General features: G+C 44.5%; 1 protein-coding gene across 1 annotated transcript; it reads left to right on the top strand.

Annotated features, from left to right (window-relative positions):
- Positions 1–9,112: 9,112 nt before the first annotated feature.
- On the top strand, positions 9,113–34,332 carry LOC123446791 (MADS-box transcription factor 1-like). Its single transcript, XM_045123335.1, has 8 exons — positions 9,113–9,505; positions 28,644–28,719; positions 32,264–32,325; positions 32,415–32,514; positions 33,184–33,225; positions 33,328–33,369; positions 33,567–33,712; positions 33,884–34,332. The coding sequence occupies exons 1-8, from the start codon at positions 9,321–9,323 to the stop codon at positions 33,978–33,980; spliced, it is 750 nt and encodes a 249-aa protein (XP_044979270.1). The 5' UTR covers positions 9,113–9,320; the 3' UTR covers positions 33,981–34,332.
- Positions 34,333–72,089: the final 37,757 nt, after the last annotated feature.

A 72,089-nucleotide genomic window follows, 5' to 3' on the forward strand; every position in this document is an offset into this window, starting at 1 on the left:
GCACATAGAGCAAAATCAACTAGCTCCAAAAGATATAAGTGAAGCACATGTGAGCTGAATTGTCTACCAAAAGATATAAGTGAAGCTCGACAAAACAACGGTGAGTGCATGTCTCTCTCTCTAGGTGTGAAGAAAGGATGATTGTGACACAAAAAAATACTCCTACGATACAAGACGCTCCAAGCAAAAACACATAACATGTGGTGAATAAAAATATAGCCCCAAGTAACGTTACCGATGGATTGAAGACGAAAGAGGGGGTGCCTTCCCGGGGCATCCCCAAGCTTAGGCTTTTACGGCATCCTTGAATCATCTTGGGGTGTCTTGGTCATCCCCAAGCTTGAGCTTTTGCCACTCTTTATATTTTTGTCCATAAGAACTTCACCCAAAACTTGAAAACTTCACAACACGAAACTTAAACAGAAACTCGTGATAACATTAGTATAAGAAAGCAAACCACCACTTCCTTAGGTACTGTAGCAAACTTAAATTCTACTTATGTTGATGTTGGTTTACTGTATTTTCAATCTTCCATGGCTAATACCCCCGATACCATCCATAGTTTCATCAAAATAAGCAACCAACTCAACAAAAACAGAATCTGTTAACAGCAGACCAGTCTGTAGTAATCTGTATACTTCGTATACTTCTGGTACTTCAAAAATTCTGAAAAATTACGACAATCTGAAGAATTTGCGTAGCAATCAGCAAAAAAAAGAATCAACTCAAAAGCTCTTACAGAAAAGAAAATTGAAATCTTATTTTCTTTCTAGGAAAGTGCACCATGCCCTTCTTTAGAGGAAATTGAAATCTAATATTCCCTTCCTTCATATCGATGATAGCACCAATAGTCCTTAGGAAAGGTCTACCAAGAATAATGGGACATGAAGGATTGCAATCTATGTCAAGTACAATGAAATCCACAGGTACATAGTTCTTATTTGCAACAATAAGAACATCATAGATCCTTCCCATGGGTTTCTTGACAGTAGAATCCGCAAGATGCAAATTAAGAGAACACTCTTCAATCTCATGAAAACCAAGAATATCACATAAAGACTTTGGAATCGCGGAAACACTAGCACCCAAATCACACAAAGCATTGCACTCATAGTTTTTTATCTTGATTTTGATAGTAGGTTCCCACTCATCATGAAGTTTTCTAGGTATATAGACTTCTAGTTCGAGCTTCTCTTCAAGAGATTTCATCATAGCATCTACGATATGAGCGGTAAAGGCTTTGCTTTGGCTATAAGCATGTGGAGAGTTTGCAAAGGATTGCATCAAAGAAATGAATTCAAACAAGGAGCAACTATCATAATTGAATTCCTTGAAATCCAAAGTGGGAGTTTCATTACTACCCAAAATTTTGATTTCTTCTACTCCACTCTCCACACCTTTATCATCAAGATAGGTGGACTCCGAATCATTGGGGCGTTTTTCAACCAAAGTGGATTCATATCCAGCCCCTTCATCAATAGGTTTGACACGCGAAAACAAAGATTCAAGAGGAGTCACACCAATCACTTTAAGATCTTCATGATTTACATCACTAGAACGCACCCTTTTAAACCATCCATGCCTAGCGCGAATTTGGGCGGTTCTTTCTTTGCTGTCGTTCATGGAGACACGCATAGCTTTTAAACTTTCATCCAAGTTGACCTTGGGAAGAGCACATCTAACTTTCAAAGCATCAATATCACAAGACATCCTATCAACGCTTTTAGCCAAATCGTCAATTTTGAGTAGTTTTTTCCTCAATGGACACATTGAAAATCTTTTGAGAGTTGATGAACTCTTTAATATTACTCTCTAAATCAGAGGGTAATTTGTTGTGGTTTCCATAAGTGTTGTTGTAGGAATTGCCATAATTGTTAGAGGAGTTACCAGGAAAAGGCCTAGGAACATAGTTTCCTCTAAAAGCATTGTTGTTGCCAAAATTGTTCCTACAAACAAAACTAACGTCCAAACTAGCGTTGCTACTCTCAATCAAGAAAGATAGTGACATGTCATTAGGATCTAAAGGAGCATTTCTACTGGCAACCAAATTCATCAACTCGTCCATCTTAGCACTAAGCGAGTTAATTTCTTCTATACCGTGTACCTTTTTGCTAGCAGGTGACCTTTCAGTGTGCCACTGAGGGTAGTTGGTCATGATATTGTCTAGGAGTTTTGTAGCGTCTCCTAATGTGATTTCCATGAACGTTCTTCTATACCGTGTACCTTTTTGCTAGCAGGTGACCTTTCAGTGTGCCACTGAGAGTAGTTGGTCATGATATTGTCTAGGAGTTTTGTAGCGTCTCCTAATGTGATTTCCATGAACGTTCCACCTGAGGCGGAGTCCAAGATATTGCGAGAGGCAAAATTCAAGCCAACGTAAAAGATTTGTATAATCATCCACAAACTAAAGCCATGAGCGGGACAATTTCTAATCATTAACTTCATCCTCTCCCAAGATTGTGCAACGTCCTCATGATCAAGTTGCTTGAAATTCATGATATCGTTACGTAAGGAGATAATCTTAGCCGGCGGAAAATACTTGGATATGTAAGCATCTTTGCACTTATCCCAAGAATCGGTACTATTTTTAGGCAAAGAAGAAAATCAAGTTTTTGCGCTATCTCGCAACGAGAAAGGAAAAAAGCTTCAACTTAATCACCTCATTATCCACATCTTTTTTCTTTTGCATATCGCAAAGCTCAATGAAGGTGTTGAGATGGGATGCAACATCTTCACTAGGAAGGCCAGAGAATTGCTATTTCATAACAAGATTCAGCAAAGCTGCGTTGATTTCATACGATTCCGCACTAGTGGTGGGAGCAATCGGAGTACTAATAAAATCATTATTATTGGTACTCGAGAAGTCCCAAAGTTTGGTGTTTTCAGCCATGATGACTTCAACAAACAAACGAGCACACAAGCAAGCAAGAAAACCGGCGAAGGAAAACGGCAAAAAGGAAAAAGACAAAAGAAATCGGCAAAGGAGAAAGGCAAATGAAAACGGCAAATGTGAAGTGGGGGAGAGGAAAACGAGAGGCAACTCGCAAAAATGGTAAATGCAAGAGATGAGTTTGTTAGACCTACTTGGATAGATCTCTCCTTCCCCGGCAACGGTGCCAGAAATACTTCTGCTACTGCAACAAAAGACCTTCCAACGGCGCGAGAAACAAGTGTGCTGACGGGAGACTATTCTTCTCTTGATACTCCTCAGCAACGGCACCAGGAATCTTTCTGCTACGGCTACGCTTTTAGGGACTTCCTTGGCAAATATGTAAAGGATTCCCCCGTGGCCTTGGAGCCTTGCGTTGGTGTTCCCTCGAAGCGGAAAGGGTGATGTAGCACAGCGGCGATAAGTATTTCCCTCAGTTTTGAGAACCAAGGTATCGATCGAGTGAAGGATTGTCATAAGTACCTGCACAAACACAAAGAGCTTGCACCCAACGCTATGAAGGGGTTGTCAATCCCTTATAGATTGTTTGCCAAGTGAGAACTGAAAGCAAAAAGAAAAAAAGCAAAGTAAAAGTGAAAGTGGAAACAATATGTGTGAATAGACCTAGGGGCCGTAGTGTTCACTAGTGTCTTCTCTCATGAAAGAAAGTAGACGGTGGGTGAATGAATTACTGTTGAGCAATTGATAGAACCGCGCAAAGTCGTGACGTTATCTATGGAAATGATTATATCTATAGGCATCACGTCCAAAACAAGTAGACCGATACTTTCTGCATCTACTACTATTACTCCACACGTCGACAGCTATCCAGCATGAATCTAGTGTATTAAGTTCATGAGAACAGAGTAACGCCTTAAGCAAGATGACATGATGTAGATGGACGATCTCATATCTACGATAAAAGCCCATCTTGTTACCCTTGATGGCAACAACACGATGCGTGCCTTGCTGCCCCTTCTGTCACTGGGAAAGGTCACCACACGGTATGAACCCAAAACCAAGCACTTCTCCCATTGCAAGAATCATAGATCTAGTTGGCCAAACAAAACCCAAGACTCGGAGAGACTTACAAGGATATCAAATCATGCATATAAGAAATCAGCAAAGACTCAAATATATATCATAGATAATCTGATCACAAATCCACAATTCATCGGATCTCGACAAACGCAACGCCAAAGAGGATTACATCAGATAGATCTCCATGAAGATCATGGAGAATTTCTATTGAAGATCCAAGAGAGAGAAGAAGCCATCTAGCTACTAACTACAGACCCGTAGGTATGAAATGAACTACTCACGAGTCATTGGAGGGGCGATCATGTTGATGTAGAAGCCCTCCAACTCCAAAGTCCCCTCCGGCAGGGCACCGGGAAGGGTCTCCAGATTAGATCTCACGGAAACGGAAGCTTGCGGGGCGGAAAAGTGTTTTCGTGGATTCCCCTATTTTTACTGTATTTTAGGGAATATATGGGCGAAGGAGCTAGGTCAGGGGGGCGCCAGGGAGGCCACAAGCCTGGTAGTCGCCGCCCCCTGGTGGCGGCTACAGGGCTCGTGGGCCCCCTGTGCCTCTCCTGCCTTGGCCCTCAAGTCCCCTGATCTTCTTCCGTTCTGGAAAAAAATATTTTGGGGATTTTATTCCGTTTGGACTCCGTTCCAAAATCAGATCTGAAAAGAGTCAAAAACATAGAAAAAATAGGAACTGGCACTTGGCACTGAATTAATAAGTTAGTCCCAAAAAAGATATAAAAGGTACATAAAACATCCAAAGTTGACAAGATAACAGCATGAAACCATCAAAAATTATAGATACGTTTGAGACGTATCAACGCCTAGTGCCGTTATCCCTCCTGGTGGCGTTGTCGTGAAGCTTAGGTGTTATAGGGCTTAGCGCAGTGTTGCTTTAGTCCATCCTGTACTTTATTTCAATTGCGTAGTCGCGTGCGTTCTGCATGATCCGGTTATCTTGGGATCGGCCGCGTATGGGTTCACCTCATCTCCTTGTATCGTTCGGCTGTGTACTTTGTATGGTTGTTGCTTTATATATAAAGCGGGGCGAAAGCCTGATTCGAGAGACTCACAATAATGAGAGAACAAGGAGCGAGACGAAGAGTCTCAAATGAGGAATTATGAGTACCAACCTAACTAGGACAGGACCGTCGCACCATGCACACTATCAATGGCAGTGTGTAAATCTTGGCCAAATCCCTAATGCTTGGGGAAGTACATTTCCTCATCGACATTCTATTTATTATATCATACACATTCACACTGTATTTATTGGTGCACTTCAATATTTTTGTATATCCATGTTCCCACGTTCAAACACGGCCTAATTTCTTTTTTTCTCAATGTTAACAAGAGAGCTGCTAAGATTCCATTACACAAGAAGAAGCCGATGATGGCTGGAAGCTGCTCGGTTTATAAAAGATATATCGGGCGAAAACCTATACAAGGGACACATAACATCCAGCTAAACTAGGCCTAAAGCACTACATGGTGAACAAGAGCGCCAAGAAACACAAGCATGCGAACAACATCGTCGGCAACGGAGAGAGAAGACATATCCGATAAAGAGGCGGACATGTGCCGCTCCGGTGGCAAGAGGAGATTGAACATGGCTTGTTTGGCGCTGCCTGCAAGTGAAGAATGCTCGAGTGTCCAAACACCACCGCCCAATAGCCAGCCCTCGCCGGACACGCCACCGTAGACCCGATCATCACCCCGCCACCGCAAACTTCGGACTGGACACCTTGCCGCAAACCATGTGCTCCCATCAAGAGATCAAATCTCCATAACGACGCTTCCAACAAAGAAACAACGTCGAGGACGCCGTCATCGTCGATTCAACAAGGTAGATCTTGGTTTTCACCCGGAGACTGAACTCGAGGACGAGAGAGGTGCACGATCTCCTCGGTGAAGCCTTTAACAAGGAAACAACACCCGCGGGTGTTGATCACCGGCAAAGAGCAGGACTTTCGTCCGAAGAAATTGCAAAATCTACGTCAGGAAGAACACCCTAACGCACCCACCAGAAGATTTGGAGTGCCCCTCCTCACATCCAGATCTCAGGACCTACATGTCACGGTCAACTCCACCACTCGCACCAGCCACGGGCCAGGAAGGGCCACGAACTGGCCGACCCCGCCTGCAGCCACCGCGTGTGCACCACTGCACGCACCAGCCACGTCCAGGAAGGATCCAGATCTAGCCAGCCCCGCCCGCACCTACAGCCACAAACCACTCCAACACCCGCCTGCAACCACCGCGTCCGCACCGCTGCACGCACCAGCCACGCCCAGGAAGGCCCCAGATCTGACTGGCCCCGCCCGCGGCCCCCACAACAGACCGCTCCACACCCCCCCCCCCCCCCCCGCAGCCATCGGGTCCGCGCCGCTGCACGCACCCGCCACCACCAGGAAGGGCCTCGATCTAGCCGTCCGCGCCCACAGCTGGCGCCACAAATCCATATCCAGACGCGCCACCGCGAAGGCCGAGGCCACCTCGCGCCTCGACACGCCCTCGTCGGCCTGCCTCGTGGCGCCCTCACCGGGTCGCCTCGCCGCGCACTTGCCACGCCCTCGTCGGTTCGCCCGCGCCACGCGCTCGTTGCGCTCTAGCCCTCATTGCTCCCACGCCGCGCGACGCAGCAACAAAAAACGGAAGGGCCCCGCCGCCACCTTCACCGGAGCCGGCGCAGGCTTTGCTGGCCGCTCCTCAGGTGGCGGCGAGGGGGGAGGGGAGGTGGGGTGGGGTTGGAGGCGCCCGATCTGTGTCATCTGGTCTTAGTTAATTAGATTTTAGATTTGATCCCTACAAATCTAAAAGGAGGGAGTAACAAGCAAAAGGGCCGGTGACCAAGCACAGCGCGTCAGCGCGCAAAAGAAAGCAAGAGCCAGAGGAAATTTTAAAATAGTTCAGAGAGCTGGAAAATTGAAGATACTCCAAATAAAGAGAGCTGAGAAAGTAAAGATAGTAAAAGAAAAATTCAGAAAGCTGACAGGAAAGAGAAGTCCTACGAAGCCCTAGAAAGGTACCAGTAGCTGCGATGCAATAATGAACTCGTGTCCTTCCTCCACACGGCCGTCGACACGTGCCACGTTCTTTTCCCCATCCATTTGCACGTCTGCTGTCTGACGTGCGCCCTTACTGCCCCGTGCGGGTACATATACGGAGATAAGCTTTGCCCCCATTATCCTCCTGGCAGTGGAGATGGATTCCGGTCCGGATCGGCACTGTTGCATCTCGACCGAGGGGCCGAGTCAGCTACGAACTAACCTCACATCAAATCATCAGTCATGGCAACTCCGACGCACGATTCGGATGTGTCCGTTTGAATTCAAATGGACAGACCACGCGGCTCAACACATGGCAGTATCCGTAAATAATTGTCAGTTTCGCGTCCCGGCTGTTCAATTTTCAGAGCATATATATTTGTTTCTAGTTTACGTTCAGACAAACAGCAAACGGGCACACGCACACGTCAGCTTTTGGGGCATGTACAATAATGACATACGGTGATATGGATATAGATGTTTCATGATAAAATGTAATTTAAGATATCTATATTGATTTTTTCTCTTCAATGCAAGCTATCATTAATGGATTTCATCAACGAATAAAAAATAAAGACTAATACACATGCATCTTTACTTTTCATTCTAACTTTTTTAGTTTTTTACATCGAACCATACTTTTTCTCTTCAAGCACCCACCTCGTGCAAAGAATCGATATCCCGTTTTTTCATCCGAACCTACTTTTTGTGACATCCGATCCTACATGACATACGAGGCATCAACCTGGGGCTATGCATTATACATGCCCTTATCTGTGTCGGGCCCGCGTGGCGGCCGACAACCTACCTCCCACCATCCAAATTTACTCCGCACGCGCGGGAGGCCCTGCTTGTCAGCCACCCAGCTGCCCCGATCATCGTCCTTCTTAATATGGAAGCCGTGGCACAACTTGCACACTCGAGCCCGCATGCTTCATTGAGCCCCTACACGAGTGAAATAAGCCAAACTCTAGCCTCCCTTCCTCTTCATCTCGTCGCAACTATGGGATGTAGCATTTGCTCGGCAAGGGGAAGCACGATTATGAAGCCGGCTTGTCGGCTTGTCATGCGGTCGTCGCCGCTTCACCAGCTCTGCGCAATCCGCTCCCCTACGTTTGCCATCTTGCCACCGGGGGCGTCGCATCGTAGTCGGCCCTACAATGACGCATATATCTGCCAGCGCTGTTAGGGGAGGTGTGCGATGCCATTGTCGTAAAGAGATGACCACCCCTTCCGTGGGGAGCTGCATATCTTCACGGATCGGGTGCCGATCACACCGATCCTGATAAGCGTCCGCGCTCGCCATGAAGAGATCGATCAGCGTCGGGTTTGGACACCAGCGCCGCCGCGGTCACCTAACCCGTCCCTCCCATGCGAAGAGGTGGTGCAGGCGCCCATGCAACCACCGCAGGTGCCTCCGCCCATGCAGCCAGCGCAGGCGCCACTGGCCCACCTTTGGATATTACCATCATACGTCCACCTCACTATGAGTGACGACGAGAATGATGGAGCGTGGAGACAACGGCGGGATCCAATGCAAGACGACCACGACCATGGCGGCTATCTTTCTTTTAAAGTTTATGTTATCTTTAAATGTGCGTCCGGAAACTAGTTAAACAGTTTACATTTATATCAATATTTAGTTCTGTTTTTGCGTATTTTTTAAATGTATGAACTCTTTTTTTCTTTTTTCAAATTGATGGTATGCAATGCGAACATATTAGAATGCGGCCGCACGTTGGGTGCATCAATCGGCCGACGAACAAAACCAGACTCGGACTTCCATTTTACCTTTCAAAACGAATGAAATTTGGATCAAACGAACATTCGTTTAGTGTACACGGTTCAAAAATGCTAGACATACAAAGAGTTACACAAGGTTACACGCTGACTAGGACTTTTTTTTCTAACTAACCACTCTTCCCTGATTTTCAAAGGAGTGGGCCCTCATCCTTTTTAATCTTGAGTTAAAATTCACCTGTTTGTAAAATTCATAAAAAGTTATATATGTGTAGCATTGCCCGTAGACGGTTGGAGTTCGCCTCACCCCCTCCCACGGAAACCTTCCCCGGAGCTACAGTACACAGATAGAGACTCAAACGGGTGGGAAGTGGGTACTAGTGATCGGTGGTGATTGACAGCCGATAGGTGAGAGATTGGGTCGAAGTGGAACCAGGCATTTCTAGAGAGAGCGAGAAAGACTTATAGCACCGAGCAAGCAAAGCATACGAGCAGACATCCCTCTGCTGGCGGCAAAGGAAGTAACAGTAGAGAACACGGAAAGAGAGAAAAAAAAGGGAGGAAGAAGAAGACAGATGGGTCGCGGGAAGGTGGTGATGAGGCGGATCGAGGACAAGATAAGCCGGCAGGTGACGTTCACCAAGCGTAGGAACGGGCTGCTCAAGAAAGCCTACGAGCTCTCGCTGCTCTGCGACGCCGAGGTTGGCCTCATCATCTTCTCCGGCCGCGGCCGCCTTTTCGAGTTCTCAAGTTCCTCATGGTACGTAACTAAACCAGCGCTCTTTGCTCCGGCATAGATCGGCCACCTCCAGAGTCTTCTTCCACCTAGTTTGGCGCAGGTTCCATGGTCAAATCGATTCGGTTTAGGTTAATTCAGATCCGCGGCTCTCTCTCTCTTTCTCCCTCCCTCCCTCCCTCCCTCCCTCTCTCTCGGTTTTGACCCTATCTGTTCATCATCTTTTCCCGTCTCTTCTGGTCTACCTTGATCAATGGGTTAATTAAGATCTGACCAACTAAACCTCTGATTTTCTTACCTTCAGTTCAGTCAAGCAAGAAACATGACAAAACACCCTTCTATATTCTCCAACAAAAGTGACGAGTGCCCTTACTTTTCTTTTGTGGAGTATATTGCAGCTGTGAAAAGGTCAACTGAAGCAGATAGTGTTAAAGCATCGGATCTGTTTACCACATTAATCCTGAGGTTTCAGTTCGCGACAGGTAGAGGTAGTTATATGTGCAGCACATGCATGTAACTATATCATAGTTACTTGCCTTACTTGCTATAATCGGCAAGAACATGAAAGAGTTAAAGAGGTCCATCAAGTTGCTGCTTATTATTCCTTTAATATTTAGAGCATGTTTCGCTGGCCCGTGCTCTACTCGCAAGATCTCCATCTCCTCCCGTATATGCTCATCAGATCATATATTTCTCATCTAAAATGGTAAATCCAGTACACGTACTGATGTGAGATCTGTGGCTTGACAACTCTCTAGGATTGTAGACAGCTTGGCTTGATGTGGTGAGATCTGTGATCCATTTTGTTGCCGCGTTAGTTACTGTTCCATTGAGGGCAGCAGCAGCACGATCCCCGGAAGTTCATCTATCTTCATTGAGCCCCGTGTAGGTAGAACTCCTTTTTTGCTTGCACTGACTGCCGAACAGTACGCCGTGGATGTGAAGTGAACTTTCTCAGCACACGTCATGTCAACGAATGAACAAGCAACCCATAGCTTGCATGCAATATACGATGGGAGCAGTAATGCAGTATTACACCCATGTGCAAAACTGGGTGAACTGATGCATACACAGTATATTAAGTTATGTATGTCTTCATGCATGTGAGAAAATTAATGTGTAGACGAATGTACTAACTTTCGCTCTCTCACGATCGAGGATCGTATTTCTTGGAGCAATTATGTTCTAGCAGATCGTGTACGTTTTTGTGAAAAGAAATTTACGGATACTGAACTAGACTTAAACGTACTATAACCTTGCTGCAGAATGTTTTAGCTAGCGTCATAAAGCACAAAGCTTACTGCCAATAAAGGCTCGCCTACCTAAATTATCTTCGGCATACAATGCAAGCCGGCTGGATGGCCCACCGACCTCGTTGGATACGAGCACGAGCGAGGCACCTCACTGCTCCAGCTCCCTCGCCTCCCACGCCCAGCCCGACGAAGCCGGTTGTCGCCTCAAGACAGCGCATGGTTCAGAAACTCACCGCACGAAGCCAGCTCGATGAGGAGTAGCGAGTGCATGCGACCGCGCTATACGTCATCGACGTGCTCGTAGCCACGCCATGCAGGCACAGAAGGAAGCCGGCTGCACGGAGAGTGACGAGCGCGACGACGCCCACCACCATCATGGAGGAGAAGTAGAACACGGAAAGCCCCCGCCACTCAGGTTCCATGAAGGCCGCCAACGGGGCGACATCGGCGTACGCAGCCAGTGTCTTGCTTGGTTCTTCTCTTGCCAGGACCTTCGTCGATCCCGCATGGACTTCACGGAAGCGGGGGTGTCTGCTTCCCATCCCGTTGAAGCATCGGACGGGGGTTCTGCTCCGACGAGTGGTGGGAAAGCGAGTCGTTCTTTGTGCTGAAGCATTTGCCTCCAGAGATCCCGGCAGTCCGGTGAACAGGCTGTTAGACATGGGGAAGACACAAGGATCTACCGTGGTCGGTTGTAGACTAGTGTAGTAGCGTATCCGAGTCGTGGGAGTGGAGCTCCGCGCAACCGTAACGTGCACATAGTCTTACCTTTTTAATTAAAATATGTTCAAATATAATGAAATCCATCTTGTTAGTATGAAATCCACTGTGTTTGCATAAAATTCGCTCGTGTTTGCATGAATTTCGTTCAATTGGTTGGAGTTGTTGTTAAAATGTATGCGGCCAACGTTGAATGACTTGTGTCCGCTGACTGATTCCCCCCTGTTCGTGGACAGATGCAAAAGAAAATTTACGAGCTGTCGTTGGATCGAGATGTCCTAAGCCAGCTAAAAACATCTTTAATTTGTTCCCATTGAGTTGAGCATTTGCAAATTGCCCATAGTCCCCGACTCTATTAATATAGGACAACAATAGGTCGTTGAAACACAATATATCTCCATCCTGATTTATTGGTCCACTTCGTATTTTATGGTAAATTTTGATTATAGATTTGACAAACATAAAGCTAATGCGCATCGCCATCAATAAAAATATATCATTGGATTCTTATTTGAACATAGTTTTCAATTAAATTCTTTTTTATGACATGCATTAACATTTTGTTGATTAAATCTAAGATCAAAGTTTGGCACATAATACAAAAAAGACCAATAAATCAGGACGAAACTAGTATTAGGTTGGTCTAAGCCCATCACCTATCGAATAAAAATATGCTTACTTGTAGCAATCTTGAAAATATGTCGGTATTGAAATTGTAGATATCGTCCCCACTATTTACCCATTTCATTGTCACCTAGCCTTCTATCCCAATCTATCCCAAAACTAGATATCGTCCCCACTATTTACCCATATCAAGACGCACCGAAACAATAGGGATTTAAGCTTCTTGAGGAAAAAATGTGAATTCCTTGCCTTTCCAGGAGTCTACTAGCAAGGGCTTGCTACGAAGAATTTAAATCTTGTCGCACACCTCCATCAAGCAACTTTTAAATGTTATTTCCTCAAGAGAAATTGGATTTTTTTATATTTATATCTATAGCAAAATATAGTGTCACAATAACTTCAAATATCACCCATTCAATATGCTCCATCTAATGGTTGAGAGATGGCAAATCCGAACAATACCATCCGTTTCATAAAGGCTTCATCTCACAAAAATTCTGACAGATGGCATTTTAATTGAACCCCCGCTCCATCTTCTCATAGTATTCTAGAAGCATTGTTTTCCCATGCCAAGAATTTTAGTCTTCAATAGTAAAGGAGATAGACCAGTCTAGAATCCAGTGAGTTGGGCTCTGTCTAATACCGTTCTCATGGAATGAAATAAAATGTCGAGAATATGTTTTCCCCCTGTTGTTATATTTCATGACAGGCAAAGCACGCACAATTTACTAGCAATGATTAAATCTTGAATATCTAGGATCCCTTGCTCTTTTGGGCTGCAAAGAATACTCCATTTAACCAATCTAAACTTCCATTTTGAACTGCAACTTCGTCAGAAAAATCTAGATCAAAAACAACCTAAGCTTTTACGGGCTCACACCGGCAATCCAAAAAGCGACAACAAAAATAGAGGCATGCTGGTGAGTACCACATTAATTAGCACTGGAAGCCTATCCAGTGATAACTTTTCACCCTTCGAGTAATTCGGTTTGCACTTCTAACCATCAGACCTTTACATCACTATTCTGCAATTTTCCATAGTGTATTAGGGATACCAAAGTAAGTGAAAGAAAAGGTGACAATATCACAACGCAAGAGCTATGTGTATTGATCCTCCACCTCCTTAGACTCCTCAAAGCAATAAATATTACTTCCTCCGTTCCTAAATATAAGACCTTTTAGAAATTGCACTATAGACTACATACAAAGCAAAATGGATGAATCTACATTTAAAAGATGTCTATATACATCCGTATGTAGTTCATAGTGTAATCTCTAAAAGGTCTTATATTTAGGAACGAAGGGAGTACTCAAGAAAATTGATTTTTTATCCTAATTGTTCACGAAGATTGAATTCAAATTCTTAGCACATACAAGAGATATATTTCGAAGATTTGGTATACACTATGTAGCAAGCTCTACTAGGCCTAAGGGCGCGCATGAGGCAATTCTGAACATATGTATGCTTCGGATTTCTTTTATAGTTAAAGCCTAGTGGAGTGCCAATGGAACATAAGAATTATCGCCCGCTCAGATCAAGGTTGTCGGGCCTAACATGCTTGTACCATCGGCTACTAAAGCAAAACATGACCGAGGGCCACCTGCAGTTGGATCATATTGTCCTTGGCCTAGATTGTGCCATTGGATTATTTTGATCTATATCTTTCTCTACCACCAGATGTTATCAATGAATGTTAGCACAGGCCCGACCTCGCTGCTGCAATCCGTCATGTACTTTCTAGCGATACACGCGTACGAGAGTAGCTCGAGTACTTTCCGAGCTAATCGATTTGTGTCGGAGACGTAGACGTAGACGCTGACGGTGTGCACACATACACGAAGCAAGCAGGCAGCCTGGTTGATGGATTCCTCGCGTATGTAACTAGCTATGTAACCAGCACAACGCACAAAGAAAAAATCCAGCCGCCGGCAGCTTTGATCACGCACACACCGGAATACGCGAGGGCACGAGAGCTTATGGCTACAGGAGCGATGATTCTCTATTACTTTGATCTGATTTGAGTTACAAGGGGTACATAGAATTTTATAGTAGAAGCTAACCTGCCAACTAATACAATCCTACTCCGTGATGGTCTTGTATCCTAACCGGACACTTGCGTACGCATATACGGAAGAGCCCATGTCGGGTTTAACTCCAACAATCACCCCCCTAAACACGACATCGTTACGTCACAGCTCCGACGTCGATCCTTGTTCGCATCTTGAAGAACTTCTCCCGATCCAAAGCCTTGGTCAGGATGTCCGGCAACTGATCATCGGTGCGATTGTAGTTGACATTCGCCTTCTCTTCTTTCACGCACTCCTTCATGTAGTGATACATCGTATCAATGTGCTTGCTCCTATCATGCCGCACTGGATCCTCACGTTGAAAAAATATAGACTCGTTATCAACATTGAGCACCACTTGTTCCGGATCTCGATCCATGAGATCACCGTGTAGCCTTAGCCACACATCTTGACACTCTGCTTCACTTGAAGCCGATGTCACCACTTTCTGCTTTCGTGATAGCCAACTTACTATGCTTTCACCAAGGAAATATACCACGTCCAAGTTATCTTTATGGCCGTCAACAATTTCTTCCTTGTCACTATCACTGTAGCCAAGTAGTCTCACCATCTTCTTCTTGCTTAGCTCAAGACGAGGTTTCATTGAAGCGTCAATTGGATTGCAATCTTTCATGCTACAACTTTCATGTACCTTTCTTTCATATGCCCCCTGGCATAGTGTGACCCCTTCCGACTTTTGATGTACCTCTGGCCCGAGGTAGCAACTCAAAAGACCTAGATCATCCATCTTGAAAAGCTCCTTCATTTGTAGCTTGAACTTTGCAATCACCTCTTCATCTGCTCCGGTTATTAATAGATCATCGTCGTAGATGCCAACTAGTAGACGATCCCTTCCTTCACCTCTCTTGTACATTGCATGCTCGAGTGGGGCTTTCTCAAATTCAAGAGAAATCATAGTCTGATCAAGTTTGATGTTCCACGCCCGAAGGGCTTGCCGTCGCCCATACAAGACTTTGTGTAGCTTCAATACCTCATGTCCTTCTCCCTCTTTGATGAAACTCGATGGTTGATTCACATACACATCTCCTTCGTTCAAAACCGTGGATTTTACATCCATGTGATGTATCTTCCATGATTCTTGAGCTGCGAGAGCGATGAGTAATCTCATCGATTCCATACGTGTAATGGGAACGAACACTTCTTTGAAGTCCACACCTTCATCTTGCATGTATTCTTTGTCTACTAGCTTCGCTTTGTGCTTCACACAATTTCCTTCAGCTTCTTTCTTGATCGTAACTTCCCACTTGAGTTTCATTTTTTTTCATTGTTGGGAAGATCCACAAGCTCCCATGCATTGTTGTCGTGGATCGACCCTAACTCTTCTTTCATAGCATGACGCCAAAACTCCTTCGTATTTGCGTCTTCAAAATCTACCGGTTTCTCGGCAATTGCTAGACACCTTTGCCTACTTCCTTTGATCTTTACCGGAACAGTCGTCCGAAGAGTATCCTCCGGATATGGATGAAACACCGGTTGTAGCTTTATGGATATAGGTGGTGGTGTCCTTTCCTCCATTACTGTCGGAGGCGACATGAAAGCTTCTGTTGTGCGCGTTTCTTTTGGCGAAGCAAAAAATCCAGCCCAAACTAGGCTTCCTAGTATCCCTGACCCTTCATTTGGATCACTTGTTGCGTTGCATGTGCTCCCTCCAGCCATATGAACTACTTGTAGAGCTTCTTCATGTGATGGAACAAATCCACCACGTCCTGCTCCATGCCCTATTGCTGAAGACGTACTGCTACTACTACGTAGGATACTACAGACTAGTCCACCTCCCTTGCTGCTGATCGGGACAAGCAGCTTCGGGTCTTCTGGCCGAGCGACCATAGCGGACCGGACGGCTGCTCGTCCGTGTATTCGCGGTCCAAAATCTGGAATCTCCACGGCCACAGCCGGGAGTGGACCTTTTCCCCTCGCTTTGCCATCCTCTGACACGGCGTGATTCTCATCAGGTCCGAATGGCATAGCTCGTCGTGTGCTATGGTTTTCCGACACCATCACGAGTGTGTAGTGTACTTCTGACACCATGTCTTTGTCTGTTACTGGACAACATGACAAGGCTGGTGCGCACGTGCCTACTTTTGCATCAGCATACTTTGATTCGTGGTCTTCACGCGCCACGTACGCCGAAGTGACATTCATGTCCGTAGCATCGACACAAATTTCAGACTTATGCATCGCGTCAGTAGCTTCGACACGAATTTTGAAATCACCCCTCATGTTTGTAACAAGGCCGCTTCTCCATGGCCGAGCGCATGCAATGAGCGCTTCCTTCGCTCCAGCAAAGATAGCACTTACACCCGTAGCATTGGTGTAAGTTTCGAAATCACCCCCCGCATCCATAGCATCGACACGAGTTTCCGAATCATGATCTTGAGAGCAAACTTTTCCTTCACGGAGCGCGGTAATTTCTTTAGCCGACCCTTGAAGAACTGGATCCTCCTCGTCCACGAGTTCACACATCAACATCATGTCACATTCATCTCCTTGCTGGGCCATGAGCGCCTTCTCCTTTGGGGGATTCTTGCACTCCGACTTGAAGTGCCCCATGATGCCACAATTATGACACTTGATCTTGCGCTTGTCGAACTTCTTCTTTTTCTTCGGAGCGCCATCGCTGGCGTCCTTTTGATTTTGTTCGTTTGGCACACGATCTTGGAGAGCGTAACTGCTAGAGCCCTCACCTTCTCTCCTTGAGTCCAGCGCCTGCCACTGAGCCCACGTGAGCATGACAAGCTCATCGTTCCTCCCGTCCCCGAGACTGTACCTCATACGCTCGTCGTGAGCCTTGTAGCGTCCGACGAGATCATCCATGGAGAGGGTCGCGAGATCGACGCACTGCTCGATCGCCGTGACAATTTGCAGGTACCGAAGAGGAGCCGCACACAAGAACCAACGGACAACCGAGGCCTCCGTTAGATTCTCTCCAAGTGCGCGGATCCGATTGACGAGAGTAGCTACCCGTGAAGCAAACACATCCACGAACTCATTGTCGCCCATGACCAAAGTCTCATAGTTCCTTAAGAGAGTTTGGAGATTGGCTTGCTTGACGCGGTCGTGTCCCTCGAACATGAGCTCCAAGGTATCCCACACCTCCTTCGTCGTTTCTTTGGCGATCAGGTGTTGGAGGACATCCATCGACATCACCGAGTAAATCGCCGATGCCGCCTGCCGATCCTTCCAGTGCTCGGCTCCCCCTTCTAGAAAGCGTCGCCTCCTGGATCGACTGCGTCCCACAACACGTTGGCGCGGAGACCACACTCCATCAGTGCCTTCCAGACCCCGAAGTTCTCGTGGTCAAATCGTGGGTATGACGAACTTGCCGGAGCAGCAAATACTTTAGCCGCATCGGAGTACGCCGCCAGCTGCTTGGTCTTGTCGTCCTCCGACATGATCTTCTGTTACTAAAAGATCAACCTCGCTCTAGATACCAATTGTTAGCACAGGCCCGACCTCGCCGCTGCAATCCGCTGTGTACTCTCTAGCGATACACGCGTACCAGAGTAGCTCGAGTACTTTCCGAGCTAATCGATTTGTGTCGGAGACGTAGACGTAGACGTAGACGCTAACGGTGTTCACAAATACACGAAGCAAGCAGGCAGCCTGGTTGATGGATTCCTAGCGTACGTAACTAGCTACGTAACCAGCACAACGCACAAAGAAAAAATCCAGCCGCCGAAAAAATCCAGCCGCCGACAGCTTTGATCACGCACACACCGGAATACGCGAGGGCACGAGAGCTTATGGCTACAGGAGCGACGATTCTCTATTATTTTGATCTAATTTGAGTTACAAGGGGTACATAGAATTATATAGTAGAAGCTAACCTGCTAACTAATACAATCCTATTCCGTGATGGTCTTGTATCCTAACTGGACACTTGCGTACGCATATACGAAAGAGTCCATATCGGGTTTAACTCCAACAACGAAGACCTAAACCAATGAGTTAACCCTGTGGAGCCAGGGTCCGGCTCGGTTGGATCATATTTTCTTGTCCTAGATTGTGCCATGGGCTCACCTCTCAAGCCCTTTAAGGTTTTATCATGATATATATGGTGCGATATCTGTTTGGTATTTGGCGCGGACATTCGGCATCCCTTCATTAAGGGGATAGGAGTAGCGGCATGTGTTGTCAAGATGGTGGCCTCAGACTTAATGATGTATTACTTTATAAGGTATTGTTACATAATTAATAAAATGACTGCATGCATCGTCCAGATGCAGAGGCCGGGCGTACATCCTCCTTTTCTAACAAAAATATTGTGCCCTACCATCATACCGAAACAATGAAGAACAAAACCAAGGATTCAACTTCGTGGAGCAAGTAGCGGAGCTTGATAACAATGCATTTAAGAAGAAATTAAACACCATTAGAATTTCATTGTCACCTAATCTAACACGTGAAGGTCCGGCTTAGGAATTTATGTTGGATTGGATCTCTTTTTTTTTTAAAGATCCAGCTTCGAATGCTGGCATATATTAAAACATAGCAGGTAGAAAGGTGGTTACAAAAGGGTCGGGGGATACGATCGAAAGATCAAGGAGAAAACGGCAGAGAAAGGAAAAAATGGGAGAGGAAATAACAGTGTCGATCCTTCACGGTGGTTTCCAGAAAGGGTGCTCTAAGAATGATGCTCCAGCTTGTCTCCATAGCTCGACGGTTCTCGTGATTGCGCTCTTTATATTTTGCATGTGCGCCTGCTTGTTTGTGAAGGTGCAATCATCTCTGTGCTTTCAAATCTCCGATAGGATCAGGACGATCATCGTCTTGGTAGCCTTGCGGTGTACTGGTTGAGCCGTTTCTATCATTGTGGCTATTTTTTCTGCTGACCCCGTCTTTGTTGCCCATGTGGGAGGGTACAAAGAGGCGCATCCAGCCCTCGAGGCGGCGTGTGTCCAGATTTGCAGTGCCATGGGGCATTCCCAGAACAAATGAGTTGATGTCTCTAGGTTCCGCAGGCATAGCTGACAGAAATAGCCGTTTGGCCATCCTCGTCGTTGCAGCCGGTCATTGCACCATAGCCTGTCGCGTAGGAGGAGCCAGGCAAAGATCTTGAGCCTAGGGGGTGCCCAAGTCTTCCAGATTATCTTCTTGAAATCGGAGTTCATCATTCCTTGGAATTGTGCTTTGTACGCCGATCTAGCCGAATACGTTTGCGAGGCCTCAAGGTTCCATGTGATAGTGTCAGCAGTTTCTACATGGAGTTGAAAATTCCTATCTTGTAGCCATCTATGTAGCCTAATCGCCTCCTCCCAAAGGTGCGCATTGCTACCATGCGTTAAGTCTGCTAACCAGGTGTTGTTCCGAAGTGCCTCCTGCACTGTTCTGTGTTTCCTCCTGGAGTGCTTAAAAAGGGACGGGAACGTCGTCTTGAGGGTGTCTGTTCCTGTCCACGAGCAATGCCAGAAGGATGTCGTTGCGCCGTTGCCTAGGGTCACAGTTGTTGATGCGTTGAACAGGTCTCTGTCAGCTTCGTCACAAGGAGGATTCATGCCCCGCCAGGCCCTGTCGTTGCTCGTCCATTCCAGCCAAAGCCATCTTAGCCTGAGGGCTCGACTGAAGCGGTTTAGGTCAAGGATGCCCAAACCCCCATTCTCCATAGGGGAGCAGACTGTAGGCCAATTTACTTTACTCTTGCCTCCACTGAGCTCGCCGTCTTCTTGTGCCCACAGAAAATGTCGTCTAGCTTTGTCTACCTCGTCGAAAAACTTCCTTGGCGCCCTTAGCACAGAGAGTGCGAAGGTGGGTAGGGCTGAGAGGACGTTACGGACCAGGACTCGCCTGCCGGCAACGTTAAGTAGTTTGCCCTTCCATCCAGCTAGCCTAGCTCTGATCCTGTCTAAGATGAACTAAATGTGGACTAGCCTAAGCCTCGACAAAGTGATCGGAAGCCCTAGGTAAGTCAGCGGGAAAGCGACAACTTTCCCTCCGAAGCTAGCTAAGGTGTGTTGCAGGTCTGTGTTGTCGCATCTAATTGGAGCAGCTGTGGATTTTGACGGATTGATGTGCAGCCCCGATGCTCGTCCAAAGTCACGTAGGATAGCCATCAGAACTTCGATTTCTTCTCTCACCGGATTGGCGATGATGACGGCGTCGTCTGCATAGAGGCTAACTCTGAGGGGGATTCCCCTGCCTGGTAGCGGTGCAATTTCGTGCAACTCCGTTGCCTTCTCCAGTAGTCGGTGGAGGGTGTCGATGGCGATGATGAAAAGCAGTGGGGAGAGCGAGTCTCCTTGCCGTAGGCCTCGCTGATGTGTGAAGTAATTGCCGATAGTGTCGTTTAACATGACGGCCGAAGAGGCCGTGCAGAGGAGCAGGGAGACCCAGTCCCGCCAGCGCGCCGGGAAACCAAGTTGTTGCAGTACCTCTAGAAGGTACTCCCATGAGACGCTATCAAAAGCTTTTGCAATGTCTAGCTTAAGCAGTAGGGCTGGTTGCTTTTTCCTATGCAGAGATCGCACTATATTCTACACGTAGAGGAAACAATCTTGCGTTGATTTGGAGCGAAGGAATGCTGATTGCGCCGGTGAGATTATGCTACTGATCACCGTGGATAGGCGCCTGGAGAGGACTTTGGTGATGAGCTTGGCCACCGAATGAATTAGACTAATAGTTCTGAAATCCTGGATCGTATTTGCACCGTCTTTCTTTGGTAACAGTATTACCAGAGCTGTGTTTAACTTGCCGAAGTCCCCTCTAGTCAGGTTGTAGAAATTAGTGAATGCTGCCATGATGTCCTCTTTGATAATGTGCCAGCAGGATCTGTAGAAGACCCCGGAGAATCCGTCCGGCCCTGGGGCCTTCTCCGCCAGTGATGCTTTGATCGCCTCCCAAACCTCTTCCTCAGAGAAAGGGTTGTCTAAACCTCTATTGTGGACAGAAGGTAGGTCGAAGATCGACCAGTCTACTTGTAGTGGTCGCGCTACCCTGCTACCCATGGAGAGCTTGAAGTGGTTGTGAATGGCCTCCTCCTTGTGTTCGTGAGCCGTTAGTACGTCATCCCCTACTCGGAGGCAGTGCATAAAATTTTTCCGCTTCCTTGTTGTCGCCTTGGCATGAAAGAACTTAGTGCCCGCATCTCCTAGCCGAAGCCAGGTGAGCCGTGAGGCCTGTCGTCTGCGAGCACGTTCTAGTGCCGCGAGTCCCAGCAGACGGAGCTTGAGCAGCTTACGGAGGGTAAACTCCGCGTCTGAGAGACTGCGTCTCTCCTGTGCGACATCGAGACGTAGCACTATTTCTGCCGCCATGTGGAATTGTATCTTGGCTTGACTAAAGAAACTCTTGCTCCAACTCTTCAGCTCCCTGGCAGTCCTAACCATCTTCGTGGCGAGACGTTGGAAAGGACAAGAGGACTGCTCCGGCCTTTTCCACGCCCGTTCCACCGTGGTATGGAAACGAGGGAAACTCGGCTAGAAGCTCTCGAATCTGAAGAGGGTTCTCCGGGGGGAGGCGGATGTGTCAGCTAGAATCAGCGGGCAGTGGTCTGATGTTGCTGTCAACGTTGCGATGAGTGACACCGATGGGAAAATGCATTCCCAGGATGTATTGCAGAAGAACTTATCGATGCTCACTAGGGTAGGATCTTGGCGCTCGTTGCTCCACGTGTATCTACGGTTCTTACACTTAATTTCCTTTAAGCCCTTCGCGTCGATGGCTGATCTGAACCTACCCATCAATGTACGGTTGAGATTGGTGTTGTTCTTGTCACGCGCCTCGTATATGAGGTTGAAATCCCCGTTGATAAGCCAAGGATCGTTGGGCGGTTGCGCCGAGAGTGAAAGTTCCCGAAGGAAATCTTCCTTTCTCGCGTCGTCCGCCGGACCGTAGACCGTCGATAACCAGAAATTCTGGGCCTGTCCGAGGAAGGTCACTTTAGCTGTAATAGCAAAGATCCCTATCGCATGCGATGAGACTGTGGCTAGCTCCCTGTCCCAAAGGATCGCCGCACCTCCGCTAGTGCCTATTGCCGGTAGAGCGATACATCCTGTGAGCTTAGCGCCCCCTATCTCGCGGACTAACTCCGATGACCAAGCGGCGATCTTGGTCTCCTGGATGCAGAGAATGGCTATGCGGTGGGCGGCCGCCAGCTCCCCGACTGCTGCCCTCTTGGCTGGGTTGTTTAAGCCACGAACATTCCAGCACGTGATGGGGTGAATCTTGTCATACATCTAAAACACGAAAGTAGCTCCGATGACTAAAACTAGACGGCCATAGGCCTAGAAATGACACCACCATCATACAAAGCTGGGGCCGGCGCCCACTAGCAGAACCCAAGATGCGCCGGCTCTGATGATCTATCCTACTGCCCATACGAATTGGGAACCAAACTAGATTGAACCGGCCGGGGATCGGTCGCCATCGGAGATAGAAACTATGGACGACTAACATGATCACACGGTGGCCTCATCGGCAGCTCCGTCGGGGCCGTTCATGCGAGCCATGACCCGTAGTGCCTCACTATCCAGGTGGGTCAACCTGGCGATCACCGAGATGTCGCTGTCGGACAGGGGCTCTTCGAAACGCTGCAGGAGCGCCTTCGCGACTTCTGCCGTCAGCCTGTCCCGAGGGCCGAGCAGGCCGAGCTCCTTCACGATGCGCAAGGAAGCGCACTGTGCCACTGGCACTGACAACCCGATTGCAGCTTGCCGCGCGCTAGAGCGAGTCGGGGTAGAGGTGGCCCTAGTCTTCGGTGGCGCCGCGGGACGGCGCGCTAGTGCAGTGGCAATGAGAGGCTGCTGCTTGGAGGTCCGGAAGAGGCCCCGCGACTCCGGCCCGGCTGCTGCTCCTCCGATATCCAGCTCCCTGACGCGTCCAATAACAGCCCCGAGCTGGACCTCCATCGTGCTGGCTGCTGATGGGGTGGCCTTGTGAAACTGTCCCAGCTCGGATGCCGCGGCCGACAGTGTAGGACTGAAGGTGTCCAGCTGCACTGACTCGCCCGAGGCCTGGAGCAGGGTTGCGTCGACGAACTCGAGGGAGGCTGCCACTGCCGCCTCCGCGGCGATGTGGACGTCGGTCGCCAGGCCGTCGACGACGACGGAGGCCAAGGTGGGCTTCTTTGCGGTCCTGAAGAACTCCTCGACCGGGTCCTTGCCGCTGGCACTGGTCCTCGCGACTGGTGTGGGCTGGGTGGCCGCCGCAGCGGAGCCCGCGTTCTTAGCAACCACTGCCGGATTTGCTCTTTCACTAGAGCGCCTCGACTGGCGCCTAGCTGGCGCAGTGTTCCTCCCAGCCCCCGAGCGACGGTCCGAGGACTCCCTCGAACCGCGTCTGGCCGGCGGGGATCTGCTACGACGGCGCTGCGAAGGTGAAGTGCGAGGGGCACGCGAGGCGCCGCAGCGAAGGAGGACGTCCTTCCAGGACCTGCGGCCGCCTGCACCCGGTCCTCCCTCATCATCACGGTCCCTCGGATGGCCGTCTCTAGGTCCGCCCCGGCACCCTAGGCTAGCAACGGGTGCACGAGGCAGTCGTTGCGAGCATTCTCCCCCCTGGCCATCTTCCACCCCCAGCGTCCAAGACACAGGGGCCACCAAAGGGAAAGGAGGGCCCTCGTCGTCGGAGCCGGACGATGGCAGACCGCTCTGGGCAGAGTGGGATGAGCGCGGAGAGGGCCGCGTCCAGTCCTCCACCCTGTCGACGTGAATGAGCATGGCGTACTCCGCCGATGCCGCCGGCGGCGCAACTCTCCTGTCTGGTGGGGAGAATCCCTCCATCTCCTCCACCCTGCCGGCTCCGCGAGGAAGGACCCCCAGAGTGTGCGACGTCGGAATGTCAGCTATGTCCCTGGCCGAGACCCAACAGGCAAAGGTCTTGGTGTGACCCCGCTCTAGGGTCCGGCTGTCGAGACGGTCGACGCGCACCCGCCTGCCGAGGATCTCTTCCGCCCCCTCCACCGACCAGAAGTGCATGGGAACCTTCTCGATGACGACGCAGACGTGGAGCAGAAGGGAGTCAAACGTGGCGAGGTCGTGCTCGTGCCACGGGCTGATGTTGAAGCAGGCGCCGTCGACATGGATGGAGCCCCGGCGCACGGCGTTCACCTGATGAGCTGGCTGCGTGAAGGTGACGAAGAAATGCTCGGGGTGGTGACCCGTGACCCGCAAGGAGTGCACTGGCACAGAGAGCTGGGCCTCCAGAGCCTTTCCCACAGCCATCAGCGAGGAGACGTTGACCCCATCAGCTGCGGAAAGCGTCACGGCGTGACTGCGGAGGAAGAACACGGCCTGATCCAGATCAGGGGAGAGCACCGTGGTGGAGCGGCTCTCCCTGGGGCGCCGAGATGGGTCGAGGTGGCGGAGCATGGGTGGAGCTGACGGAGCCATGGCCGTAGGTGGTGGAGGAGGGTACCGGAGGCGGTCGGACAACTGAATCGCGCGAGGCGTCGGACCCAACCTATCCCTAAGCGAGCTACTTGCCTTACGATTTCGGGGGCACCGAGAGGCGATCTGCCCTGCTCGTCTACAGCTGAGGCAGTGAACTGGGTCGCGGCAGGCAGCTAGGCGATGGCGCTTGCTAAGACAGCGAAAACAGCGGCCGGCGAACGGGTTTAAAAGGTGCGGCGCAGCTTGCGGGCCACCAGCAGAGGGGACGCCGTGACGGTCCGACCAGCGCGTACCTCGGAGAGACCGGGGGACCGAGGGCTCCGCCGGTGTCAGGCGGCTTCCCCGCCGGGCCACCTCAGTCCAGCCCGGATCCGACCCCGAAATGGTAACCTCGGTCCCCGAGGAGTCGACGATGATGGACTTGACGCGCGGGCCTTGAATGCGCCCGGACTCCTCTGGGACAGGTGATGGATCCCGATCCTGCGGATCCCGTCCCATGCCCCCCATCAGCGCCGGGGAGGAGGCACGCGGCAGACCGTCGGTTGCAGCGTAGGAGCACTCTCCTCGGAGCAACAGCCTCGGCGTGGGAGCTGGATCCGGTAGGAGACGGTGAAGAACCCGGGACGACGCAGGAGGTGGAGGCGACGGACCGCGGGGCGGTGCGGCGTCGCGCGGACCGGCGTCTGGAGAGGCCGGGAGAGCCGGCGGACCGCCGGGGGTAGGCCCGCCCCGGCCGGTCATAAGTGCTTGGAGGGTGGCCGCCGCGGCCGGAGTGGCCAGCGGCGTGGGGTGGGAGCGCGTGCTCTCTCGAGCAGGGTGGGAGGGTGGGAGACGGTCCGCGGATAAAAGTGCAGCTCGATTGGATCTCTTAAAACTACCTTGAATCGTTGGTGGCTAATCCAACACATGAATACCATTTTCTCAGTCAATCTCCTTCACTGGCCACAAACTCACTCAATTGCTATTACACATCCAAATCATGGCCCATCCTTTGGACACCGATTAGATCTGCTTAGGCAGATGCATGAGGCAATCGTTGCCACACACATGTCTGGTAAGCTTAGACGCCACATTTTGTGTAGTCCATCATAGGAGGTATGTATGTAGCGAGCTCCACCTCTTTTCTCTCCATCCCTTTTGTTCGGAAGAGTGTTCCCCTGATTTCTCCCTCACCTTTTTGTACTGTGAGTATGGTAAGGGAGCCATTCCTTCTTCATCTTTTAGTTATTAGGTTGCTAGTTTTTGTTCTTAATGGTGGTCTGGGGCATTCTCTTCGTGGAGAGGAGGCTTCATCAAGACTAGTGTGTTTCTTGGGTCAGCGTTGAGAATGTCATCTTCCACGACACTAGGTCCACTCCACGTTGGTTTGTATATCCTCCAATATCATATGGGTAACGATTGCAATCACGTGACTGGCTCGGGTACTTCAACTATGTTGTCTGTGCGACATATGTCCCCGTTGGCCTATGCAGATGCGCCCCTCTCTTCCTCGTCCATACTTATGCCTTCTGTCCATCATGCTACCTTATCATCACATCTCTTTCTTTTTCATCTATCGATTCTTCCCGACAGGTTGGCTTCTTTTCTCTTTGTCCCCTCCCGCTACAACCTAGAGCATCTCTTTCCTCTCCATTTCCCTTCTGACCCCCAGCCATCCTTGTGAGCCAGACACAAGCAACGAGAGAGGACAACTGTCACAACCATCCATTGATGTTGCACAAATGGGACCTTGTACGCTACAAGCCAGCCAAGACATGCTCCAATGTTTGGATGCGAGGGCTTCATGCGGTGCACCGATGATGGTGATGCAACGTTGTGTGGTTTGCAACATCATGAAAGATGGAGGCCAATGCAACATTGTGCATGTTGCAACATGTAACCAAATTAAGGCCCACGTCATGCAAGATGGTCATGCAAGATGGAGATGAGTGCAACATGGTCTCCATGTAGCAATGGGTGACCAAAGCTCGTCATGCAAGATGGAGGTGACCGAAAAATGGTCCATGTTACAATGGGTTAGAACATGCTCAGTGTTGCGATGATCCGATAACTACATGATATAAATCCAAAGACGAGTGACCCCTTTGATCTTTGCTAGATATCAAGCGACCAATGCGTAGCATGCTCAACTCCTGTTGGATTCGCGTCTTCCTTCAATACAGAGTTCTCCCATAAGATGCTAGTGGTGTATTTGGTTGTCCTTTTTTCCTTCAATAAGAATTCCTAACACATATGGTATGACTCTTTGGTTGTTTGCACTCAAAATCATCAATTTCGACGAGCAGTCCATTCTTTATCTCTTTTGTCTAGGTTGCTCAATAGGGTAGGTCTACAGAGAGTGCATGCTTCATTGATAAATTTATTCGACGTAGTCAATGCACATGTGGCGTACAATGCCATCCCGCGACAATGCACATTGATCAGCGCCTGAAACCATAGGTGGGAAAAATAGTAGCCCTGATGGAAGACTTCCAATGGGGATTCAAGCTCCCACAATCAAATTCATTTTCCGACTCGCCACAAAGGCCCCACCCTAGGTCTCAGAAAAATTATGCTTTGATCTAGTTCTTTCAGCCAAGCTAGACCTCCAACACCCTCAATTTCTCCCACGTGGACCCTGCCATACGGAGCTCCGATGATATATTACTATTATTCGAGGATATATGTTGAGGCAAGGCCCGTATTAATTATACATGAGTTTGAAATATTATCACATGCTACATTTCTATTCCTAATATAGTAGTCTAGTTTAGTAATTTATAATACATTCGAACAATGACAATTCATCATGCCATCATGATAACATATTTCAAAACATACTTCCTCTGTTCCACAATGTAATGCGCATGCGCTTCCCGAAATTAAAGTTTAACCATCAATTTAACCAACGACATCGATTGCGGCGGGAATAAAAATTGTACCACTGATTTCGTATGCCGATACAAATTCAGTGGTATAATTTTTGTCCCCGCTGCAATCGGTCTCGTTTATTAAACTGATGGTCAAACTTGGATTTCGGAAACCACGGTCGTACTACATTATGAAACGGAGAGAGTATTCAACATGCATTTATGGTTTATTACAAAAGAGTGCCTATGGGATGTTGTGACATGTACAATCACTGCCATTAGTGAGTTGTTCGATTTCATACTACCTCCGTCACGGTTTAGAAGGCACAGTTAAATTTACGTGCATTTCCACAATAGAGAAGGTTTAAGGCGCATTGCATTTACTCTTAGCAGCTAATTAGTACTCCGTTGTACTATTTCTATATGCATGCGTAGTGGAATGCTATTTTTCAACTCATTTCATAGCCAATCAATAACCACCTAGGTTCTACAGAATTTCCATGCACGTCTTTTAAACCGTGACGGATGAAGTAGTTGTCATTCCCATCCCTTTATGGTGCCTTGATGACAGAATATGTCGTTGCTTCACTTGCCACAACCACCATGCTCTCGTAGTGAACTTGAGGTTGGCATTTGTTGCATTGTGATGCACACATCATTTTTATTAATTATTAATCAGAGTATAGACAAATGTAACCATGATCAAACTATTCCAAGATATTAAATTAGGACCTATGATCAAGTTGTCTTCTTCCATAACAACGACTTCAAAAAGAGATAAACGTCCTCATGTCATTGTCACCAATTGGTACAAGCTTTGGCATCTCATTCGCTTATCAGCTGTTGCCGGGCGCCATGAGTTCAAGCGCTTCAGACAGTCGCCAGTCATGGTTCTAGGGCCCTGACTGCGATAAATCGCACTACCTGCTCCGTGAGAGCTGGGACTTTCCCCATCATACAAGGATGAGGTCACGACCCAGTTTTGTTTCAGCGAAGCTCTACCATAACAAGCTTATCTCTGGCGCCGCCTACCATGCATTATACTCCGTCCGTCCTAAAATAAATGTCTCAATTCTATTATAATTTTGTATTGTTAGTTTAAAGTTAAGTCATTTATTTTGAACGGAAGGAGTATGTTACTAGGATCACATCTCAGTCAGTCAAATGTTTCGCACATACTAGATTACATTTTATGCACTTGCCAATCCTTTGTGAATCATTATAAATAAATGGCTTCACTTCTCTATATTTTTCGCATATCCAGCAATATAATCTGATCCTCCAGTTGCATATGTGTCAACAGCATGTACAGAACGCTTGAGAGATACCGCACCTGCAGCTACAACTCACCGGAAGAAACCCCTCCAGAAGAAAACGAAGTAAGCATCTCAAGTCTCTTAACACCTTCCTGAATATATAAATAGGTTTGGCTGTGGTGCTATATATATAAAACGGGACGAAAGATTTTTTTTAAATATATAAAAAGGTTATATCTCTTTTTGAATGAAAATTGTAGCATATGCCGTTTCTGCAAAATAAAAATAAAAATGCAGTTATACGTACAAGAGAGTAGACTTTTTGAAATGTCAACAAGAGAGTAGACAACACATTCTCTTTGAAATGTCAATTTTTTTTTTTGAAAAGGAGAATTACCACCGGCCTCTGCATATATAAATTGATGCATACAACCATTTTAATTAAATTATTCAACCGAGTCTGACATAGCAGATACATGGAATCAACCCAAAGCCACTTCCCTAGTGACCTCAATCGCTACACCTATAAGTCTGATGGAGTGCTCTCGCGCATCCACGCACACCATCTAATCCGGTGGCCTCATCAGCCTACCCGAAGACAAGCCAAGAGCACCAACCGATCTAGCAGACCCTCAGCATGCACCACATGTGGATGCTCTAGAATCTATCGCCGCATCTTCCACCATCCCATCTTTAGGAGATATCAATGCATAGGCCTTGCCAGACCCAACTGCCATTAACGCCACACAGCGCCACCACCCTACACACGTCCATCAACACACATCCATCATCGGACCCGTCGCTCCATGCAGCAAGACCCGTCGTGGCCGGCGTGTTAGATGCTGCACTACAGCAGCTCATGGCCCCTCCAATCAGCAGTTGCTCCAAAATGATGCCCCCAAGAGGAACCGTCATCGAAGACGTCATCATTATCCGATCCGGGAGACCCAGATCTTGGGTTTGATCCCGGAGACCCAGATCTTGGGTTTCTCCCGGAGCAGCCCAAAGTATTTATCTAGAGCAATACCATGAAGTTTACACACTATTTTTCCTCAAAAAGAAGAAGTTTTCACACTATTATTAAAACTATAGCTAAGGCAAAAAGAACAATACAATACAATTATGAAATGGTAACCATAAGTCACTAACGCGTGAGACAGAAGTCCAGGCACTCTTGCACAAGAAAATCATCAACGTTTCGCAATCCCGCACTACTAGGGAAAACCCTAGTAGTAGCGCTTGAAATATGCATAGCAGTAGTGCTTGTTTAAATTTTTGAATATGTTTTGATTTGTTTTTATGTTTTAGTCTAATTTTCATATCTTTGAATTATTTGACAATTTAATCTCTAACCATCCATTCTCACTACTCCATGAAGTTTGCACACTATTTTTCCTCAGAAAGAAGAAGTTTTCACACTATTATTAAAACTATAGCTAAGGCAAAAAGAACAATACAATACAATTATGGAATGGTAACCATAAGTCACTAACGCGTGAGACAGAAGTCCACGCACTCTTGCACAAGAAAACCATCAACGTTTTACAATCCCGCACTACTAGGGAAAACCCTAGTAGTAGCACTTGACTAATCATCCATCCTCACTGCTCCATCATGAATCACTCATTCCAAATCGTCTAACTTCCCGGCCGGTCAACCATCCTGTCACTGCTTCAGGCCGAGCACGCTTAACTTCCTGGTTCTATCGCCCCTAGTTTCCAAGTCTGCACTTGCTACTTTCCTGACAATAGTAAGCTATCAATCCCATTAACCCTTAGGTCTTGATGTCACATGATTTAATTGTTCGAAATCCAAATAATTATTAAAATAAACAAACTAAGTAATAATAATAATGAATGTCAATTGAAAATAATAATATTGAACTTCCCAAAAAAAGTTCATACTTAAAAAAACATAAAACTTCCCAAATTTTCTCTAGCTTTTTTGATATATTAAATTATTATTTTCGACGTCGTATGCAAAAGTTATGGCTGTTTTACATTTTCCCCTTTTTTGGAAAAATGGTCAAAATTCATATTTCAAAATTTGTATACCAACTAGGCACTAAAACCTAACTACATCTCACAGGATTTTATTTTTTGAAGATTTTATCATTTTTTTATTTTGTGCAAAACTAAAAAAAGCACTTAGCAGTAGCGCTAGATTGTGGGCGACGCTGCTACTACAGATACCATCGGTGGCATCGTCTGGTCACACATAATAGTAGCAAGTTTTTGGTAAGCAGCGCTACTGCTAAGGTGTTAAGTAGTAGCGCTTAACTGGATCAGCGCTACTGCTACTTAGCAGCAATGTTTTTTTTTTTCCAACGCTACTACTGAGGTCCTGCCTATAAGGTTTTTCCTAGTAGTGCCTGGTCCGCTAACCAACATTTTGGACGCACATGCTTCAACCACCCCTAACCGGAGAGCAACACAGACTTATAAGAGACAATGAGCCCTCTCCCAGACTCAACCGAAGAGCAGCACAAGCTTATGAGAGGCCTTGAGTCCTCTCCCACAAAAGACTAGCCTAATAGAAGGGGGCTCCCTGCTCTTATAAGTCGTGTTCTGCCTCGTCCAACAACGGATGTGGGACTTAACCCAACAAATCTCCTAGTCACATCATGGGTCCGCTAACACTCAGCATTCCAACCCACCAAACATGACCGACCGGCCACAAGTCCATCGAAATTTATTTCGTACACATGCGCACTAATACCACGTTATTTCCTATATGGTGTTTGCTAGCCACCGTTTCTGATCCACCGTGCATCAACCAATAACCATGCATAACCGGAGAGCAACACGTACTTATTAGATGCATTGCTCCCCCCCCCCCCCCCCCCCACACACACACACAAGAAAACTAGACTACTAAGAGGAGACACCCCATAAGCCTTCCTTCTGCCTCCTCCCACAACCGATCTGGGACAAAACCCAACACAAGGGATGATGAATCATTCCACCAGGCCGAGTTGTTGGTCCAACTATCTTTATCCTGATTTTGGTTTCAAATTTTGAAAACAATAATAGCTTTTGAATCACGTGTAACAAAGATACAGATAAAAGTGGGGTGATGTAGTCAACCTTGGTCTGCCGTACACGATAGAAGATGTAAAATACTTGTAGTCTAGCGAGATGGGCCACACTATTTTTTTTTTTTTGAGGTTTGATCAATGCAAAGTTATGACGAGGAAAACACTTATCTGCTACTTCTGAAATATAAGAAAGAAAGTTGACATATGAAATTTTATTGAAGTTTTTTTTTACTCTTGTGGCATTGAGACTAACCTACAATGTTAACATGACAAAAGAATATAAGGAGACCTCAAGAATGCACACAACAAAAATATGTCAACATAATAATACAAAAAGGACATCCTAACTAATTTCCATGTGTAGAGAACATCAACACGTAGCAACATTATATTCAGGTGATTGTCCATGGCTAGCTCAAGGCTGAACATTGCACTGTCTTGCAGTCTGTTGTTTTTTCAATTTTTCCAAGCTTCCATTTGGTGGGACGACATTGTTTTCTTGAACTATCTTTTTTAGTTTGGCCAACATGGTTTGTCATGTTCATATACATTTTAGCTTCTCTTTCCCATGGCAAGTATTAAGTCACTTGAACTGACATGTACCATGCATTCTTTTGTTGTCGAGACTAGATAAATTACCATCAATATCTGAAGCTGAAGACCAAACTTGAATATCTTGAAAGTTCACAAAGGTAGTTTCAAGAGATTAGGCTGGACGGTTACTGCTGTATATATATTGCAACTTTGTTCCACCTTATGATTCCTCGTTCTCATGTCATAGAAATATTCTGGGTGGGGATCTGGGCCCACTTGGCATGAAGGAAATTGAGCAAATTGAGAACCAAATATATATATCCCTCAAGAATATCAGGACAAGAAAGGTAGAGAACTTGAACGTTTCATTTATGTTATATAATCTCAGGTTCAGCAGCTTCAGATGTTTTTTCTATTATACATGTACTGCTTGAGTTAAATAAGATGTATTGGTTTTAATTGTCTTAGTGAAAACATGTTAACTACAGAGCATCTCAATGATGTTGCATCCATTTTTGCTAGAATGTATCTGAACTTTTATCACATTTTCTTTCGAGGGTCAGTTTTTGAGAGAGGATTTTCTACTCTCTGGTGTAGTACACCCGGGTGAACAAGAAAAACAAAAAAACAAATATCAAACATGATCCAAACTTCTGACATTTTGTGAAATTAAACATGATCAAATGTTTTAGGTTCAACATTTCATCCATAATAACATTCGAAGAGCTCTCACAAAAACAAAAACAAAATCATGTACTCAATAGTGCACAAAACACTGACCAGCGTTTTTTCGTAAGAGCTCTGGAATGTTAATTGTTTATGAAAATTTGCAAGAACCTCAAACATTCGATCATGTTTGAGGTCACAAAATTTCAGATTTTTTGAATCACGTTTGATATGTGTTTTCCCGTTGTTTTGTTCACTCCGGTGTAGTACACCCGAGCATAGCCACACCTTTCCATTTTCTATAGCATTAGCTGAAACATATATCACAGATCTGTCGCGTATTTTTGCAGCATAAAGTATTACTTGATGAGCTATTTGACCTGAAAAGTAAGGTAATGATGAATCATGAACTTTAGATAATCCTCACCCTAATATTGCATATGCTCCTTCTGGTAATATATGTAATGCATGGCTGGCAAAATGACGTTCTGCAGGAGCAAGAATTGCAGGATCAAAACAAAGACCTAAGGAAGAAGGTACAACCATGGAGCTTAGAACTTACACTTCCGTCCTGATATCAAATTTTGGATCTTCCACTTTGTTGCCAAAACAAATTTTACGATGAAGTTTGTAAGCTACACGTAATACAAAACTATATATTCATGCTAATCCAAAAAATTGAGTCAAATGTGGCCAAATAAATTTCTCATCAGTGTTTTCTTGTGAGTGCCAGTTGCAAGACATGAGCTGTGCCAAGAATGCTCTCCATAGGGCCTGGCAAGATGGAGGACAGAGTAGCTCAAATGGGAATGCCATTGATACTACTTATCCAGGATTTGCACAACACCCGGAAACGGAACATGATTCCATGCAACTTGGGTACGTCATTCTACATGGCAATCAGTGTAACCTGCCAAATCTCTCCTAGGCATAAACTATTTTTTGCAGTATAGTACCCGAACAAGTCATCCATGACCTGTTCTTCCAATTTATAATTGCACAGAACATGAGTGTTCGGTCAGTTGAAGTGGTTTGTTTTCCTGTGTGAAGGTACAATAATCAGGCCTACATGGACCAGCCGAACAACAACGAAGGCATGACTTCTCAGCGCCTTGATGGACTTGGATCATCTGCAGGTTGGATATGATTGTTTAGGGCGACGAGACAGATAGGGTTCGCGTATTGTACGTCCAATCTGGAGTCCAGAAACTCTGCATATGACGGATGTAGTCACTGGTCTTTATATTCAGACCGCTGCTCATGGGACTTTTCCGAAGAATAAACTGGAGTCGAGTACATATATGTACTGTAATGGCTTGTTCATCCACGGACATGGGAGTCGGGACATCACGTGGCCTGGCGTTGCATCCCGTACGTAGCTAATATGTTTGGATTTGCGTGTCACTTGTTATATTTTGTGTCGTGTGGTCATTACGAATACATTCCATATGTATGGACTAGCAAAAGGGCCCGAGCATTGTAACGGAAGAAAAAAAATACCACACGCTTTTCTCTTCCTAATAATAAGGAAATCGTTACCTTTCAACCGACTGATCCTGCTCTCGTGTTCACCGTCTCCTTTGTTTGCCACATGGCCGGACGGACGAGCCGTGACCGTTTTCCTGAAACAACTTCATTGTTTCAGGACGTTGTTCCTGCAGCTTGGAATTAGTTGCAGAAGGAGGGAACCCAGGCATGACGACAACGGCTTCCACCGGAAGCAAGCCAAGAGCTCGCCGGCCGCCCCGCCGCCAAGAGCTCGTCGGCGCCTTCTCTCCAGTCCGGCAAGCAACGGGACCACGCCGCCTCCCGTGGTCGGATCCCGCCGCCGGGGGAGCTTCCCTGCTCGCTAGGTAGTGCTTCTGCAACTTGACCTTTGTTGCAAAAATTCTTGAAACATGACCTTTGTTGTAAAAAATTCTCCCGCAAAACGAAGAAAAAAATCCTGCAACAAGCAAATTGTTTTTGAAACTCGACCGTTGTTTCAGGAATTAATGGGTCCAAAGTTTATTTCTTGCAACAAAGCAAAAGTTTTTGCAACTCGAGCGTCGTTTCAGGAATTAAGTACAGGAGCGGATCGGACGGTGGATGTTTAATAAATATCTAACGGCTCTCGAGGTGGTGGATGTTTAATAAATATCTAACTCGAGCGCGAGATCTAACGGCTCTCGAGGCGGTGGATGTTTAATAAATATCCACCGATAGATGCGTAGCAGCCCCCTAAGCATGTATCGCTTCTGTCGTCCGTCGTGACGTTTTTGCAAAAACATCCCTGTATTTTTTGATATTCAACCCACAGTCCAATTGTAAGTGGTTATATTTCATTTTTTGCAAAAATGCCCCTGTATGTTTCTTTGTTCAATCCACGGTCCTTCGATGCCAGCCCTGCTCGATCCGCACGGTCATAGCGCTGCCGGCGGCGGCCGGTCTTCTTCCTCGTCCAACCGCAGCCGACGACGGGTCTTCTTCTTCATTCATTCGCCCCCCTGTCATCCTTCCGCTTCCCATCCGCCCGTAATCTTCTCCAAGCCACCAAACCAACGCAGCCCGCGCCCCAAGCTCCTCACTCGCGTCGATCCGTCGCCGTGCTCTCCCTCCGAGGTCACTCGCTGAAACAATCCACCCCGGGAGCATGGAGAGTTCCTCAACACCTAGCCCGTCGCCAGCCACTATGCATAACCCGTTCCCCACCTCCCTCTCCGTGCAAGCTCGACTCATTGGTCGGGTTGCTGGATCCATGGCGGGGAGCTCCCTTGTGCTCGTCGTCGGGGTGGATGTAGCTCTGCGCCAATCGTGTCATACGCCGCGACACAAGTTGTGTGCCACCATGGATGCAGACACCGAGTCCCAGGCTTTCCCCAACCGGGCCCTCCAGGCTGCAATCGACGGAGGCCGACCTTGGTTATCTCCCCTAGTGGCTCATCAAGGAGGCGAACAGTGTCAATCTGTCATTGGCCCTGTTTGGATACTCTAACTTGGTTAGAGTTAGAGTTAGATTCTAACCCTTGAACTAACCTGAACTAACTCTAACTCTAAAGGTGTTTGGATAGGAGGGTTAGATGGACAATAAATGCTCTTTCTCAATCATTTGGTTACTTTGGACCTGTCTCTTTCCCTGGACCCCACCTACTCTAACCCAAAAAAGCACCTCCTGGATGGGTTAGATGCATCTAACCAACTCTAACCCACCTGTTTGGATCTTTGAGGGTTAGATGGCTCAAATCTAACCCACTCTAACTCTAACCCTAGGATCCAAACAGGGCCATTGACACCTCAAGGTATGGCCGCCACATCTGCTAAAAAATTGACTGAATAACAAGAATGCTTCTGTTTCGTCTATTTAATTTAGTCCTTGGGCTATCCATGGAGAACACACACAAGTCTAGACTCGTGATTCTATTTAAGTAGAAGATGGAATTATCCTATGTTCTGTTCATGATGGATCACCTGGTTGCGAGTGAAATTTGTGTATGGAGCGTCAGTATCATGGTCATAGAGTGGATAGGCTTCAGTTATGTTGTACTTGGTTGGAGATATATGAAGCGTAAGGGACTAGCTCATTTACACTTGAGATTCAGTAATGTTCTTACAATCATTTAGTTATGATTCTTAGGTCTAAAAAACAAGCACCGGTTCCTTCTCCTCCATGAATCATATGTCACCGAGGCAGCACGACTCTGCAAGAGGGTGAACATAAAATAAACAAAATGGAAAAACTCGACGAGTTTAGGGGTCATCATTGACAACAGGCACTTTTCCAGTCAGGGGAGAGGATTTTTTGTGCCGCGCTAGAACTTTTCGTGCTATGGACTGAGATAGTCCAGTGTCCAATGTTATGGGATTCAGTCACTCTACACGTACTACAGCTCTTAAAAGTGCAAAGTTAATGGAAAGGGTATTCCACCCGAAAATAAGAAGAATGGACTGGTACTTTTTTTGTATCCCCTCGGTTTGAACTAACACAATGTATTTTCAAAACAATTGGTGAATCAATTGTCAGTCGAAAGATGGTGTATGGACGGAAGTTTGAAGCAGATTCGGCAGCGGTCTTCATCGGAGAGGCTGCAGCGTGGACGAACAACACTCCTTCATCCACTATGGAGGCAGGTAAACATTATCCTAAATTCCCTGCTCTAAAATAGAAACAGTTTTTAGATCTATATCGGCGATAATATTCTTAACTAGATTATGAGCCAAATGAACGGAACTAGGGAAGGACGTCTGATCTGCATCTCTCCTGAAGCAGCGCACCACAAAATCATTTCATTTGGGTTGCGTTCCTTTCATCAGAGAGTCAAACACCAGGCAATAAGGCCACTTTGAGGACAGCTCACATTGATGTTTATGTGAGGTCTTAGCAATTTTATTTTCCGTTTTACCCGAGCTAATATTTAGTGACCGAGTGTTTGCGAATCACATTAGTTGATGTTACTCATGGAGAGGATTTGATGTTGTGCTCTATTTCTTTATTACACACGCTAAGTCGATTATCTTCTTTGTATACCTACCCCTTCTGTCTCTTAGAATTAAGATGTGTAGGTTCTGAATGTTTTATACATTTACCACTTCAGCATAATAACATCTTCCAAGATTTCTTGAATTTATGTCAATAGACTGTATGCTTATTTATGGTAATCAGAATTTAGAATTGTTCCCGTCAAATAGCTAAGGATGCATGTTGTACTTGACCTATACAAGATCTTAATTGCGATATGTTCTTTTATACAACAATAAGGCTACAAATTTTCAGTAAGTTCATTCCATTTTTAAAGGGTTCTGATGATGTCATCAATCCATTAGAGTAGAAGGGAAGAAAGATCTGAAATTGCTAAAAAAACATGGCAAATACAATTGCATTTCATATCTTAAAAGTAGGAGATGCATATTAGTAGAAACTTAATAGTTGACATCCAAATTCAGGTACATCTCTGATATGATCGTTTTCTATTGATCTGTTGGTAATTACTCCTACATGATTGATTAATGGAGAACAATGAATGCTGTAGGCATAAGCAAATAAAGGGAGCGCATTGTAAGAACCATTGTTATAGAGTTTGACTCCACATTTTCTTTCGATAATTGTTCGCCTCTCTAAATCTAGCATTTTTTAACGTGACCATTTCGACTGAATTGCTTATGTTGCATTACAGGACCCAAATTAATGCTTTGTCCCGTGCTTTAGGACAGGCTTTGTTGCATATAGGTGTTCACATGCGTTAGGCTTTTAAGTATCTAATTTCACAAGATAACTCAGTCCATATATTTCTTGATGTCATGGGACTAACTGGAAAAGTATTCTATGTCTCACAACATGAAGAAGGATGTGATGATTTATAAGTTTTGGTGTTTGCTAAACTTCGGTTCTCATTCAGAAGATACATAGATTATTTTTTGAGTTCTCTTTAATAGAATCACGAGTCTAGACTTGTGTGTGTTCTCCTACAATATGTGTGTTCTTTTCGTTTTTAAGTTCAAGGTATGTGTTCACTAAGTTTGTTGTAACCCTTACACCTCAAGGCCTGCGCGCGGGAGGAGATCTGGTGGTGTTGGACCGCAGGTCACTAGTAGAAAAATGGCCTTTTGTCCCGGTTCGTAAGGGCCTTCTGTCCCGGTTTTTGAACTGGGACTAAAAGGTCGTTACTAATGCCCTCGGCCTTTAGTCCCCGTTCTTACACCAACCGGGACAGATGGGCCTCCACGTGGCCGCTGCGGCCAGGCCAGACAGGGGGGCCTTTAGTCCCGGTTGGTGACACCAACCGGGACCAAAAGGCATCCACGCGTCAGCATCTGGCTGAAGTAGAGTTTTTTAAAGGGGTTGGTTTAGGGGTTAATTTAGGTTTTTATATACACCAACCAAGGAGCATCCATGAGCAAGCACAAAAAGAAATAATTTTATCTTTCATCAATGATCATCCATGAGCATGCACAAAATTTCATCAGGCACACCACCATCATACTTAAAAGTGCAGTAGCAGTTCAACACTATCGTACTTAAAAGGTTTACACTATAAAGATTAAAGCTCCATCAGGTTCTTAAGATCTTCACTCCTGCTTCTTCACCTTCTCCTTCATCATCCTGATGCGCTTAGAGCGGCGAAGCCCCAGGCCAGGCTGTGGGATGTACTCCTCTACCAGAATTGGCATGGCCCTGTCGCCCAGCTGTGGGATCACCATCGCGAGGCCATCGTCGCTGCTACTTTTGCTGTAGCCAGAGTCACTGCTACTTTTGCTATAGCCAGAGTCGCTGCTGCCGTAGACATAGCACCTGTCGCAGTACTCGCTGCTCCTGCTCCCATTGCCTTGCCAAATGCAAAAAAGTTTTTTTTAAATGGGTGTGAGACATAGCCTATTAGATAGGAAGAAGAGACAGAGCGTACTGGCATCATCGTCGTCCTGGTAGCGCCTCCGACACATAGTCGTGTCGAACACCTTCACGGCGAACATGGCGTTGTCGTCGTACGTGAAGACAAGGAAGTACCCGTGCCGCAGGTTGTAGGCACGGACGAACTGCTTCCAGCCACGATCTAGGTACATGCTTCCATCGGTGTCGAACGCCACCTCCACGTCCCACAGCTTGCGAAGCCCGTTGCCGGTCTGCCTCAGCTTCATGTTCTGTGGCCGATGATCGACCAACATCTTCACAAAATTGTCCGGCAGCACCTGCCTGCTGGAGGATTTCTCAAGTATAATCGTGAAGAACTTCATCTCTGAAAAGCGGCAGAAGAGACCAATTACTACCCTTTACAACATTGTCAGTACTCGCTGCTCCTGCTCCCATTGCCTTGCCAAATTCAAAAAAGTTTTTTTAAAAATGGGTGTGAGACATAGCCTAATGGAGAGGAAGAAGAGACAGAGCATACTGGCATCGTCGTCGTTCTGGTAGCGCCTCCGACACATTGTCGTGTCGAACACCTTCACGGCGAATGTGGCGTTGCCGTCGTACCTGAAGACAAGGAAGTACCCGTGCCGCAGGTCGTAGGCACGGATGAACTCCTTCCGGCCACGATTTAGGAACATGCTTCCATCGGTGTTGAACACCACCTCCACGTCCCACAGCTTGCGAAGCCCGTTGCTGGCCTGCCTCAGCTTCATGTTCTGTGGCCGATGGCCGTCCAACATCTTCACAAAATTGTCCGGCAGCACCTGCCTGCTGGAGGATTTCTCAAGTATAATCGTGAAGAACTCCATCTCTGAAAAGCAGCTGAAGAGACCAATTACTATCCTTTACAACATTGCCATACAACATTTACAGCAACATGATCATCAGTATTAGGTAGGACCTAATTAAATACCCTCTTTAAGGTAAAATAGCATAAAACAATATAGTCCCTGACTCGAGGTCGGAGGGGGGTCGGTGACGGGGACGACGACGTGGATGATGGAGGGGGCTCCTAGATTTCTGCATAGTGCTCTCCAATTTTAGCACTCAAAGTAGGAGTACTTTTCCAATTTGAGCATTCAATAAGCAAAACCAAATCGTAAAATAAAGTAGTATTCAAATTAGCACGCATTCAATTATAAGCAAAACTACATCATCTCTTGTCATACATATAGCATCACTAATACAGCTAGAACCGTAGCGTCCGACGGGTATCGTCGCGGGCGGTGGACACCCAAAGATAAGGAACCATCACAGGATCATAGCTCCAGTGAGATCCCTGAAGAACCTGCCAGGTATTGTCGAACCTGCCCTCCAATGCAACCATGTAGCGACGGACGTGCTCGTCCTCCTCGCTGACACGGTGACGTACCACCTCCGCGGTATCCGGAAGCCTCGGCACCGTCACTGGCCCACGCGACCGTCACCAAACAAGGATCGGGTCAACAACGGACCGCCTCCTCACCAACCTACGTCCCCCGGAAGGTAGCACCTCCCAATACCAGCCCGGTGGAGCCCAGTCCCGAACATGGCCGTGATCAAGCAGGCCTCCACCGCCGAGTCGACGACGACGAGGATGCGAGATAGGCATCGTCGACGTCGATGCGGGAACTACTTCTATATATAGTTAAATAAAGTAGTTTTATTAATTAAATCAACTAGTTCAACTACTAAGCACTTACTATAAATAAATAAAGTAGTACTTACTAAAAACAAACTACTTCTATATATAGTAAAATAAAGTAGTTTATTAAATCAACTAGCTAGTTCAACTATATATGAAGCACTTACTATAAATAAAATAAAGTAGTACTTACTAAAAATAAACTAGTTTAACTATAGTTCTATTATTTTTCTAACTAATTATATTAAACACTTTCTCTTCTTATTTTTTCCTTTTTCCTCTATTCTAAATATGAACATATTCATAAATGACTTTGATCATGCACAATTTTCCTACACATACACAATATGAACATATACGTAAATTGACAAAGAAAATACTATGAACAAAAAAATCATTAAAATTTTATGAACAAAATTACAACAGAAAATAATCATAAAAATTATATGAACAAAAAAGTCATAAAAATTTGACATATTCGATCTTTTCATATATATGAACATACAAACATGCATATTCAATAATAATATCACCAAAAAAATCTTTTAACAGAAAAAAAATCTAACACAATATGAAAAAAAAATCTAACAGAAAAATCTATGAACTACACATCTAAATTAGTACACATATAACAAAAAAAATCTATGAACTACAAAAAAATCTAAAAAAAATCTAACAGAATCTAACTCAATTAACTACACATCTAAATTAACTACTACTAACATCAAATTAAATTATCAAAAATTTTGCTCACGGCGACGGTGTCGGGGACGGCGACGGCAAGGTGCGGCGAGGGGCGGGGCGGTGCGGCGACGGTCGACGGTGAGGTGCGGCGCAGGCCGGGGTGGGGCGGCGACAGGCAGGGGCCGGTGGCGTCGCGGGGCACGAGGCGCGGGGCGGCGCGGGACGACGTCGGGGCGGCGCGGGGCGACGACGGCGACGGCGAGGCGGAGACGGACGGCCAGCCTGGCGGCGTCGAGCGGCGGGGAAGAACGAACTAAACCAAATTTTCGCGAGTGCTGCTTATATAGGCACAACATTGGTCCCGGTTCATGGCACCAACCGGGACGAATGCACCCTTTAGTCCCGGTTGGTGCGACCAACCGGTACCAATGCACCCCTTTAGTCCCGGTTGGTGGCACCAACCGGGACCAAAGGGCGTGTGCTGGCATGGTGCGGTGCTATGTTTAGTCCCACCTCGCTAGCCGAGAGGGGCTCGGAGTGGTTTATAAGCCATGCCGAACCAACCACTTCGAGCTCCTCTCTACTGCAGGCTCACGGGCCTAAAATCACTCTTTGTGCTTGTGGGCCTATTGGGCCTACTGCGGACCTGCATCCTGGCCCTAGTATTGGGTTTCTAGTCGTATGCAGGCCGTGGTGGCCCTCTAGGTGACACTTTTTTTAATTTTTTTTCCTCTTTTTTGCTTTCTTTTTTGTTTCTAATTACTTATTCATTTTCTTTTACGATATTTCTTTTTGCTATTGAAGTTTGTAACAAAATTCTAATTACTTATTTATTTTCTTTTATGATAATTCTTTTTGCTTTTAATGTTTTGAACAAAATTCTAATTACTTATTTTTTTTATGATGATTCTTTTTGCTATTAAAGTTTGTAACAAAATTCTATATAATTTTAGTTTCAATAATACTAGAGGTTTATAAAATCCTTTTAGTTGATTCCTTTATTTTAATTTTTTCCTAGTTTTTTTTGCTTTCTTTTTTGTTTCTAATTACTTATTTATTTTCTTTTACGATAATTCTTTTCGCTATTAAAGTTTGTAAAAAATTCTAATTACTTATTTATTTTCTTTTATGATAATTCTTTTTGCTTTTAATGTTTTGAGCAAAATTCTAATTACTTATTTATTTTATTTTATGATAATTCTTTTTGCTATTAAAGTTTGTAACAAAATTCTATATAATTTTAGTTTCAATATTACTAGAGGTTTATAAAAGCTTTTTAGTTGATTCCTTTAGTATGAGTTCTAAGGCTGTTACAAAGGCATTTTATTTGGTACAGGTTTTAAGGCTGGGGCCCCACGAGCACCTTTTAGTACCGGTTCGTGGCATGAACCGGTAAAAGAGTTTTTTAGTTGATTCTTTCTGCAGCTTTTTTTTAGTCACACCTAGCCAAGCGAGAGGCATTCGCAGCGGTTTATAAGCCCTGAGTGTAGAGACGATGAAGGGAGAAGCGCAGTGCTCACCTGCACGTTGTCCTGAAGCTAAGCAACGTCCAGGTGAGCATTGCGCCTCTCTTTTATTTTGGCATGGTATCATCATTTCATCCACATAGCATATGCAAGAAAGTTGAGAGGGTTACGGCAAAAACTGGATGCACTTCGTGTACAAAACGGACAATCTCTTTCGAAGTATCAGGATTTCATACGGAAACTTGTCTATTACAACATGCATTTCAAATGAATTACAAAAAGGTTGAAAGTTGGCATGGTATCATCATAATAGTTGTGGAGAAAGTCTTCACTTTTTCTTCGCTTGTGTCCTTTCCTTATTGCGCCGTAACTATGGATAATCTTCATCATTTATCAGGATGCTTGGGTCAGCCTTGACTTTGAAGGGAGGAATTTCATGAAACTTTTCATAATCTTCGGACATGTCTGTCTTGCCCTCCTGAAAGAACTATGTGGCGCTTTGGCTCATCGTATGATGTATTCACTTCCTTATTTTTTCTTTTTCTCGGTTTGGTAGACATGACCTTCACATAGATAACCTGTGCCACATCATTGGCTAGGACGAACGGTTCGTCAGTGTACCCAAGATTGTTCAGATCCACTGTTGTCATTCCGTACTGTGGGTCTACCTGTACCCCGCCTCCTGACAGATTGACCCATTTGCACTTAAACAAAGGGTCCTTAAAATCTACTCCGTAGTCAAGTTCCCATATGTCCACTATGTAACCATAATATGTGTCCTTTCCCCTCTCGGTGGCTGCATCAAAGCGGACACCGCTGTTTTGGTTGGTGCTCTTTTGATCTTGGGCGATCGTGTAAAATGTATTCCCATTTATCTCGTATCCTTTCCAAATCGTAACAGTCTAAGATGGTCCCCTGGACAACGAGTACAGCTCATCACAAACAGTGTTTTCATCTTTGAGACGTGTTTCCAACCAACTGCTGAAAGTCCTGATGTGTTCACATGTAATCCAGTCGTCGCACTGCTCCGGGTGTTTGGAGCGCAGACTGTTCTTGTGTTCGTCGACATAAGGGGTCACAAAGGTAGAGTTCTGTAGAACTTTGTAGTGTGCTTGAGACCAAGAATATACGTCCCTGCATATTATTGTATCCCCTCCAAGCGTGCCTTTTCCAGTCAGTCTCCCCTCATACCGCGATTTAGGGAGACCTATCTTCTTAAGGTCAGGAATGAAGTCAACACAAAACCCAATGACATCCTCTGTTTGATGGCCCATGGAGATGCTGCCTTCTGGCCTAGCGTGGTTACAGACATATTTTTTAGGACTCCCATGAACCTCTCAAAGGGGTACATATTGTGTAGAAATACGAGGCCCATAATGACAATCTCGTCAACTAGATGAACTAGGACGTGCGTCATGATATTGAAGAAGGATGGTGGGAACACCAGCTCGAAACTGACAAGACATTGCACCACATCACTCCTTAGACTTGGTATGATTTCTGGATCGATCACCTTCTGAGAGATTGCATTGAGGAATGCACATAGCTTCACAATGGCTAATCGGACGTTTTCCGGTAGAAGCCCCCTCAATGCAACCGGAAGCAGTTGCGTCATAATCACGTGACAGTCATGGGACTTTAGGTTTCGAAACTTTTTCTCTACCATATTTATTATACCCTTTATATTCGAAGAGAAGCCAGTCGGGACCTTCATACTAAGCAGACATTCAAAGAAGATTTCCATCTCTTCTTTGGTAAGAGCGTAGGTGCCAGGACCTTCATACTGCTTTGGAGGCATGCCGTCTTTTTCGTGCAAACGTTGCAGGTCCTCCCGTGCCTCAGCTATATCTTTTGTCTTCCCATACACGCCCAGGAAGCCTAGGAGGTTGACGCAAAGGTTCTTCATTACGTGCATCACGTCTATCGAAGAGCAGGCCTCTAGGTCTTTCCAGTAGGCTAGGTCCCAAAATATAGATTTCTTCTTCCACATGGGTGCGTGTCCCCCAGCGTCACTCGGAACAGCTAGTCCGCCGGGACCCTTTCCAAAGATTACGTGTAAATCATTGACCATAGCAAGTACGTGATCACCGGTACGCATGGCGGGCTAGCTTCTTCCGGTGATCCGCCTCACCTTTGAAATGCTTGCCTTTCTTTCGACATTGATGGTTGGTCGGAAGAAATCGACGATGGCCCAGGTACACATTCTTCCTGCACCTTCCCAGATATATACTTTCGGTGTCAGCTAAATAGTGCGTGCATGCGTGGTATCCCTTGTTTGTCTGTCCTGAAAGGTTACTAAGAGCGGGCCAATCGTTGATGGTTACAAACAGCAACTCGTGCAGGTTAAATTCCTCCTGTTTGTGCTCATCCCACACACGTACACCGTTTCCATTCCACAGCTGTAAAACTTCTTCAACTAATGGCCTTAGGTACACATCAATGTCGTTGCCGGGTTGCTTAGGGCCTTGGATGAGAACTGGCATCATAATGAACTTCCGCTTCATGCACATCCAAGAAGGAAGGTTATACATACATAGAGTCACGGGCCAGGTGCTGTGATTGCTGCTCTGCTCCCCGAAAGGATTAATGCCATCCGCGCTTAAACCAAACCATATGTTCCTTGGGTCACATGCAAACTCAGCCCAGTACTCTCTCTCGATTTTTCTTCACTGCGACCCGTCAACGAGTGCTCTCAACTTCCCGTCTTTCTTACGGTCCTCACTGTGCCATCACATCAACTTGGCATGCTCTTTGTTTCTGAACAGTCGTTTCAACCGTGCTATTATAGGAGCATACCACATCACCTTCGCAGGAACTCTCTTCCTGCGAGGCTCGCCGTCAACATCACCAGAGTCATCTCGTCTGATCTTATACCGCAATGCACTGCATACCGGGCATGCGTTCAAATCCTCGTACGCACCACGGTAGAGGATGCAGTCATTAGGGCATGCATGTATCTTCTGCACCTCCAATCCTAGAGGGCATACGACCTTCTTTGCTGCGTACGTACTATCGGGCAATTCATTATCCTTTGGAAGCTTCTTCTTCAATATTTTCAGTAGCTTCTCAAATCCTTTGTCAGGCACAACATTCTCTGCCTTCCACTTCAGCAATTCCAGTACGGTACCCAGCTTTGTGTTTCCATCTTCACAATTGGGGTACAACTTTTTTTTGTGATCCTCTAACATGCGATCGAACTTCAGCTTCTCCTTTTGACTTTCGCATTGCGTCCTTGCATCGACAATGACCCGGCGGAGATCATCATCGGGCACATCGTCTGGTTTCTCTTGATCTTCAGCAGCTTCCCCCGTTGCAGCATCATCGGGCACATCGTCTGGTTCCTCTTGATCTTCAGCAGCTCCCCCCATTGCAGCATCACCGTATTCAGGGGGCATATAGTTGTCATCGTCCTCTTCTTCTTCACCGTCTTCCATCATAACCCCTATTTCTCCGTGCCTCGTCCAAACATTATAGTGTGGCATGAAACCCTTGTAAAGCAGGTGGGTGTGAAGGATTTTCCGGTCAGAGTAAGACTTCGTATTCCCACATTTACTGCATGGACAACACATAAAACCATTCTGCTTGCTTGCCTCAGCCACTTCGAGAAAAATATGCACGCCCTTAATGTACTTGGAGGTGTGTCTGTCCCCATACATCCATTGCCGATTCATCTGCGTGCATTACATATAATTATGTGTGTCAAAATTAAGAAAATCAGACAAATATCTATCTAAAGTAAGAAAATCAGACAAGTATCAAAAAGAAGATAAGAACAAGAGGCTCACCACGGTGGTGCCGGCGACGCGATCGGCGCGGGCGATCAATGGCGGAGAAAACGGGGACGGGGCGTGACGGACCCCTAAATCTAGACAAATCTCAAAAAAATGGAGCTCCTAGGTCGAGCTTTGAGAGGAGAAAGCTTAACTAGTGTGGCTCGGGCATTTCATCGAACACCTCATGTGCATAGGAGGTGAACACCTCATGTGCATAGGAGATGAACACCTCATGTGCATAGGAGGTGAACTAGAAACCTCGCCGGATTGAAAAAACAAAGCACTGTGGAGTGCTCTGCCGCGGCGGTGGGTATATATAGGAAAGTTATTTGTCCCGGTTCGTGGCATGAACCGGGACTAAAGCCACCCCTTCTGTCCCAGTTCATGCCACGAACCGGGACCAATGGTTGTGAGCCAGCAGCGAGGACCATTGGTCCCGGTTCGTGGCTCGAACCGGGACCAATGCCCACGAGGCCCCGGCCGACCCCCTCGGGTCACGAACCGGGTCTAATACCCCCATTGGTCCCGGTTCTTGAAGAACCGGGACTAATGGGCTGGCCAGGGCCGAACGATAGCCTGTTTTCTACTAGTGGGTGGTGACGCGCCTTCTCCAAGCTCGCCCATCTTCTTAAGAAATCAATGGCCATCTGTGGATGAAATGGAGGAGTGACTAGGTGATGGATCGCAGGAGAAGGAAGATGGAGGGATGCCTGATTTGGATGTGTGGAGAAGAAAATAACGGAGTGGTGGAAAAGGGCTGCCTGATTTTTTAAACGATGCAATGTGGCTGCTGCTACATATTGATCTTTTTTTCTTGCGCACAATTAGATGTCCTGCTAGCATACAATTTAATTAGCCGTTGTTTAACTCCATTGTATCTTAATTTTAGTTACGAACAATGCAAACTAATTAAAACATAGTTAAAATGTAAACACAAGGGCGAAGGGCGGAGAAAATCATCATTTCCTCGCCGGCCCCTTCCACTTTCGGTCGTCGACGCGGTTTTTCCCATCCTCCGTGCAGGCGTCGGCGTGCGATGAGCGTCGTCGTCGAAGCTAGAAGTGAAGCCATCCGTGAGGTCGGAGTTAGAGCTGCACCTCATGCCCGACAACCTGTGAATCAGGCGATCCCGCTCCTTTGCTTGGCGGGCCGCCTTCGTCTTTGCCGTCGCCTCTTTGTTTGCCTCGAGCTCCAACATCTCGATGGCGAGTCACAGCGCGTCGGCATTCTTGTGGTGGAGGCGGCACACATCCGTCTTCACCGTCGTGAGAGAGAGACGAAGGACCGACACGACGAGCGCATCCTTAGGGTCGACCGGCGAGCTCGCGGTCAAATGGCACGCGACCCGCACCTCCCACCTCTCTCTCGCCCACTACGGCTCACGTCGGGCTGCACACGCCTCAGATTCGGGCGTCCTCGTACACCCCAGCCCCGACGCGGATCCAAGGACACCGCGGTGGCCGGGCACCGCTTCCGGAGCACAGGGTGCTCGAGGTGGGCGATATACCTGGCCTAACGGAGCGGAGCGACCAGAGCTGTGCGTCGGGCGAGAAGGGCCGGCGACGTCGTTGGTGTTGTGTCGACGAGCAACGGCCCCGGTGAAAGTATATTCATCACCATTGGGGCTGCCTTGCTCCTATAGCAACGTCCTCAACGCGATGTGAAGGACAGCCTGCTCCACATCAATGTTGGATCACGAGATGCTTGTTCAAGGTTACATCTTATGTCTACGTCAAGTCTTTTGTTTGGACGAAGCCAAAATAGTTAAAAATAATGACAAACTCTTCCCAACCAAACAACCAACTATCTGTAAAGCTTTATAAAAAAATGCCCTAAAAAACTATGCTGTGAAAAACCTTAACAAAATAAATATAGCTTAAAAATGTTCATAGTTTTATAGATACTTTCACAATATTTTTGTATCAAAAAAGTTCATACTTAAAAAACATAAAACTTCCCAAAAAAACTTTACATTTTATTAAAAAGTAACCATTTTAAAATGTACAATTAAAGATTTCCAAATAAACATTTACAAATGTAAAACAAAAAAAATATTTTAAAAATATGTTTGAAATGTTTCTTCAGAAATGTTTAAGTTTTTATAACAACTTTAATTATTCTTACAAAAATGTTCAATTTAATCAAAGAATGAAGTTTTATTAAAATTAAGGAAATTTTCATGTTTAACAATCTGATTGATTTATTAAAATTATATATAAATAATGATGCACAATAACACATGTAGCAGGTTGTGCCTTTTTTCGCTCGATGCAACGCACGGGCATTTGTACTAGTAATTTATAAAATATGTATATAATTTGAGAATTTGGAGCTACGTCTCGAACAAAGATGATCTTAACCTGCAAAAGCGTTGTTCAAGATTTCACAGGTCTTCTATTTTAACATGATTTACATATAAATTTAATACGTACACAGAAACAGACAAGAGAACTTCAATTTCATTTTCAATCCTGATTTGACTAAGGTGTTCATTCCAATCCGTATTAGTATCGGTATGAAAGAAAAACAGATAATGCATTATTGAGTAAGATTGCATCCTATGTAGTACTGTTAAATGATTAAGAGGTAAAATAACATCATATTCAGATTCTATATATTTTTTGGAATCAAATCTTTATATATAAGATGTTAAATTTGAAGTTATGATTTAAAAGATATGAGTATTTTAAAAAACAGTTGATATGTACTGCAGGTTTAATATTAAAAACATCAGGAAGTTTTCTATAAAATAGAATAACGGATTAAGAATACTTATTTTCTTTATTACTAGACTAGCAAAAGGGCCCATGCGTTGCCACGGGAAAAAATATCACACATTTTTAATTTACAAAAAGTGATCTATAATTTGAGTATTTGTAGCTACGGCCCAAACAAAGATGATCTTAGCATACAAAAACATAGTTTAAGATTTCACACGTCTTCTATTTTAATAGTGCTTGCATGTAGATTTAATACTTATAAAGAAACGGTCAAGTGATCTTCCATTTCGTCCCTAATCCTGATTTTGCTGAGATGTTCATCCACAATCCAAATTAGTACCGGAATGAAAGAAAGACGGGTAATGCATTATTGATTAAGATTGCATCCTAGATAATATTTTTAAAATTGTTAATAGGTAAAATAACATCAAAATATGCCCGTGCGTTGCAACGAAATATAAAAAAACTATGCGCTATCCAAACAAGTATAACTCAATATCGTGACATATGAACATCTTCCATTTTAACATAGTGGCTCATCATATTGCCACTTATGTTTCCTTCCATCCTCATTGATGATGATGTGATGTCTACGTGATCATAGTGCATTCAACATGGTAAATTCCAAGGCTATGGGCTTGTCACTGCACGCTACACTTTTCATTATATTGTGCAAGGAAATGTTTAAAACCTTTAAAAAAATCTCATCGACCATGAATCACTCCCAATGCCTAGACAAATAAAGACTTTCAAAATTAAATCCTAGACATATTTTTTTAATCGGTGAACACTTTTTTGAATCGACAAACATTGTTTAAAAAATTTGTATTCTTTCAAAAAATGGCGAACAGTTGAAATGCATGAACAGTTTTCAAATTCTTGAACATTTTTTTTACTCACCAACATTTTCTGAATTGATCAGTTTTTCTCAAAAAAATCTGATGTTTTTAAATTTTTCGTGCTTTTTAATTTATGTGAATATTTTCTAAATTTCATGGACATTTGTTTTCAGAATCCTTAATATGTTTTGAATACACTATCATTTTTTCGAAATCATGAACATGGTTTTATTTCCTGAATATTTTTAATAATTGGTGAACAATTTTGCAAAACTACCACATTTTTATACTCCACAAAAAAATTATGATTTCCGTAACATCTTTTGAATTCACAAACATTTTATGACTTCTTGACATGTTTTTGAAAAATCCCAACAATTAAAATTTAAAATGCTGAATTGGTTGAAAGAAGGATAGAAAACAGAATGAGAAAAGAAAGAAAAGAAAACAGAATGAGAAAAGATAAGAAAAAAATAAAATAAAAAAATAGTTGAGTCAAGCGCCGCACATGGGCAAGCCAATAAACGCATATGTGTGTGTGTGCGTGGGGGGGGGGGGAGGTTTATTTGGGCGAGAAAAGGTAGCGTCTAGGAATCAATCCCTGGTCTCCCATATAAAAAGCGTTACCCGTTAGCCACTATACTACTTGTACATCTATGATTTTCATTAGTATTGCCTAGTAAAACAACATAGCACGACGTGACTTTAGAAAGAAAAACGAACCGTTACCTTGACTTATGGGTGGCATGGTTGGTAATATGTATGTTTTTTAGACGGACGACCAGAAACACTATTTGCTTTATTATTAGATAAAGGTATAGATATAAATATAGATTTAGAGCAAAATTAGTTCGATGCCAAAAATTGGCTATCTTTTTTATGTGGAAATTGGCTATCTGTCAACATAGAATAAGGGTTGTTTCAGTCGAACGTACATGTTGATCTTGGTTCTCAAGCTTCAGTTCCCACCAACGAAGGTTGGCTAGTCTCACTTGTTAGAATTTGGTTCTCATGATCGATCACAACAAACTACTATCACACGCGCACAAAAGCTTTTTTAAGGGGCCCTTGTCGTGGCCTCTCTTTTCCTTTTTTACTTTCTCCCACGATTATAATCTACAACCCTATTCATGTATGTATATATATTCCAAATACTAAGTATCACACCGTATGACACGAAGTAACATGATCCAAACGCCTTTATTATCATACAACTTGCCACATCAAACAGATGACATTAGCGGAATCCTTTTGCATTTTAGAACTTAAAAATGTTCTATCTATTAGTTAAAAAAACGAATCCATGTTCATCATTAAATCTGTCTCGATGAGATCTTGAAAACTAGATTCCATATTGATATATTTTGTCTCGACTCATCTTCACTGGTTTAGTACACCCACGTACTTGAACTTGACCCTCTCGGCAAGACACATAGCCGACTTGGCAACATATCATCTTCAATGCCATCTAACATATACTAGCACTTCGACATGACAACCACGACCCACTGACATGACGACGGCGGTCACGCTAAACCGCATGACTTCTTGGCTTATCTACCTCCCGCAGACGCGGTCTTGACACTAGACGGCTAGCCACAACTTATGTTGGTGGCGCCCAAATTTGACGCGACGCCAACTCTAATTTTTTCAAATAGCCATGGGTTGGACGAATGGTTCGTCAACTTTGTGTAGTTAGTGTTGGCATGGACTCAGAGGGGAACGCCACCGAAATATGGGCCCTGTTTAGCTGGCCATTGTGAATATATTGCTCACATCGGATTTGCGGTGACGCCACAAATATATTAAATAGTGCTGTTGTTTGTTAGTCGTGAACCCTAACACTAAGTTTGGCCTATATAAACTAGTGTCCATGGGTTCTCAAAATACATTCACTTCCAATTCTTCTCCCTAACTAGTTATAGGTCCTCTTAGTTATGGACCCACGTCGGCGAAGCGTTTCAAAAGTTTGGGACTCCGCCGCCCTCAGCGAGCTCCCACCTAGCCGTGTTGGATACGCCATGAGCTCCCCGTGGCCAATTCAGTCAGCCCTGTTCGTCGAATCATCCCACCACAGCAACGCGACTTCCGTTTATTCCGGAAGGTACGCCACCATCGTCGAAGATACTGGCCATGTGCTGCTTTGCGGCTGTTGACGCCCCGTTGATAAGCATATGTTGTAGAGGGAATGGAATCTAGAGAGAGAGTTCTACATCTGCGCCAAACGTGGAAAGGTGCATATATGACCAAAAATACATCTTAATCTATTTTCACATAATTTGCACAATTCAGCTCCTCTATTGCCTCTCACATTAATGTGTGTGTGTGTGTCTATAGATGCATGAAAAACAGAGGGAAAACATTGCTCCACATGGATATGGATTGATCTCCTCCAGAAGTACGTGAGTGATGACCCACAAGTGTAGGGGATCTATCATAGTCCTTTCCATAAGTAAGAGTGTTGAACCCAACGAGGAGCAGAAGGATATGACAAGTGATTTTCAGCAAGGTATTCTCTACAAGCACTGAAATTATTGGTAACAGATAGTTGTGTGGCAAGATGATTCGTAACAAGTAGAAGTAACAAGTAGCAATAGTAACAAAGGTGCAACAAAGTGGCCCAATCCCTTTTGTAGCAAGGGACAATCCTGGACAAACTCTTATAGGAGGTAAAGCGCTCCCGAGGACACAAGAGAATTTCTGTCAAGCTAGTTTTCATCATGTTCATATGATTCGCGTTCGCTACTTTGATAGTTTGATATGTGGGTGGACCGGTGCTTGGGTGCTGCCCTTACTTGGACAAACCTCCCACTTATGATTAACCCCTCTAGCAAGGATCCACAACTACGAAAGAAGAATTAAGACAAAGTCTAACCATAGCATTAAACTAGTGGATCCAAATCAGCCCCTTACGAAGCAACACACAAACTAGGGTTTAAGCTTCTGTCACTCTAGCAACCCATCATCTACTTACTACTTCCCAATGCCTTCCTCTAGGCGCAAATAATGGTGAAGTGTTATGTAGTCAAAGTTCACATAACACCACTAGAGGAAAAACAACATACAACGCATTAGAATATCGAACGAATACCAAATTCACATGTGTACTTATAGCATGACTTATCCCATGTCCTCAGGAACAAAAGTGACTACTCACAAAGCATAATAATATTCATGACCAGAGAGGTATTGAATAGCATCAAGGATCTGAACATATAATCTTTCACCGAGTAATCCAACTAGCATCAACTACAAAGAGTAATTAACACTACTAGCAACCTTACAAGTACCAATCGGAGTCGTGAGACGGAGATTGGTTACAAGAGATGAACTAGGGTTTGGAGATGAGATGGTGCTAACGAAGATGTTGATGGTGATGAGTCCCCTCCGATGAGAGGAGTGTTAGTGATGACGATGGCGATGATTTCCACCTCCGGGAGGGAAGTTTCCCGACAGGACGACCCTGCCGGAGCTCTAGATTGGTTCTGCTCAAGTTCCGCCTCGTGGCGGCGGCGATTCCTCCCGAAAGCCTCCTCTTGATTTTTTTCTGGAACGAAACCCTCCTTATAGCAAAAGAGGGGAGCCAGAGGGCCAACAGGGAGCCCACAAGCCCCCTAGGCATGGCCAGGGGGATAGGCCGCGCCTAGCAGGCTTGTGGCCTCCTGGTGGCTCCCCTGTGGTACTTCTCCGGCCCAGTATTTTTTATAAATTCCAAAATAATTCCTGTTGATTTTCACGGCTTTTTGAGTTGCGCAGAATAGGCATCTGAAACTTGCTCCTTTTTCAGGCCAGAATTCCAGCTGCCGGCATTCTCCCTCTTCATGTAAACCTTGCAAAATAAGAGAGAAAAGGCATAAGAATTGTACCGTGAAGTGTAATAACAGCCCATAAAGCGATAAATATCAACATAAAAGCATGATGCAAAATGGACGTATCAACTCCCCCAAGCTTAGACTTCGCTTGTCCTCAAGCGGAAACCGAGATCAATAAATATGCCCACATGTTTAGAGAGAGAGGTGTCGACTAAACAAGATATGGACATGCAGGCATCATGATCATAATTAGAACAACAATATCATCATATAATATCTCATGCTAAAGTGATAATTCCTTCACAAAGTAAAGTATGGATCAAGAACCTTATTGAGAATTAACAACCAACAGCCTTTAGTCATTGAAGCAATTGCAATTTATCATAACATCGGAAAGAATCAAGTAAGAGCTTGTAAAGCAAATCCACATACTCAATCATCCTTTCGTCTCCTACAATTGCTACAACTCACGTGGTACTCATGAGATCAAAGTTTCAGTTGGACACAGAGAAATATAGGGGCTTATAGTTTCGCCTCCCAACTATTTACCTCAAGGGTAATGTCAACAATAATAATTCATGAATACTTACTTCCAAGTTGACATATGAATATAGATCTTTCCCTAGCATATGGCGTTAGCCAAGATAAAGGAGAAATAAGGAATTGGTGTAGATCACCATGACACTTTCAAGGACGAAAAGTAAAGGTACAAGATAGGCCCTTCGCAGAGGGAAGCAGAGGTTGTCATGCACTTTTGAGGTTGGATGTGTGACCTCTCAGTGTGAAGGAACGTCACTTTATATTGCCTCCTGTGATAAAGAACTTTATTATGCAATCTGTCGCTTTTATGTCTTCCTCATCACAGGTTTGTACAAAGCTTATTTTCCACAAACTAATAGATCATACATATTTAGGGAGCAATGTTTATTGCTTGCACCGATGACAACTTACTTGAGGGATCTTATTCAATCCATAGGTAGGTATGGTGGACTCTCATGGCAAAACTGGGTTGAGGGTTTATGGATGCACAAGTAGTATCTCTACTTGGTGCGGGAGTTTTGGCTGATATGGGGCGGAAGCAATCATCACATGCTAAGGGATCTCTAGTCATATAATCATTGTTCGTAACCAAGCAAGCATAATTCATTATGTTGTCTTCCTTGTTCAACATCTACTTCTAAGCATGCAATAGTTTAGTGAGTGTTCACAATCATAGATGGTGTCAAAGATGATATATTTATATGTGAACCTCTCTTTCTTTATTACTTTTTATTAATTGCAGCAATGACCAAGGTCTACGTTTGTCCACACACAACAAGTTTCAATCATCATTCTTTTTATATGTGGAGCCATCACTTCCCATAAGATCATTACATGATCTTTCATGCTTTTGTTCTTTCATCATTCTTTTCTTTAGATCATGGCATGAAGCAATGCCCTTAACTAAAACACTCTTTATTATATGACTCACGAACTCGAATACATCGGGGGTGACACAAATAAAAACTCACGCCTAGAACACTAAGAACTTTATTCTACTAGAGAAAGATAAAACCAAAAAGGATCAAACTAAGAAAAGGTAAAGGCAAAAGATGTGATGGTGATACGATACCGGGGTAAATCCCCCAAGCTTGGCACAAGCCAAGGGGGTTGCCCATACCCGTGCTTAGTTGTCTTCCTTTGAAGGTGATGGTGGTGGAGTTGTCTTGTCTTTTGATTCCAAGAGGGCCATCAATCTTTGATTTATACCTTGGAGCTCTGTGATATGTTTCTCCAGCAAAATAGTATCACGAGTGAGATAAGTATTACGAACACGAGTTATTTCACATAACCTCAATAACTCGATCAAGGATGGAGGTAAAAGGTGGAGGTAGGGTTGAAGAAAATCCTCTTCCTCAGCTTCTTCCTTGTTGAGCACATATTGCCCTTCATCCAACGCTGGACTCTTCTCCTTACTTTTGCCCCTAGTTTCTTCAGGTGGCCTTTCCTTGGCCTCCATGACCTCCATTCTTTTCAGATCAACATTTACTTCTTCATAGATTCGAGGGAGATCATTCTCCCCTACAGATTCCATAGACGACCTCTTTGCCCTAAATCTGCGGCAGAAACAGGCTCGAAATGAAAACAGAGGGTAATTTGCGTGATACGAGGGTTAGACCTTTTGGGAGAATATATAATGATTTTTTCCCGACCGGAAGGAGTAATCCGCAAGAAAACGGAGTCCGGGAGGCACACGAGGTGGTCACAAGCCCCCAGGCGCGGCCAGGTGGGTGGCCCGCGCCTGGCAGGCTTGTCGCCTCCTCGTGCGCTTTCCGGACTATTTTAAAATTTTCTAATTTTCAAAAAATTCCAAAACGGAGAAAAATTCCTACTAGAAAAGTTTTGGAGTCGGTTTACTTACTGATACGTCTCAAACGTATCTATAATTTTTGACGGTTTCACGCTGTTATCTTGTCAACTTTGGATGTTTTATATACCTTTTATATCTTTTTTGGGACTAACTTATTAATTCAGTGACAAGTGCGAGTTCCTGTTTTTTCTGTGTTTTTGACTCTTTTCAGATGTGATTTTGGAACGGAGTCCAAATGGAATAAAATCCCCGAAATGAATTTTTCCAGAACAGAAGAAGATCGGGGGACTTGAGGGCCAAGGTAGGAGGCCCACACGGGGCCCACAAGCCGTGTAGCCGCGGCCAGGGGGGACCGCGGCTACCAAGTTTGTGGCCCCCCTGGAGCTCCCCTGCCCTAGCTCTTTGGCATATTTATTCCCTAAAATCCCAGAAAAAATAAGGGCGTCCACGAAACCACTTTTCCGCCGCCGCAAGCTTCCGTTTCCGTGAGATCTCATCTGGAGACACTTCCCGGTGCCCTGTCGGAGGGGACTTTGGAGCTGGAGGGCTTCTACATCAACATCATTGCCTCTCCAATGACTCGTGAGTAGTCCACTTCAGACCTACGGGTCCGTAGTTAGTAGCTAGATGGCTTCTTCTCTCTCTTGGATCTTCAATACAAAGTTCTCCATGATCTTCATGGAGGTCTATCCGATGTAATCCTCTTTGGCGGTGTGTTTGTTGAGATCCGATGAATTGTGGATTTGTGATCAGATTATCTATGAATTATATTTGAGTCTTTACTGATTTCTTATATGCATGATTTGATATCCTTGTAAATCTCTCCGAGTCTTGGGTTTTGTTTGGCCAACTAGATCTATGATTCTTGCAATGGGAGAAGTGCTTGGTTTTGGGTTCATACCGTGCGGTGACCTTTCCCAGTGACAGAAGGGGCAGTAAGGCACGCATCGTGTTGTTGCCATCAAGGGTAACAAAATGGGCTTTCATCATAGATTTGAGATTGTCCATCTACATCATGTCATCTTGCTTAAGGCGTTACTCTGTTGTTATGAACTCAATACACTAGATGCATGCTGGATAGCGGTCGACGTGTGGAGTAATAGTAGTAGATGCAGAAAGTATCGGTCTACTTGTTTTGGACGTGATGCCTATATGTATGATCATTGCCATAGATAACGTCATGACTTTGCGTGGTTCTATCAATTGCTCGACAGTAATTCTTTCACCCACCGTCTACTTGCTTTCATGAGAGAAGTCACTAGTGAACACTACGGCCCCCGGGTCTATTGACAATTATCATCTCAGCTTTCAGTTTTACTTCGCTTTGTTTACTTTTTGCTTTCAGTTCTCACTTTGCAAACAATCTATAAGGGATTGACAACCCCTTCATAGCGTTGGGTGCAAGCTCTTTGTGTTTGTGCAGGTACTTGTGACTTGACGCGATCCTCCTACTAGATTGATACCTTGTTCTCGAACTAAGGGAAATACTTACCGCCGCTGTGCTACATCACCCTTTCCTCTTCAAGGGAACACCAACGCAAGGCTCCAAGGCTGCGGGGGAATCCTTTGCATATTTGCCAAGGAAATCCCTATAGGCGTAGCCAGCAGCAGAAGGATTTCTGGCGCCGTTGCCGGGGAGAGATCAAGTCAAGATCTATCCAAGTAGGTGTCACAAACTCATCTCTTGCATTTACCTTTTTTGCGTGCCTCTTGTTTTCCTCTCCCCCACTTCACATTTGTCGTTTTCATTTGCCTTTCTCCTTTGCCGTTTTCTTTTGTCTTTTGCGTTCTTTTTTCGCCCGTTTTTCTCGCTTGCTCTTGGGATTGTTCGTGAGAGACCTTTCTCATGGCCAAACCAAACTATTTCAGAAGGTTGGAAGAGATTGAAACTGGTGTCAAAGGTTTCATGTCTTCTCAGTTTGACCAAAATAGTTACTTCCGTAGGGAATTAAAAGAGCAAAATTCTTTTATGGCCTGTTTGAATAAATAAGTTGATGATATGGCCAAAGAATTCCTTGCACTAAATTATCAGCTTGCTCACCTTGAAAAATTGGTGGGCCAAATTTCTGACAAGCAGGCTACCTTAGTCAATAAGATGGCAGCTAAACTTGAAATTTGTGACGCAAATCACGAAGATCTTAAAGTGCTTGGTGTGACTCCTCTTGAATCTTTGTTTTCGCGTGTCAAACCTACTGGTGAAGGGGCTGGATATGAATCCAATTTGGTTGAAAAATGCCCCAATGATTCGGAGTCCACCTATCTTGATGATAAAGGTGTGGAGAGTGGAGTAGAATAAATCAAAATATTGGGTAGTAGTGAAACTCCCACTTTGGATTTCAAGGGATTCAGTTATGATAATTGCTCCTTGTTTGAATGCATTTGCTTGATGCAATCCATTGCAAACTCTCCACATGCTTATAGCCAAAGCAAAGCCTTTACCGCACATATCGTAGATGCTATGATGAAATCTCTTGAAGAGAAACTAGAATTGGAAGTCTCTATACCTAGAAAACTTCATGACGAGTGGGAACCTACTATCAAAATCAAAATCAAAAACTATGAATGCAATGCTTTGTGTGATTTAGGTGCTAGTGTTTCCGCGATTCCAAAGTCTTTATGTGATATTCTTGGTTTTCATGAGATTGAAGAGTGTTCTCTTAATTTGCATCTTGCGGATTCTACTGTCAAGAAACCCATGGGAAGGATCAATGATGTTCTTATTGTTGCAAATAAGAACTATGTACCCGTGGATTTCATTGTACTTGACATAGATTGCAATCCTTCATGTCCCATTATTCTTGGTAGACCTTTCCTAAGGACTATTGGTGCTATCATGGATATGAAGGAAGGGAATATTAGATTTCAATTTCCTCTAAAGAAGGGAATGGAGCATTTTCCAAGAAAGAAAATAAGATTGCCTTATGAATCTATGATGAGGGCTACTTATTGTTTGAGCACCAAAGATGACTATATGTGATTCCATCACCTTATGACTAGCTAAGGGCGTTAAACAATAGCGCTTGTTGGGAGGCAACCCAATGAATCTATCCTTTTTCTTTCAGTTTTGTGTTTTCCACACTTTCATATTCTGTTATGATTGTGTTTTTTTGTGTTTCTTTTGCGTTTGTGCCAAGTGAAACCATTATGATTAGTCTTGGGGATGATCGTTTGATCATGCTGGAAAAGACAGAAACTTTCTGCTCACGAAAAGAATTTTCATTTTTTTTCTGTGAGAGCTTTTGAGTTGATTATTTTTGCTGCTGATTGCTACGCAAATTCTCGAGACTATCGTAATTTTTCAGAATTTTTGAAGTACCAGAAGTATACAAAGTATACAGATTTCTACAGACTGGTCTGTTGTTAACAGATTCTGTTTTTGTTGAGTTGGTTGCTTATTTTGATGAAACTATGGATAGTATCGGGGGGTATTAGCCATGGAAGATTGAAAATACAGTAAACCAACATCAACATATGTAGAATTTAAGTTTGCTACAGTACCTAAGGAAGTGGTGATTTTCTTTCTTATACTAATGATATCACGAGTTTCTGTTTAAGTTTCGTGTTGTGAAGTTTTCAAGTTTTGGGTGAAGTTCTTATGGACAAAGAGATAAAGAGTGGCAAGAGCTCAAGCTTGGGGATTCCCAAGGCACCCCAAGTTGATTCAAGGATGCCGAAAAAGCCTAAGCTTGGGGATGCCCCGGGAAGGCATCCCCTCTTTCGTCTTCAAACCATCGGTAATGTTACTTGGGGCTATATTTTTATTCACCACATGCTATGTGTTTTTCTTGGAGCGTCTTGTATCGTAGGAGTCTTTTATTTTTGTTGTGTCACAATCTTCCTTGCTACACACCTAGAGAGAGAGACATGCACTCATCGTGATTTTGTCGAGCTTCACTTATATCCTTTGGTTAGGCAATTCAGCTCACATGTGTTTCACTTATATCTTTTGAGCTAGTTGATTTTGCTCTATGTGCTTCACTTCTATCTTTTGGAGCACGGCAGTGCGTGGCGTGGTAGTTCATCTATGCTATGAAAGTAGTCTCAAAACGGGTAGTTATCCAAAGGGATATGAAAACTTCCACCTTCATGTGCATTGAGTAGTTAGAGAAGTTTGATTCATCTCAATTAGTTTTGAGTTGTGGTTGCGGTAATACTGAAGTTATACTAGTAAGGTGTTGTGGATCTAGAAATACTTGTGTTGAAGTTAGTGATTGCCGTAGCATGCACGTATGGTGAACCGCTATGTGATGAAGTCTGAGCATGATTAGTTTATTGATTGTCATCCTTTGTGTAGCGGTCGGGATCGCGCAATGGTTTATACCTACCAACCCTTTCCCTAGGAGTATACGTTGAATGCTTTGTTTCAATTACTACTAAAACTTTTGCAACAAGTATATGAGTTCTTCATGACTAATGTTGACTCCATGGTTTAGATGCACTTTCACCTTCCACCATCACTATCTTCTTTAGTGACGTGCAACTTTCGCCGGTGCATAAAACCCACCATTAGCCTCCCTCAAAACAGCCACCATACCTACCTACTATGGCTTTTTCAAAGCCATTCCGAGATAAATTGCCATGCAACTACCACCATCACATGCGCCACAGCTTCTACATTGCCATTGCATGATCATAAGATAGCTAGCATGATGTTTTCATTGATGTCTATGCCATGCTAGATCATTGTCACGGTACACTACCGAAGGCATTCTATATAGAGTCATCATTGCTCTAAGTTTTGAGTTGTAAGTGTGATGATCATCATTGATGGAGCATTGTCCCATCTGAGGAAATAAAAGAGGCCAGCGAAGACCATTTACAAAAATAGGCCAAAGATGCCCACAAAAGAAATAAAAAAAATAAAAAAAGGTCAAAGAGCCCACCAAAAAAATGAGAGAAAAAGAGAGAAGGGAAAATGCTACTATCTTTCCACACTTGTGCTTCTTAAGCACCATGATCTTCATGATTGAGAGTCTCTCGTTTTGTCACCACCATATAGCTAGTGGGAAATTTTCATTACATAACTTGGCTTGTATATTCCAATGATGGGCTTCCTCCAAATTGCCTTAGGTCTTCGTGAGCAAGCAAGTTGGATGCACACCCACTAATTTTCTTTAAGAGCTTTCACTTACTCTTAGCTCTAGTGCATCATTTGTATGGAAATACCTACTCATTCACATTGATATCTATTGATGAGCATCTCCATAGCTCATTGATATGCCTAGTCAATCTGACCATCTTCTCCTTGTTTGCCTTGCAACCTCCACCACACTCCATTCCACTTATAGTGCTTAAACCATGGCTCACGCTCATGTATTGCGTGAGAGTTGAAAAAGTTTGAGAAAGTAAAGGTGTGAAAACAATTACTTGGCCAATAACGAGATTGTGCATGATTTGAATTCGTTGTGCAAGGATGATAGAGCATAGCCAGACTATATGATTTTATAGGGATAACTTTCTTTCGGCCTTGTTATTTTGAAAGTTCATGATTACCTTGCTAGTTTGCTTGAAGTATTATCGTCTCCACATCAATAGCAAACTATTGTTTTGAATCTAACGGATATGAACATTCATGTCACATAAGAGGAGTTACAAAGGACATCTATGCTAGGTAGCATGAAAGCATCAAAAATTCATTCTTTATCACTTCCCTACTCGAGGACGAGCAGGAGTTAAGCTTGGGGATGCTTGATACGTCTCAAACGTTTCTATAATTTTTGACGGTTTCATGCTATTATCTTGTCAACTTTGGATGTTTTATATACCTTTTATATCTTTTTTGGGACTAACTTATTAATTCAGTGCCAAGTGCGAGTTCCTATTTTTTCTCTGTTTTTGACTCTTTTCAGATCTGATTTTGGAACGGATTCCAAACGGAATAAAATCCCCGAAATGAATTTTTACAGAATAGAAGAAGATCGGGGGACTTGAGGGCCAAGGCAGGAGGCCCACAGGGGGCCCACAAGCCGTGTAGCCACGGCCAGGGGGGCCCGCGGCTACCAAGCTTGTGGCCCCCCTGGACCTCCCCTACCCTAGCTCTTTGGCCTATTTATTCCCTAAAATCCTAGAAAAAAAATAAGGGCATCCACAAAACCACTTTTCCACCGCCGCAAGCTTCCGTTTCCGTGAGATCTCATCTGGAGACCCTTCCCTGTGCCCTGCCGGAGGGGACTTTGGAGCTGGAGGGCTTCTACATCAACATCGTTGCCTCTCCAATTTCTCATGAGTAGTCCACTTCATACCTACGGGTCCATAGTTAGTAGCTAGATGGCTTCTTCTCTCTCTTGGATCTTGAATACAAAGTTCTCCATGATCTTCATGGAGATCTATCCGATGTAATCCTCTTTGGCGGTGTGTTTGTCGAGATCCGATGAATTGTGGATTTGTCATCAGATTATCTATGAACTATATTTGAGTCTTTGTTTATTTCTTATATGCATGATTTGATATCCTTGTAAGACTCTCCGAGTCTTGGGTTTTGTTTGTCCAACTAGATCTATGATTCTTGCAATGGGAGAAGTGCTTGGTTTTGGGGTCATACCGTGCGGTGACCTTTCCCAGTGACAGAAGGGGCAGCAAGGCACGCATCATGTTGTTTCCATCAAGGGTAATGAGATGGGCTTTCATCATAGATTTGAGATTGTCCATCTACATCATGTCATCTTGCTTAAGGCGTTACTCTGTTCTTATGAACTCAATACACTAGATGCATGCTGGATAGTGATTGACGTGTGGAGTAATAGTAGTAGATGCAGAAAGTATCGGTCTACTTGTTTTGGACGTGATGCCTATATGTATGATCATTGCCATAGATAACGTCATGACTTTGCACGGTTCTATCAATTGCTCGACAGTAATTCATTCACCCACTGTCTACTTGCTTTCATGAGAGAAGCCACTAGTGAACACTACGGCCCCCGGGTCTATTCACAATTATCATCTCAGCTTTCACTTTTACTTTGCTTTGTTTACTTTTTGCTTTCAGTTCTCACTTTGCAAACAATCTATAAGGGATTGACAACCCCTTCATAGCGTTGGGTGCAAGCTCTTTGTGTTTGTGCAAGTACTTGTGACTTGACGCGATCCTCCTGCTGGATTGATACCTTGGTTCTCAAACTGAGGGAAATACTTACCGCCACTATGCTACATCACCCTTTCCTCTTCAAGGGAACACCAACGCAAGGCTCCAAGGCCGCGGGGGAATCCTTTTCATATTTTCCAAGGAAATCCCTATAGGCGTAGCCAGCAGCACTTACCGAATCACATACCTCTTCGTTTTCAGAGTCTGAAACAGGCTGATAAATATCCCTTATGTACTCCTCCGGAGTTATGGTATTGATAATATTTCTTTCAACATTTATGGGAGTACCTGAGATATAGTGCTTGATTCTTTGCCTATTAACACTCTCGGAAAATTACCTTCCGTGTTGTTGATCTTGATGGCACCGGAACGATATACTTCCTGAACAATGTAAGGACCTCCCATTTAGAGAGAAGCTTGCGTGCAAAAAATCTTGAACGAGAATTATATAGCAAGACATAATCACCTACATTGAACTCACGTTTTTGTATCCTTTTATCATGCCACCTCTTAACCTTTTCTTTGAACAACTTGGCATTTTCATATGCCAGAGCTCTCCCTTCATCAAGTGAGCTAATATCAAATAACCTCTTCTCACCAGCAAGTTTGAAATCAAAGTTGAGCTCTTTGATTGCCCAATAAGCCTTATGCTCTATCTCAAGAGGTAAATGACATGCTTTACCGTAAACCATTTTGTACGGAGACATGCCCATGGGATTCTTATAAGCAGTTCTATAAGCCCACAATGCATCATCGAGCTTCTTAGACCAATTCTTTCTAGACCTATTGACAGTCTTTTGCAGAATTAGTTTAATCTTTCTATTACTTAGCTCTACTTGACCGCTGGACTGAGGATGATAGGGAGATGCAATTCTATGGTTGACATCATACTTAGCAAGCGTTTTACGGAAATCACCATGAATGAAATGTGAACCACCATCAGTCATTAGATATCTAGGGACTCCAAATCTAGGGAAAATAACTTCTTTAAGCATCCTGATAGAGGTGTTGTGATCAACACTACTAGTTGGGATAGCTTCTACCCACTTAGTAACGTAATCAACATCAACTAGGATATGAGTATACCCGTTGGATTTTGGAAAAGGTCCCATATAATCAAAACCCCAAACATCAAATGGTTCAATGACAAGTGAATAATTCATAGGCCTTTCCTAACGCTTACTGATATTACCTATTCTTTGACATTCGTCACAAGACAAGACAAACTTACGGGCATCCTTGAAGAGAGTGGACCAATAGAAACCTGATTGCAATACCTTGTGTGCAGTTCTATCTCCCGCATGGTGTCCTCCGTAAGCCTCGGAGTGACACTTCTGTAGGATCTGTCCCTGTTCATGTTCAGGTACACAGCGTCTAATAACACCATCTACTCCTTCCTTATAAAGGTGAGGATCATCCCAAAAGTAATGTCTCAAATCAAAGAAGAATTTCTTCTTTTGCTGGTATGTGAAACTAGGTGGTATATATTTGGCAACGATATAATTTGCATAATAATCATACCGCGGTGTACTATGTGAAGTATTGATGACATTCAATTGCTCATCAGGAAAGCTATCATCAATAGGTTGTGGGTCATCAAGAACATTCTCCAAATAGCAGCGTGATCAGTGTAGCAAGAGAACCCATCTGATAAGTCTAGGTTTAGTGTCTTTCTTTTCCATGAGGTACTTAATACCAGCGTGATCAGTGTGGATAGTGACTTTGGAATCAACTATGTAAGATCTGAACTTTTCACATGCAAACACGACTGCTAAAAATTCCTTTTCAGTAGTAGCATAGTTTCTTTGGGCAGTGTGTAGAGTTTTACTAGCATAGTGAATAACATTCAACTTCGTATCAACTCTTTGTCCTAGGACAGCGCCAACAGCATAATCACTAGCATCACACATAATTTCAAAAGGTAAGTTCCAATCAGGTGGTTGAAAAATAGGCGCAGTTATCAAGGCCTTTTTAAGTATTTTGAAGGCTTCCTCACAATCATCGTCAAAAACAAAAGGAATATCCTTTTGAAAGAGATTGGTAAGAGGCCTAGAAATCTTAGAGAAGTCTTTAATGAACCTTCTATAGAAACCAACATGACCAAGGAAACTTCTTATACCTTTGATATCTGTGGGGCATGGCATTTTCTCGATCGCATCAACTTTAGCCTTATCGACTTCAATACCTCTTTCAGAAATTTTATGTCCTAAGACGATGCCTTCATTAACCATAAAGTGGCACTTCTCCCAATTCAAGACAAGATTGGTATCTTTACATCTCTGCAAAACTTGATCAAGGTTGCTGAGGCAATCATCAAAAGAAGACCTGTAAACAGAGAAGTCATCCATGAAAACCTCGACAATCTTTTCATAAAAGTCAGAGAATATAGTCATCATACATCTTTGAAAGGTGGCAGGTGCATTATATAAGCCAAAAGGCATACGTCTGTAAGCAAAGGTACCGAAAGGGCAGGTGAAAGTGGTTTTCTCCTGATCAGATTGTGCAACTGGTATTTGGGAGAAACCAGAATAACCATCTAGAAAGCAGAAGTGTGTGTGTTTATACAGTCTTTCTAGCATTTGGTCGATAAAAGGAAAAGGGTAATGATCTTTCCTAGTGGATTTATTCAATTTCCTAAAATCAATCACCATCCTATAGCTAGTAATGATCCTCTGAGGGATCAATTCATCCTTATCATTAGGGACAGCGGTAATACCTCCCTTCTTAGGGACGCAATGCACCGGACTCACCGAATCACTATGAGCAACAGGATAGATAATACATGCTTCCAGGAGCCTTAGTATTTCTTTTCTTACTACCTCTTTCATCTAAGGATTTAATCTCCGTTGATGATCGGCAACTGGTTTGGAATCAGGATCTATTTTAATCTTGTGCTGGCATAGAGTGGGACTAATGCCCTTAAGATCATCGAGAGTATATCCAATAGCAGCACGGTGCTTCCTCAGAGTTTTTAGTAACTTCTTTTCTTCATGCTCTCAGAGGCTAGCACTAATAATAACAGGATATATCTCTTTTTCATCAAGATAAGCATACTTAAGAGTATCAGGCAACTGTTTAAGCTCGAACACATGATCACCTTTTGGTGGGGGTGGATCTCCAAGCAGTTCAACAGGCAAATTATTTTTAAGGATAGGCTGTTGTTCGAAGATAACTCTATCTATCTCATTCCTTTCATCCATATGCATATCCTTTTCATGCTCAAGCAAGTATTGCTCTAAAGGATCAGTAGGAGGCACAACAATAGAAGCTAGGGCAATAATTTCATCCTTACTAGGCAACTCTTTTTCATGAGGTTGTCTACCAAACTTGGAGAAATTGAACTCATGTGACACACCTTCAAAGCCAACAGTGATAGTTTGCTTCTCACAGTCAATATGAGCATTGACAGTATTGAGGAAAGGTCTGCCAAATATGATGGGACAAAAGCTATCTTGTGCGGTAGCAAGAACGAGAAAATCAACAGGATACTTCGTTTTACCACACAAGACTTCAATATCTCTAACAATTCCCAAAGGGCAGATAGTATCTCTATTGGCAAGCTGAATAGTGACATCAATAGGTTCCATCTCAATTGGTGCAATCTAGTCTTTAATTTCATCATATAGAGATTGAGGTATTGCACTAACACTAGCACCCACGTCACATAAACCATGATAACAATGAACTCCTATCTTAACAGAAACAATAGGCGTGCCAACAACATGCCTATGTTTGTCTCTAGCATGAGGTTTAGCAATTCTAGCAGCATCTTCACAGAAGTGAATATCATGGCCCTCAACATTGTCGGACAGGAGATCTTTGATAATAGCAATGCTAGGTTCAACTCTAATTTTCTCAGGGGGTGAAGGTGTTCTAATGTATCCCCTACGTATCACAGTTGAAACTTTAGAATGATCCTTTATCCTAATAGGGAAAGGTGGTTTCTCAATGTAAGCACTGGGAACAACATGATCATTATAAGCGATGACTTTCTCTTCAAATGGATTTGGTTTTACTACATTGACTTCTAAGGGAGGATGATATTTAAACCACTTCTCTTTAGGGAGATCAATATGAGCAGCAAATGATTCACACAATGAAGCTACTATCTCAGAGTCAAGTCCATATTTAGCGCTAAAATCACAAAAAGTATTTGTTTCAACAAAGGATTTAACGCAATCAAACTTGAAATTCATACCTGACTCCTTACCTTCATCAAACTCTCAATCTTCAAAGTTGCATTTAATTATTTCCAATAAATTCCATTTGAAGTCAATATCTCTCTTCATAAAAGAACCGGTACAATAAGTGTCAAGCATGGTGCGATTATCATGAGAAAGCCGAGCATAGAAGTTCTGAATGATAATTTCTCTCAAGAGCTCATGGTTGGGGCATGAATATGACATTGATTTAAGCCTCCCCCAAGCTTGAGCGATGCTTTCTCTGTCACGAGGCCAAAAATTATAAATATAATCCCGATCACGATGTACCAAATGCATAGGATAAAACTTTTGATGAAATTCCAATTTCAATCGGTTGTAGTTCCATGATCCAGTATCATCACATAGCCTATATCATGTCAATGCTTTATCCCTCAAAGATAAGGGAAAGAACTTCTTCTTGACCTCAACCTCGGGCAAACCTGCAAGCTTAAATAAACCACAAACTTCATCTACATAGATTAGATGCAAGTCGGGATGTGATGTTCCATCTCCTGTAAAAGGATTAGCCAGCAGTTTCTCAAGCATACCCGAAGGAAATTCATAGCAAATATTTTCAGTAGGTGCAGCAGTTTTAGGAGCAACTCCTTGTGCTTCCGTTCGAGGTGAATATACCCCAAACAACCTCCTCAAAGGATTAGTTTCCATAGTGACAAGTGACAATAAATTTCAGCACACTATATAAATGTTTCCTTACCAAATTCCACTTACCAAAGGCGCTTCACTCCCCGGCAACGGCGCCAGAAAAGATTCTTGATGACCCACAAGTGTAGGGTATCTATCGTAGTCCTTTCTATAAGTACGAGTGTCGAACCCAACGAGGAGCAGAAGGATCTGACAAGTGGTTTTCAGCAAGGTATTCTCTGCAAGCACTGAAATTATCAGTAACAGATAGTTGTGTGACAAGATGATTCGTACCAAGTAGCAAGTAACAAGTAGAAATAGTAAAAAAGGTGCAGCAAAGTGGCCCAATCCCTTTTGTAGCAAGGGACAAGCCTGGACAAACTCCTATAGGAGGTAAAGCGCTCCCGAGGACACACGGGAATTTCTGTCAAGCTAGTTTTTATCATGTTCATATGATTCGTGTTCGCAACTTTGATAGTTTGATATGTGGGTTGACCGGTGCTTGGGTGCTGCCCTTACTTGGACAAACCTCCCACTTATGATTAACCCCTCTCGCAAGCATCCGCAACTACGAAAGAAGAATTAAGACAAAGTCTAACCATAGCATTAAACTACTGGATCCAAATCATCCCCTTACGAAGCAACACATAAACTAGGGTTTGGAGATGAGATGGTGCTGATGAAGATGTTGATGGTGATGAGTCCCCTCCGACGAGAGGAGTGTTGGTGATGACGATGGCGATGATTTCCCCCTCCGGGAGGTAAGTTTCCCCGGCAGGACGACCCTGCTGGAGCTCTAGATTGGTTCTGTTCAAGTTTTTCCTCGTGGCGGCGGCAATTCCTCCCGAAAGCCTCCTCTTGATTTTTTCTGGAACGAAACCATCCTTATAGCAAAAGAGGGGAGCTAGAGGGCCAACAGGGAGCCCACAAGCCTCCTAGGCGCGGCCAGGGGGGTAGGCCGCCCCTAGCAGGCTTGTGGCCTCCTGGTGGCTGCTGCCTCTTGAGCTTGCGTTGGTTTTTCCCTTGAAGAGGAAAGGGTGATGCAGCACAGGAGCAGTAAGTATTTTCCTCAGTTTGAGAACCAAGGTATCAAACTAGTAGGAGAATCGAGGTCAAGTCTAGAGTACCTGCGCAAAAAAAAAGAGCTTGCACCCAACGCTATAAAGGGGTTGTCAATCCCTTCAAGATTGATTGCAAAGTGATCTGAAGGCGGAAAGTGCAACGAAGTAAAAGTATAAGGCTGAAAATATGGTGTGAAGTAGACCCGGGGGCCATAGTGTTCACTAGAGGCTTCTCTCAAAATAGCAAATAATATGGTGGGTGAACAAATTACTGTCGAGCAATTGATAGAACCGCGCAAAGTCATGACGATATATAAGGCAATGATCATACATATAGGCATCACGTCCGAGACAAGTAGACCGATACTTTCTGCATCTACTACTATTACTCCACACATCGACCGCTATCCAGCATGCATCTAGTGTATTGAGTTTATGACGAACAGAGTAACGCCTTAAGCAAGATGACATGATGTAGAGGGATAAACTCAAACCAATGATGAAAACCCCATCTTTTTCCCTTGATGGGAACAACACGATGTGTGCCTCGCTGCCCCTTCTATCACTGGGAGAGGTCACCGCACGGTATGAACCCAAAACCAAGCACTTCTCCCATTGCAAGAATCATAGATCAAGTTGTCCAAACAAAACCCACAACTCGAAGAGAATTACAAGGATATGAAATCATGCATATAATATATCAGAAGAAACTCAAATACGATTCATAGATAATCTGATCATAGATCCACAATTCACCGGATCTTGATAAACACACCGCAAAGAAGATTACATCGGATAGATCTCCATGAAGATCATGGAAAACTTTGTATTGAAGATCCAAGCGAGAGAAGAAGCCATCTAGCTACTAGCTATGGACCCGAAGGTGTATGGTGAACTACTCATGCATCATCGAAGAGGTCATGGTGTTGATGAACAAGCCCTCCGTATCCGAATCCCCCCTCCGGCAGGGCACCAGAACGTGCCCCAGATGGGATCTTGCAGAGACAGAAGCTTGCGGCAGCGAAAAAGTATTTTCGTGGATCTCTCTCGCAGTTTTGGAATTTTTCTGAATTTATAGGTGGAAGAGATAAGGCAGACGAGCCACAAGGGGCCCACAAGCCTGCTAGGCGCGCCCCCTGGACGCGCCTCGGGGGCTTGTGGGGTCCCCTGGTGGCCCCTGCCTTGGTTCTCAAGTCTCGTGCTTATCTTCTGTTCCGGAAAAAAATCTTTTCAGAAGTTTTATTCCGTTTGGACACCGTTTAAAATCCTCCTCTGAAAAGGGTCAAAAACACGGAAAAAACAGGAGCTGGCACTTGGCACTGAGTTAATAAGTTAGTCCCAAAAAAGATATAAAAGGCATACAAAACATCCAAAGTTTGACAAGATAATAGCATGGAACCATCAAAAATTATAGATACGTTGGAGACGTATCAAGCATCCCCAAGCTTAACTCCTGCTCGTCCTCGAGTAGGAAAGTGATAAAGACTGAATTTTTGATGTGGAATGCTACCTAGCATAGTTGTCCTCTGTAACTTCTTTCATGTGACATGAATGTTCAGATCCGTAAGATTCAAAACAATAGTTTGCTATTGACATGAAAACAATAATACTTCAAGCAAACTAGCAAGGTAATCATGAACTTTTGAAATAACAAGGCCAAAGAAAGTTATCCCTACAAAATCATATAGTTTGGCTATGCTCCATCATCCTCACACAACTAATTTAAATCATGCACAACCCCGGTATTGGCCAAGTAATTGTTTTCTCACTCTTACGTTCTCAAACCTTTTACAACTATCACGCAATACATGAGCGTGAGCCATGGATATAGCACTATAGGTGGAATAGAGTGTGGTGGTGGTTGTGAGACAAAAAGGAGGAGATGGTCACATTGACTCGGCGTATTAAAGGGCTATGGAGATGCCCATTAATAGATATCAATGTGAATGAGTAGGGACTTCCGTACAAAGGATGCACTAGAGCTATAAGTATGTGAAAGCTCAAAAGTAGAACTAGTGGGTGTGCATCCAACTTGCTTGCTCACGAAGACCTAGGGCAATTTGAGGAAGCCCATCATTGGAATATACAAGCTAAGTTATAAAATAAAGATTCCCACTAGTATATGGTGGTGACAAAACAAGAGGCTCTCGATCATGAAGAACATGGTGCTATTATGAAGCACAAGTGTGGAAAAAGATAGTAGCATTGTCCCTTCTCTCTTTTTCTCTTTTTTTATTTGGGCTCTTTGGCGTCTTTTTTTCTCTTTTTTTATGTCGGCAACTTTGGCCTCCTTTTTTTTATTTCCTCACATGCGACAATGCTCTAATAATGATGATCATCACACTTTTATTTACTCACAGCTCAAAGCTTAGAACAATGATGACTCTATAGGAAATGCCTCCGGCAGTGTACCGGGATGTGCAACGATCTAGCTTGGCGTATGACATTGAAACATCTCGCTAGGTATCTTACGATCATGCAATGGCAATAGGAGAGTGACGGCACAAGTCATGAGACGGAACGGTGGGAGTTGCATGGCAATATATCTCGGAATGACTATGAAAATGCCATAGTAGGTAGGTATGGTGGCTGTTTTGAGGAAGGCATATGGTGGGTTTGTGCA

The sequence above is a fragment of the Hordeum vulgare genome, chromosome 4H, assembly GCF_904849725.1.
Source record: "Hordeum vulgare subsp. vulgare chromosome 4H, MorexV3_pseudomolecules_assembly, whole genome shotgun sequence".
In the NCBI taxonomy this organism is placed as follows: domain Eukaryota; kingdom Viridiplantae; phylum Streptophyta; class Magnoliopsida; order Poales; family Poaceae; genus Hordeum; species Hordeum vulgare.

Bases quoted from the DNA above. Each gene is read 5' to 3' on its own strand.
- LOC123446791 (XM_045123335.1), top strand. From the start codon at position 9,321: ATGGGTCGCGGGAAGGTGGTGATGAGGCGGATCGAGGACAAGATAAGC. The intron at 28,720-32,263 runs GTAAGCATCTCA...TGTCGAGACTAG, and splicing joins CCCCTCCAGAAGAAAACGAA to ATAAATTACCATCAATATCT. The intron at 32,326-32,414 runs GTAGTTTCAAGA...CTCATGTCATAG, and splicing joins TATCTTGAAAGTTCACAAAG to AAATATTCTGGGTGGGGATC.